This window comes from Eretmochelys imbricata, chromosome 8, assembly GCF_965152235.1.
Source record: "Eretmochelys imbricata isolate rEreImb1 chromosome 8, rEreImb1.hap1, whole genome shotgun sequence".
Taxonomy (NCBI): domain Eukaryota; kingdom Metazoa; phylum Chordata; order Testudines; family Cheloniidae; genus Eretmochelys; species Eretmochelys imbricata.
In genome coordinates, this window is record NC_135579.1 from 15,354,092 (window position 1) to 15,425,977 (window position 71,886).

The 71,886-nt window shown below is 44.1% G+C and overlaps 1 protein-coding gene and 1 long non-coding RNA gene across 9 annotated transcripts; both read right to left on the reverse strand.

Annotated features, from left to right (window-relative positions):
• Positions 1–418: 418 nt before the first annotated feature.
• Positions 419–9,980, reverse strand: IRF1 (interferon regulatory factor 1). 6 transcript variants are annotated; one of them, XM_077823844.1, is made up of 12 exons: positions 9,842–9,856; positions 7,581–7,735; positions 7,266–7,494; positions 6,795–6,886; positions 5,729–5,828; positions 5,358–5,534; positions 4,836–4,885; positions 4,579–4,714; positions 4,220–4,342; positions 3,213–3,256; positions 2,276–2,408; positions 419–1,664 (listed from the first exon to the last, which is right to left on the reverse strand). In XM_077823844.1, exons 4-12 carry the CDS (start codon positions 6,879–6,881, stop codon positions 1,558–1,560), a joined length of 957 nt encoding a protein of 318 aa, XP_077679970.1. In that variant the 5' UTR covers positions 6,882–6,886; positions 7,266–7,494; positions 7,581–7,735; positions 9,842–9,856; the 3' UTR covers positions 419–1,557. The 6 variants fall into 6 exon arrangements, with proteins under 6 accessions (XP_077679970.1, XP_077679969.1, XP_077679968.1 ...); XM_077823843.1 differs by having other exon boundaries at positions 7,266–7,735; XM_077823842.1 differs by lacking the exons at positions 7,266–7,494; positions 7,581–7,735 and having other exon boundaries at positions 9,842–9,980.
• Positions 9,981–12,523: 2,543 nt separating this feature from the next.
• Positions 12,524–30,269, reverse strand: LOC144268565 (uncharacterized). Of its 3 annotated transcripts, none has more exons than XR_013346790.1 (4): positions 30,123–30,269; positions 15,157–15,259; positions 14,802–14,953; positions 12,524–12,862 (listed from the first exon to the last, which is right to left on the reverse strand). It is a non-coding gene; the product is annotated as an uncharacterized LOC144268565 (long non-coding RNA). The 3 variants fall into 3 exon arrangements; XR_013346792.1 differs by having other exon boundaries at positions 12,524–13,027; XR_013346791.1 differs by having other exon boundaries at positions 12,524–14,188.
• Positions 30,270–71,886: the final 41,617 nt, after the last annotated feature.

Genomic DNA, 71,886 nt, shown 5'->3' on the forward strand with positions numbered 1-71,886 from the left:
CAGACAGGCCACTCGTGCTTTTTTCTTTTAAGTACCAAGTCCTCTATCGCTGCTCAGAGCAGGGCTAACTGGCATAGTACTTAAAGTATCAGTGACAGAAAGTGGCCCACCTAAACCAGGGTTTCTCAATGTTTCTAACACTGGTAAAAATAAGCCACTGGTTCCAATGGTGGAAATTTTTTAAAATGTCTCCAATGCAGACCAGGCCTATGGCTCCCAGTTGACTCTCGTTGAAAGTGATGGAAGGAATCCCATTTGAGTCAATGAGTGTTCTGTTGGGTACTGGTCAGGATCACAACAGATCCCATATTTAAACATGGTGACACTAGGAGTATTTCCTCCAGCAATCTGACTCTCAGGAAATGCCCAAACAACCCAGAATACATTTTCTCATTAGCTTTCAAGTAAGTCAAATACATTTCATATATAAAACATTTTTATTAAAACAAATGTACAACACTTTTTATATACACAACTATGTACAGGAAAATGCTCAGTTACAATTAGTGATTTGATGTGTTTCCAGATATTTAAGCATAAATCAAAATGACCTCCCTCCTTTTTGTACTTTGTACTGCTCTGCATAGGCTTATAGCTTTTGGTTCTCTAATGATCTTCTCTACACAATTCATTGGGTATATACTGTACATGGTAGTCTATGTACTCTATTGCAATGAAGAGCATTAAGTTGGCTTGAAAGAGCATGAAAGGCACTGTATAAATAAAGTGTTATGCCCATCAGTGCAAAAATGTATGGGTCCCAAAGTGTGGCTGCTCTTTCATAATTATTAAATGAAAAATTGGTAGACGTCCTGCATAATGACAACAGAACAGAATGTCCTATGAGCAGATCTTCTGAACAACCGTAATACGTAGAAGCAAAGCCTGTAGCTGATTTTCACATTTTCTTGGACTAAACATATTTACAAAAGTGAGGAATTTGATTTGTCGATCAAACGTGTGCTGGAGTGATCAAAGGAAAGAGGGTCAATTAGTGCAATTTTTGTTGAATCCAAAAATCTGTAATGATTGTCATCAAGCTCAAAAGTACTTCACCAGGTATGTAGCAACCAGAGCTAACATGAATAGGCACATTTGCCCTGTGCCCCCTAAGCACTGGCTTGGTAAAGGAGAGTAAATGAAACTGTAGATGATCTCCTCCAAAAGCAGCGCTTTTAAGTTATAATATGAAACACAGAGAGAGAAATGGGGATCCTAGCCCAGCTTCTACTGACCCACAGCACCTTTCACTTGTATCCCAACAAAAAGGTCAGAACCCCATTTGACATTAATGTAGGAACAGCTTCACATCAGAAGCAATTTTAAGTTTTATAGGACAATGGCTTAGTCAACCAACGTCAATGCACACAGTTCTGCTAAGGTTTTTTTAATAATGGAGTTTTGATGGCTCAATCTGTTCAGTCCCAGAAGCTAAACGGAAAGTAGAGGTTCTTTTTTTTCACTCAGTCAGTAACAAACAAATGCCTTCCACTCTGCTCACTTTCATGAGGAACAGGAGAAGTAAAGCAGTTCACAGTCTGAGGAAGCAAAAGAGGATTACAAGCTACATGGAATGGCTTGTATACCAGTGGATCGAACTGTGTCCAGCCAAGAGAATTCTAGACTGCTTTTCAGATCAGTACAAAATCTGAACTCTATTTCCCCTAAAAAAAAAAAAAAAAAGAAAGAAATGAGAAGAAATTTACTATGTGCAGCAGCAGCAGCAAAATATTGAATGTATATTAATAATACTATAGTGAAATTTAAACACTGTTCAAATGATCTCTGACTAAAATTGAATATATCAGCAAGATTTTTATCTTAAAAATGCTTTAAATTTGCTGAAATCCTTATTACAACTTTTTTTTTTTTAAACATTCTCACTGGCCATATGGTTAGGTAACTTTAACACTGGAAACTGACACATATTCAAAGTAATCTGTAAGGCTAAAATGGAAATTGAGTTAAGCACGTATTTCTGTGAATTCCCACTAATTGAGCCAAGCCTGCATATAAACGTAACTTTTAAACACAAATCTATGGTACATTTTCGAGTACAAATTGTCTTTTAAAAAATCCCCAGCAAACTCCTTCAATTTGAAATTAACATGCTGGTCAGAAATCTCAAATAAAACAGAGTAATGCATGAACTGCTCTATTCTTTTTGGTTTTCCACCCAACTTAAGTCATCTTGCCTAAAGAGCTCAATCTGCTTCTCCCTCTGCCTCTGGTTGCATTCTCAGTAACTCTGCTTCAGAAATTAAGGTATTTGTACCTGAGGTTGTGTCTATTTCAGAATCTTGCTCCTTGTAGCTGAAGTTGCTGCAAATGTTTTGTGTGCCGGGCTCATTGGTGAGATACCCTTTCCCACCGACACTGGTTGCATGCCAGTCTTGTTGTTCAAACAGCTGTAAGAGACAAAGGGGAAGGTTTGAAATGTGCAGGCCTTACAATGTTCAAGAAAACAAACCAAACCTGATTGGACAAACAGATCAGCATCAACAATATTTCCTACAAAGGGCTGATGATGCCAGCTGGCATTGCAGTTAAACTTAAGGGCAGATTTCATCATGATGTAGATAACTATGAATACACATCATAAAACGACCTCACAATTTGCTGGGATTGTTAATTTTCACGCAAGAGAGCTAACACTGGACTAGCATAAGTACTGCAAATCAGTACTGAGGACCCCTGTAGGGAAGCTCGCACAAAACCTACCCACACTATGGTTACTGCTAATAGCCCCTCACTTTCATAAATGCTAAACCTTGCTCATACATGTAAAATTCCTATTAATTTAAGTAGGGATCACAGAACACATGCCTAGAGAACACCCCAAGAAAGAAGGTGCTTATAAATAATAGTGATTAATGTGTTACATGCCTAGATGTATAGCTAAATTGATTTAAATGCACCACGTTAGCTGGGGGTATAGAAGAGATTCCTTCTAGAGTGTAAATGTCTTCTCAGTCTCTGATCCATCACTAGGCTTTTCAATGTTTGTCTCTCAAATGGTACATGTGCTCTCAAAGTGACAGAAGAATATAAAGTATTTCCACTTGTGTGTGTACTCCATATTCTGGCTGTACACAGGATTTTTATTTACAAGTACACCTAACTCTGTTTATATGTTTTGTTTTCTCCTCCTCCCTTGATACAAACAGCAACTTATTCAATATTATTCTGAAAAGAAGAAATAATCTTTTTACCTTGTAAAGTTGCTCTCTCATTTCTTCTGCATCATCATCTGTTACTGTTAGGTTTTATGAAGACATGGGGAAAAGACGAAAACATGTTTCCATTAACTCGGTGTCTTCACTGGCAAAAATCACAGAGCAGCTTCCCAGCTTTTCCATTCAGTTATCACCAGAGGCTACTTCACGTTTTCTATTGACATAATAGCACTAAAACATCTTATAAGCCAGGAGATTCAGGGTCACTTCTGCCACCTCTATGGGTAACAGGAAGCCCTACGAATTTCTGCAGGCTATAGACATCACCACTCTAGGAAACTCTGAGCCCCTTGTGTACCCCTCCTCCTGCAGTGATGTGACATGGTTTTGGGGATAGATCACATCAGAGGAGTGGACAGCTGATCCACAACTGGAGGCTTCCATCACTCTCAAACTTCCCCGTCCTCTTATAAACCCAGTTTCTGTTAGAGGTCATGGACTTCAGTGACAGTTGTAGGCTGGCTATGCATCTGCTCTACGCCCTCCCAGCAGGTTGGGGGAAGAAATCTTTCCCCCTGGAGCTCTCCAGTACAAAGCACTGTGAAACAATGAATCATGATCAGAGATCTCTTCCTTACCCCTGATGGTGACACCTTTATACCTGGAAGTGAGTAGTCTGAGACATGTTATATCCCAGCACAGTTCAGACAGCTAATGAAAATATTTTTCATCCAAACCTTCAGTCCCTGTGCCCTCAAAACTGCCAATGACTTCAGCAAGAGTTTTGCACGTATAAGAGATGCAACATAAGGCCCTTCAACTTTAACAAACTAAAGCTTTTTGTTTTTGTAATAAATTTCACTACAGATGAGTAGATCCCATTAACCCTGGAACGCATCCTAGATCTTGCCACTTGTACAAAGGGCCTATTGTTTTTTCTGGCACCCCATGCAGCTTCATGTCTTGCTTCTGCCCCTGAAACCATCAGTGGTAGGATTATTTCTATCTGGTTGACCTGAGGTTTCAACCAATAAAATACCAACCTTCAGAAGATGAAGCCAAAGGTGACACTTGAAGGTGGTAAAGGTCATTGGTGCTGTCAGCCATTGCAATTTCCATTGGATTTCTCCAATCTGTCAGTGCATTCATATCACACGGTGAGAGATCTGTGGAATGCACAGAAAGGAAGAGTTAGAATTTTTAGGAAATGCAAAGGCTTTCTGATTCGGAATAGCCTCCAGTCCCTCATGGCCCATGCTACAGCACATTGCATATATACCATTATATAGCTGCCAAGGAAAAGCCACCGTTACCTCTGATTATGAGGCTGAGATCTCCTATACTGGGGTTTGGTAAGTGCAGCACATTCTGCTAAGTTAGAAGAACTAAAATTGAATCTCACCTAGGGTGATGGAAGCGTTCTCAATCTCCACTTCTTGTTCTGCATAGCTGTGAACTGTATAACCACTGTGGTCATCTGGTAGACTGCTGCTGTTCAGTGCTTCTATTGCCTCATCCATCCTCGGGTCTTCGTATGTCTATAAAGACACGTGCATTGAATGAAAGATCTACTAGACCAAGATGTGATCTATTTGTTCCCGTCTGTCAAAACTTCAAAGCAAACCTCTGACTTCTTTAACTGCCAGAGTCAATACATACCTTTCTCTTACTCCTGTTTTTTGACTCTCTAGATGACTTTGACTTCCTTTCTGTGAAAGCAAAAACACGGTGACCATGAGAAAAAGCCTGCAGCCACTTCAGATGGCTCCAATCATACACGACCGCAATTGCTCTGTGTAGTAATGCTTTGCGCTGCAAGGGCATGATCGTGCTCTGGGAGTTTCACCATTGATTTCCGTGACAGCAGCGACTGCTGTATTCTTCCCACCCCTGAGAGGAGCGCACTTCTGTGCCTGATGAAGTGATCCCATTAGGGGTATTGTGAGAATGAATTAATTTTCAAAAAAGTGCCATGAGATCTTGGGATGAAAGGAGCTCTACATCCAAAGTAATATTTAGCAACAGTAATAAGACTGCCTATTCACAGCAATACTTTACTTCTATCAAGGAATTTATACTGTACCTATTCACAAGCAGAACAGGAAACGTAAACAGACTATAAACTGCAGTAATGGTCCCCTTAAGGCAAAGTATTTTGAGGATAGGCTGTAATACACATACCTTTTTTCTGAAGCTTTGTTAAGGGTGGTAGCATCCTGTAAACCCGGACTGCGCTGCAGCCTTTGTTGACACTTTTGTCCTTCACTTCCTCAATATCAGGCAGTGAATTCATGGCACAGCGGAAATTTGCCTTCCAAGTTTTGGGGTCTGGCGCTTTCTCGCCTATCTTGTATCTCCCTATAAATAAGGGATGGTGCGTAAATATTCAGAATTTTCAGACTACTCTGCAGTGATCGTTCCCAAAAGAATTAGTTTGTGTTCCATTCTTCAGTCATATAAGGCAGTCAATATAGTTACATGGGATGTAGATTAGCGTAGAATTAGGCTCTACCTGTTTATGTGATAGACAGAATTTAAAAACAAGCACGTACCAGTATGAATGGCCCAGCTCCGGAAAAGGCAGGCATCTTTATCTATATCCCAGCCATGTTTAGCTGCATGTTTCCATGGGATTTGGAACATCATCTTATCCTGTAGTTAAACAATGCAGTTTTGAATACAGGGAATATAACATACACCCACTCGTGACTAAATATGGACTTAATCCAAGATAATTCAGCCACGCCAAGGGAACTCTGCATTAAGTCTGCCACCAGATTCCTAAAGTAGGATTCACTTAGTACCATATTATGTGCTACATCCCATATAACGTTCCCCAAGGGTTCTGAGTTTCAAAGAGCTGTATAACAAGATATAATAGATATGAGGGACACTGTCAGCCTCATCTCAGAACTACCTTGGTCTGTTGGTTTGTCTCTGATCCTTATGTTTATCATAAAATTGTGTCTTTCTCTGTTTGCACAGAATCTTTTTAAAAATTAACAATAAGGACCTATGGACACCATAAGAAAAATATTTCCTACAGTGCAACACAATAATTTAGCTCAGATAGCTCCTTTCATATGCGCTTCAAGACACTTTACAGTTCAAAATATTCAACGAGCAAAAAGTCCTGAATCAATGAGGATACACCTAAACAATCTTATTGTGGGTGCGTGTCATATGGCTGTAATTCTCAATGAAGTGGTGGGCATACAGTATTGAAGTCAATGGTTCAGGTGCTCAGTATCTCTCAAGATTTGGTGAGATTAGTCAATCATTCAGTGGTTGAGACTGTAACACTGATTCCTTAACTGAGATAAATGACTTGACAGAGGCAGATCTCAGATGTTCTTGGCTCCCAATGTTATGGCCTGACTGCTCTCATTTTTTTTCCTTCCTAGTACTTCCCCTATAAAAGTCTGGTCTACTCCATTCATCATTGATCAATTACAGCTACTGTTTTCTGAAAACAAAAATGCTGTTTTATATAGTGTGTGTAAACTCTTTCCATTTTCTTTTAATCTATTTATGTGACCTTGATTTTTATATAACATCAGCTAAGAATACCAGGATGAGGATGATTAAAGATACAAAAGTAATGACAAAGAGACCCACCTTGTTGATCCACACCAATCCTGGTATTTGATTGGAATTAATCTGCAACTCCAGCCAAGGCCTCATGCGCATTCTTGTTACTGGCATGTTGTCTGTGAAAGGAAAATAATAAATACAGGTAAGCAAAAGAGTAAATATTCTGGTATGCTGGTCATTTTGTAACGACATCCCTCACTCCTTACTCTTAACACTCCTAGTAATGGGCAGTATGCATTCAACAAAACCAAAACTTGGCCCAGAATCAATAAACAATTTCTCTTCCGACATCTTGGCAGTTTCTGAATGGCAATTTTTGTTCTAATCTGGCTACATGATCCCTTAAGTAGATAAGTAAAATTATTGAATTTGGGAAACTGGATGGCTCCAGAGGTTGGTACTGGGATGCAGAGCACTTCCCATCTAGGGTCCCATTCAGAACTCAGCCCTGCAGCGAGAGAGAAGTATTACTCTAGGTGCTGTTTGGTGGCTTACCTGAAAAGAGTTTGGTCTCAAACCTTCACCCAGTGAGCAAATTGCCACATCTCACAAGCCTCTCACACCTCTGGTTCTCGGCCTCCCAGGCTCGGTGCAGAAGGCAAGGAGTCAGAGATTCATGGACTCTGAACTCTCTCTTTGCAACCACAGTGTTAGTCACTCCAAGCTGTGGCCAAGGCATGCTGGCAGGGCAATGTGAGTTGCTAAGTCCTGTGCTGCACTTGTCCTGTGCCATACCAAAGGATGGATGTCAGTCTCCAGGGCTATCACACCTGCACATCTCCTGAACAAAAAATTCTTAAGTCTTTGTACCTGGGAGAGGGGGCGTGTGCATGTGAAGCGTGAGTGTTAGGCTCCAGAGGAAGTATAGTCTAGCAAAAAAATTCTTTCTGAGGGAGTGTCTTTGTTACTTGTCTTTTCCTTGCCACTTATTTCAGTGCCAAGTTTCCCCTGTTCTTAATGTTTACCTTTTCAAAAAAAACAACAACATTGCAGTAGATTAGTCTATAAACATTACACTCTGCTACAAATTTCTCCTTACACTAAGACCTACTGGCATAAATATTATTTCTTGTCTTGTTTTTTATATGAAAATATCAGCATTTCCAAAACAATAGAATTCAGCATTTTACAAATCCTAGACCTTCCTCGACAGCTTCAGGGGGCTGGCAGTGGGGTTAAGCTTACATAACCCAACTCCCCTTTATAATGGGAGAGGAGATCAAATAAATACTTTCTCCAAGTTAACATGCAGCTTTTCCACTGGGCTCCTCTTTTCCTAGAACACATTCCTGCCTGTATGGCCTCCATGTGGACATTAGCAGTTAGCTTTGGTGCTAGGATAGGCTTAAAGAAGGGCTGCAAAATTGAACTCAAGGAATAATGCTTGGAGCCCTATTGTAAAACACAGTTAATTAGATAATTTCAAGCCAGGAGCGGTTCTTGACTTTGACTAAAAAAGCCTCAGTTGACATTACTTTCAGCTTTATGCAGCTCCTTCATACTTAATGACAAGTATATAAACTGAAACAGGAATGCAATGTTTGTGACTGAAAATAGCATTACTAAACCCTGGCAAGCAATCCTGAACAGCAAATTATATTTATGATGTAATGTGTCTGATAATAGCATCCTGAGGCCCCAATCGCAATCAGATCCTCCGTACACATATACAGAAAGGCATGGGGCCCTGTCACCGTATGCTTACTGTTCCTCATGGATGTATTGACACAATAGATTATGCTAACATGAAGAAATGTTATGCAATATTTTCATTCCTAAGCAGCCAATAACTAAGGTTTCTGACTTCCACTCTCACTACCTACCCCGTTGGGCAAATTATAATACAGAATGTTGTACTTTTCTCCATGACCCTTGTGTTACTCAGATTCAGATGGGTTTATTAAGCATGCTTGCATTCAGCATTTCCTTGCACTGGGAGGTGTAAAGTTAGAGCTTTGCCATTAATTTCACACAGTTTGTGAGTGTTCATTTTACTTATCATTGGTTTTGTGAGACTAAAACAATGCCATCAACTGTGCTAGCTCCAAAATTCTTGCGGTGATTTTTGTTTAAACTTGTATTTATATGCGTATTTAGACAATATATATTTCCAAAATACATTTCAAAATACGCGATCTTATATTTCTCTAGCTAATAATTATTCACCTGAATTTCACACACTTAAATGTTAATTTGCAACATGGCTCATTGAACAAACAATCCTCAAATTCACTAAATCATAAAATACAGCAGTCACCTCTTTTGTGGCCAGTTCTGCAAATGCCTGAAGATTTGACTCTTTATTTGTTGGTCCCACAGATCTTTCCCCATAAACCTTGACTATTTTTAGCTTTTCCCAACCTCATCTGCATTCAAATGCTTTAATTCTCTCTGCTGCCTATGAACGCTGCTCTCCGGTGTTGAAGCCAAAAGCATGATTTTATTTTCAGCCTTTACTTCCTGTGTATCAGAGAGCAGCAACAGCACCCTTTGTTGTCACACAGTTGCTCGTATTTGTCTCAATCTCTTCCCCCACCCTCACCTCAGAAAGCAGTCTGATGCACAAGCACAGAATTAGAGGTGCTTCTTACTTTGTCTTTGCATAACTGTACATACAAGTAAAAGCAACAACAAACCCCTTCCTCCCTAACAAGATAAATTCTGTCGCCAGAAAGTGACTGAACCTCTTACGTGCACAGCCGCTAAAGTTTCCGCAAATTCGCTAAACTCCTCGTTTACCAGTTCAGAAGTTGATTTGCAGGGCTAAAGCCATTTATTGCATCTTACTTGCCATGCAAACTTCCTGCGACTGATCTCTGCTCTCTGTCCCCTGGCTCACACGACTAAATACTCATTGCATCCCTTGTCTTGCCAAGCCTCCGTAGACAAGCTGCTTTCCTGCTATTTCCTTGTTGGCCTCTCTGATTACAGGACCGAATGCAAAGTCCTGCAAAGTCCCGCAACTCTAGTTCCCAAGTTGTCCTGCACCGAGTGCTCTTGGCAGGAGCGGAGAGCAGGAGACTCTTGGCAGGAGACTCGACGGCTGTTAGCTGCACCAGGCGTGGACCCACCTTGTTCTCCGGTCTCCAGTGCACAGCCTTGCAAAGGTGCCCGGTGAGCCGGTAGATCCGCCTCCCGTGAACGACCCGCGACTTCTGCAGGCTGCGAAGCGGAGTGGTCTCAGTATATCCTTACACTACCCGGGATTCCCCACCACCTTGGCCAGAACGTCTCCTGCCGACCAATCAGCATTCGCCCAAGAGCTTGACTGGGCTCCGCCCGCCGCTCATTGGCTGGCTGGCGAGCATCATTTCGGGGAAATCAGGCTGTTGTAGCGCTAGAGCTGAAGGGGAAGTACGGCTCCCCCTCCCCCGCCCGTCTCCCTGCTGCTCCCTGGGTGTGGGAGCGGAGGGATGGGGGTGAGACGTGAGAGGCTCCTTAGGAGCCCTCTGAAGCTGCCTCCCCACCCACCGTGCACCCATCAGTGTCACAGGAGCAGGTGGATTCCCATCCCACCCCCGTCCCTATCCCTGGGGAGGAGACAGGGTCTGGGTCCCACTGTCCCAGTTTCTCTAACTGGTCACATCCATCCCTGTACTTCTGAGGGGCTGGAATCCAAATAGGGATCTGGGTGCTGCGTCCCGCTTTCAGCTCTGGGCCCCTTTTGCGTGGTCTTTGGAGCACGGATCTTGTCTCTTGCGCACCTTTATGCAGTGCAAGGTGTGTTGGCATTACTGGTGAGACCCTGTGCTCTGGGTGCCTTCCATCTGAGGATCTCCAAGCACTACACGGACACTAGTGAACTAAGCCTCATAACCCCCACGTGTGGCAGGTGTTATGTCCATTTTACAGAGAGAGAACTCAAGGCATAAAAGGTTAAATGACTTGTGCGAGCTCCGAGAGGCACAGCTGGAAATCAAGAGAACTTGGTGCCTAGTCCCATGCTCAGCCCACTAGACCAGCTCCCTCTGCATAAAATCTTGCATGCTAATATTACCTTTCATTCTAAAGGCTCCTAAAGCGCTTAACAGACCGGCTAGGATGCTACACACAAGGATTGTTGAATCCACCCCTGAAATGTGGCAGTGGAGGTGTCAGGGGAGAGCAACAGCTTGTCTGAAAGCACATAACACTAACAATTTAGAACAGGAAATGAATGAAAGTACTGCATACAGCTGAAATTGCAAAAAACCCTGTTTAGCCAGGACTTAAGGGTTAACATTCCGAACTCTTGCAAAAAGGGTAGTGGGACTGTAACCAACTGGCAAGGATTGATGCTGTTTTAACGTCTCATTGAAGAGACTGCCCCTTAACACCATTCTAGGGCATCAGTTTAGTACAAACTAGAAAGAAAGACTCACCGATAACACAGTTCATGACTCCTAAGGTGGACCTTGTAACCATGCATATAGTTAGTCAATATTAGAGTTACATAAGAAAGTATGTAGCAGCACCTGAAATAAAAAGCAGCTATGATGACCAGTGGAAACCAATCAAGAAGAAGATATCAGGAAAAATAAATGTGTGGGGAATGTTCCTGATTTCCTTTTTTCTTTTTAAAGTTTTGTACCATGTAGTGATAGCTAAAAGCCTGTTTGCTCAGTTTCTTGAGTCAAGGTAACGTGAAGTTACTGGTGTGTCTTTAAAATGGCATAAGCAGATACAATCAATCCATCTTAGTAAGGGTCTGATCCTGCATTAACTCAAAACTCAAAACCTAGCAGTGCTGAATGTTCAGGGAATGCACATTTGGGTCTAAAAGAAGCAGGTAGGGGCCTCTGTGAATGCAGGCACCAAACAAGTCTCTGTGTACACTATAAAAATAATTAAGTCAGGGGAGCTGCTTATAATATAGACCCCACCTGGTGTCACTGGCAAAAAGTGGTAGTGTAGACAAAACCTGACCGTGCCCTGTGACTATGTTAAAAACCTGGACAATCTTAATTGGGTCCTTTAATTAGGTTATAGTTGAAACATAGATGGGGTCTTACTTTGTTGTCTCTGTTCATAAAACTCTTAGTTGAAATCTGGTCTCAGTCTTTCACTCCCATAGGGTTATAGAACATTGCTTAGTTCTCCCATGAGTCCCAAGACACTCTTTACTTCCACAGCACCCATCTGCCAGGTGATACATACAGTTGCTTGTAGCAAAAATTTTAAAATTCATCCTATGTATCCGCCCTCCTAAGCTATCACTATGGAGGAGGAGGAGGGACTGGAAAACAAGGACACTTTGCAAACACTGGGAAAGAAAGCACCCGGGGATGGTCTCTCCAGCTTCGGCAGTGTGTCAGGGATGTGTTGCTTTGAAATAACTATCCTAAGGAAAGAAGGGTGACCATTTTTTGTCCTCTTGTATGCCTCTGGGCAGGTACAGGAGTAGGTGAGGACTTGATTCACACCACTGAAGTCAAGGAAAGACTCCCGTTTATTTTGAGAGAGTTGGATTGGGCCCTGAGAGCAGCACTGGGTATGCTGTTTTGATAGGTGACTTGATTCGAGCAAAGAGTGAGGTAATTTTGAAATGTCATTAGTCATTTCATGCTAGCATTTTAATGGTCCCCAAGTAAGGTATGAAGTTCACATCTAAGAGGAAGGTAGGTTTGGGTTGTTGTTTTTTTGTTTTTGTTTTTTTTTTCAAATCTAGGTTAACAGCATCTGCCTGTTGTTTTCATGATGAAAAACATAAGCATACTCTTTAAAAAAAAAGTAAAGCTTAGATTCTAAAGAAAGAAGCAAAAATCAGAAATCTCTTAATTTTTTAGCTTATAATTTTATTATTATATATTGTTTAACATTTATGCTATGGTAGGACCTTCATGCCAGCCAGGTCAGAGCCTGTTTTGCAAGGTGCTATACAAAAAAACAGAAAATGACAGTCTCTGCTCCAACGAGCTTACAATCTAAAAGACCAGGCCTAACAGGTAGATGAGACAAATGAGCAGGTCAGTACGGAGACAGGGAGACAAGGCCGCAAAAATGAGATGGTGTGTGCAATTCTTCCCCAATCGGGGGCAACAAACACATTCTCCACTTCCAGACAATGAGCTACAATTGATCTGAAATGCTGTAACATTCATTCTAAAGGTGACCTGCAAAGAAGGAGAAAGTTTATTTACCTTTTTTCACTGACTTGTGTTGTGTAAAGCTGGCCTGAAAGATTTGTTTGTTTTATCTTAAAGCCCTGTTTTCCGCTCACTTGTAAACTTTAGAAGTACCAGAATGACCTTCTCTGGCTTTGCTGGAGGTGTGGAGGTCTTTAGAGAGAGAAAGAGATGATGAGTTTTAGATATATAGGAATTGACATTCTGGATTAGGATAGTATCCTATCACCACCGATAGTGGCTAGTACCATCTGCTTCTGAGGCGGTTACAAGAAACCTACAGGCGGCAGTTATGCAATTATCTGCCCACAGGGAAAATTTCTTCCTAAAGGTTCCATTAGAGCAGTAGTTCTCAACATTTTTCTCATTTGTAGACCCCTAAAAAATTTTGAATGGAAGTGCAGACCCCTCTGGAAAATTTAGACTTAGTCTGCAGACTCCCAGTGGTCCACAGACCACAGGTTGAGAACCACTGCATTAGAGGTTTGGTTTTTGCCTTGAAGCATGAATGCTTATATTGCTTCCAAAAACTATTTTTTAAAAATTCTTACTATTGTATCATTTTTCTCATCTCTGAACAGAGGGGCTGGAGATGTTGAACTTTGAACGAAAACATCTTTTCTCCGAGTTGTTTCTCAGGCATTTGAATTTAACAGATGCTAACAAAAGCAGGCATGCAAAACAAGAGCTGTAAAGAGGGTAAATATAAATCACTTATTATCTGAACTAATTAGGGTTCGTTTACATAGTGGGTTTTATGTCATCCTATGTATGTCCAGTCATCCAATAGTCTTTTGGGGGGGAAAAGTAATAGTATTAGGAAAACATTACAAGCTTCTTTATACATAATAAAGATTGGGAAAAAAGGGCACAAATCTCTCCCCCTCCCCCCCTTTTTGCAGGTCAATTTAAGAACAGCTATTCTGGGCCTTTCAGGTGTGGTGGGCCAGTATTCTTCAGTACTACATGTGACTGTGTTTTGAGCAGCTGCGCTGTTTGGTATGTGGGGTGCACAATGTAATCTTCTTTGCTACGTATTTTAAATCTATAAACTCATCTAGAGCTGTGAGTAGGCACTTACAGTAGGAATCAAAATAAATGCAGAGTAGGAATGCACAAAGGGAGAGTAACACCTTGATCCCAACTCTGCTCTTGCTTACAAAGAGTTAAATCAGCAGTAACTTCTCTCAGTGCAATGCAATTTAAGTGAGAGTAGAATTTGGCCCATAGATCCCACTCAGAGTGACTGCAAAGGATTTTACGCAAATCAGGGTGGTGCTTGTTTTGTTTCATTTGTTTGCTTCTTTCCGGTGCCTGGGACCAAGAAATAAAAAATCAGATAAAAAACCCTTTGTATGTTATGCTGTAATTGGACTCAGAGAGAACTAAACTCCTATTTTCCATTCCTATTTATATACTAAAACACTAACAACCCTACTCAATACAAAAAACAAAACAAACAAAAGTGCTTAGGGTAATTACTGAACAATATAGTTAACACAGTAAAAATTACAAACATGGGGACACTGTGCATATTTACACAAACCAGCAAACACTGTGTGATCAACACACTTCGAGAAACAGATGGATCATTCATAAAAAAGTATTCTGCTCCACATCATGGAGAAGCGCATGTACAGTAAGAAGATCTAACAATTCACACATTGCTTAATGTACCCAGAAACTACATTTCTTTGTCCTACTTTATTTGATATTGAATTAGCTTAGGCACCTGTATGGCCCCATTACTGTAGTATCAGAGCACCTCCTAATATTTAATGTATTTATCTGCATGCACCACTGTGAGGTAGCGTAGACCTATTATCATCACTTTACAGATGCAGAATTGAGGCCCAGAAAGACTAAAGGACAAATTTTTAAAAACCGGCGCAAAATACCTTTAAAAGTCTAGCCCTAAATGACTCACCCAAGGTCACACAAGCAGTCTGTAGCAGAGAAGGGAATTGACCTCAGCAGTTCTAAGTTGCAGGCTATTGCCTTAACCACGGGGCCATCCTCTTGAGTAAATAATCAGCAGCGTACTTCAGTCCTTGTCCTCAGAGGATGCCTGCACACCACCTTCAAAAGATGAGCATGGGAACTTAAATTCCTAACAGAGACACTGGTTTTATGGCTCACTGCAACAACTTGTAACACGCCCGACTGGCTACTAATCCTTTGCTGCCCACTTCATTGTAAGTGGTCTTCTACAGCGCCCCACGTGAACCTCTTGTGCTTAACAATCTGACCCATCTTGTCTTTCATTCAGACACTCTGGTTACCTTCTCCAGACCTGAGGAAGAGCTCTGCGAGGCTGGAGAGCTTGTCCCGGCTACCAATAGACGTTGGTCCAATAAGATACTGCCTCATACCGTCTATATGTATCTACATAGGGAACAAATATTTAATAATGAGCTCTTCAGTCAAGCAGTGACAGATATAACACGATCCAAGGCTGGAAGTTGAAGCCAGACAAATTCAGACTGGAAATAAGTTGTAAATTTTTGATAGCGAGGGTAATTAACCGATGGAACAATTTACCGAGGGTTGTGATGGATTCTCTATTGCTTCTAATTTTAAAATCCAGATTGGGTGTTTTTCTAAAAAATATACTCTAGGAATTATTTTGGGGGAAGTCTATGGCCTGTGTTATACAGGAGGTCAGACCAGATGATCACATTGGTCCCTTCTGACCTTGGAATCTAGGAATCTACCTTGTCTCTAGCATAACTCAATGACAGAACAAAACAAGGAAGTAATGCTAAGGCTGAAGGGGCAGCATGAGTCAGGTGATATGATCATGAGTAATGGAGGATTACATGATTCTGGCAAGCTAACAGGATCCCTTATCAGTGCACGTCCCGGTGTGCTAATATTATTTTTAATGAAGGTGTTGATTTTTTTTAAAAGGAAAGGATTCTTTTGGCAGGCAGAGTGTCAGCTGCCATCACTGAAACACATTGTTAATTTCAACCCTATATGATGAAGTTTTTTGCTTGTGACTTCCCTTTTTCTTTAATGGCACCAACAGTTTGAGTCTTGTTGGCATAGAAGGTCTGCAGAGGGGACACTTGCTCTGACCAGTTGAATGAGGCCTGCCAGTTCAGGGCTTCCCTCCTGCAAGCGTGAGCAAGTCCATAGAAGGGGCCTGTGTGTGTGTGATTTTGGTGGGGATAATAAGTTACAGTGGGGTGGGACATGGGGTTAGAGGATAGTGTTAGGGACAGAGGCTTTATCCACATGGAAAATTTCCATGCCACTCACCAGACTGCTGTGAGGGGACCTAGCAGCTGCATCCTGAATGTTTTAAGCCTCCAGAATCTGAACAGGCACTGTCCCTGTCTTTGCACTGGAATCTACAGCATTATTGTTCTTTACTTAGTCAGAGGAGAAATACATAGATCTATACACAAATAATAAACCCTACACACCTCTCCCTGCTTCAACTTCCTCACCACTCTGAAGCACTCGTTGGGCTGGGGTCAGAGTCCTTTGGGATCCAGAGTTCTCTCCACCAGTGCATAGTTTGTGTTCTGAAACATCATGCCTTCTCCTCCCAGCTCTTCTTCTCTGACCTTGGCCTGTCTGTCCCATGCCCTCTCCTGCATGTCTCCCTGAGTTGTTTTATAGCCTCCTGCTTTGGTCACCTCTCTCTGTTCTGCTTGGAGAATTTCCACTCTCCAAAGCCCCACCACTGCAGATCACTTGGACAAACTTGTTTCCCTACTCAGACACTTTTTTAAGTAACTGTTGTATGGTCAGAGCACAGTCACAAGGTTGACCACTCACCATTGTCCGTGGTCTGGAGAAGACATGATACAGCCTTTTCGGCAATGGGGGAACCCACAGATACAGAGGGGCATTCATGATGATAAAGCAGTTTTCACGCTAACAACTTCCTAATAACCAGAATTCATAAAGTATACATAGCTTCCCCAAATCATCACACATCCTGTCTCCTTCCCCCCCAAATCCCCCATCACCTGACCCTTTCTATGCCCACCAACACCCAGTTTTCCATTCCCCTCACCCTCCTTTTAAGCACCTGTCTGACTTCCCCAGTCCACCCACCTGTCACCCCTCTCCATGCTCCTCACAGGTCCCGTGCAGTTTCCGAGTCCCTTTAACATATATCTTTTTTTCCCTGCACCTTTTTCATGCCCTCCTTCTGCCTGCCCCCATGACACTGGTGTGCCTTGAACCACCTTTAATTCTCTCCATGCTCAACAAGTCTCCTACAACCGCCCTGTGCACCGCTCTTCTTGCTTCCCCAAGAGTCCTCCATCCTGAGTCCAGGGAACATAGTGTCCATCCCCAGTTCCTACCCCACTTGGGGGTTCTTTGTCCCCCTCTTCTATTGTCCCTTCACCCTCCATCCTCCTGCTCTCCTGCATTTCTCCTTCTCTCCCCCCTTCACCCTCACCCGAATTTAGGGGCACTTGTTACTTTTTAGAGGAGTTAGGCTGGGAATATATAAATGGGAAGCTACCTTCAATCTCAGCTATGGAACAGCTCCCACCACTCCCTAATACTGAGCATCCCATAATTGTTCCCAGATTTAGGACCCAATGTTACCCACAGCGATGTACGTGTCCAACCCATGGTGCTAACACAGCTGTGTGGGGTTAAATCCATGCAAAATTTGTCCACAGACTTCTATATGAGACAAAGAACAAAGGGGTGTCATTTCCCACCAGTCGTCCAGATGGTGAATTGCAGCAAGGTAGCTTTAAACTGTTTCCATTTCTTATAAATGCTTCTTGTACAAAGAAGAAGCTTGGTTGCTGTACATGTAGGAAAATAGCTCCAAGAATGTTGAAGTGCTGCCCAGTTGGCAATAGGTGATATCCCTGCTGGCTGAGATATTCAGAATATAGTAAATATGTTTTGAGAGGGTGGTGACAATTTCCCAGAATCCAAATGACTTATTTTAGGGCCTGATCCATAGTCTATTAAAATCTACCAGCATCTCTCCTTTGACATCAGTAGACTTTGGATCAGGCTCCTACTTTAATAATAAATAATTATTATTATTATTAATTTAAAAATTAGCTGTTTTGCCTGTATGGGGAAAAATTAGAGAATTTTACCAGTTCCATCAAAACGTCACCACTATTGAATTGTAATGTTGTTCCACAGGAAGAGCTGGATCCCTTATCAAATGTGTACATCAGGAAGGGAAATTTGCCAAGGGGTCTGATCCTGGGAAGTGCTGAGCACCCCGTGCCAGCATTTTCCACGTGTGGTTTGAGGGCTCTCGGCAATCTCAGTACTCAGGGTCCAGGTCTGAATTTGAATCCTTCCCACTCTGCTTGAGCTCACTTAGGGCATGAACAAGGCTCTGCCATCACTGTCTGTCATGCTGTTTGCAAAATAGCTGCCTTGTTACATCTCTAACATTTTTTACAAGGCTAGGTCACTGGCCTGTTGCTTATATCTGCACCACCCTAAAAGCCACATCCGTACTCAGCAGCTGATTGAGGATAATGGGCGGAGGGAGACTGTGGTTTTCCCTGCATGAGAGCAGAAGGGGGTAGTGAGGGAGACAGTGCACCAAAGGTCACCTCTCCCCAGAGTTTCTGCACGAGTTTCAGTTCTAACTTCATTGTGGGGGACACAGTCCCTCCTCACTGGTTCTTGGAGCTAGGCTGCCTGAGTGAGGAGTGTCACTGGTCCCGTGCTCCTGGAGTCTTTGCACCTGGTTCAGGCATAGTGGGCTCTCCTCTTTAACTCCTTTTGCAAGAGTGTAACCCTCTTGACTTTGGAGAGGTTACTCCATTGCTCTAAGCAAGGGGAAAATCAGGCCCACGCAGTGTGTCCAGGACTTTCTGCTAGGTCAGTGCCTCCGATACCACCAGCAGCGATTCATACGTCATGATCTCACCCTCAATCTCTGAATATCTCAAGATATAACAACCCACCCGACTGACATAAATTTCACCGACAAAAGTGCCGGCATGGACAGCGCTATGTCGGGGGGAGAAGCTCTCCTGCTGACGTAATTACCACCGCTCGTTGGGGGTGGTTTAATTGTGCCAGCAGGAGAGCTATTTCCCATTGGCATAGAGCGGCTTATGGTGGCACAACTGCAGGGGTACAGCTGTGCCGCTGTAGGGTCTGTAGTGTAGACATAGCCCAAGTCTGAGAGTGCTTGCTTTTGCTAGCCGTAAGAACCGCTGGCCCAAATGAGAAAGCAGATGATAGGATGCTAGGGTAGAGCATAGAAAGCGTTCAGCAACTTGGAGCTCATGGTTTTGTGGGTCCAAAAGGCAGATATGCTCAAATCAAGAGATTATTGTATTGCATCCCCTTGACTGTCTGATTTGAAAGAAGCACAGTACCAAGCTTTGGCGAGCTGGGGTGGGCTGGAAATTACAAGGAGTATAATTTAATCACGACCAGAGCCGTGAACAGTCTCTTAGAAAGGCTGTGTCTGGAATGCACTCGTTGTAGTCACATATAAATGAGCTTTATGTGCAAGGATCTCAAAATGCTTTGTGCAGTACTGGCCCATAGGGGATTTTTCTATTAACCTTCCTGGGAGAAGAATCTGTATGTTACTGTTGCTGTTACATAATGGAGTTTACCGCTGTGTTAAGTAAACAGTCTGACCGATGTATTTACTGCCTTGCAAAATTCTACTCACCCACTCGCTGCACACAGAGTGAATCTTTTTGATGGGTAGGTACAATATCATTTATATTGTCAAGGGCAGATGAGTAGCTGTGGTATCTAGGCTGGTTACATTTTCACAACAGTTTTGTTCATCTGCATTAGGGGAATGTATGGTGTCAAGGGCATGACATGACTGCCAGCTAGTGCAAATTTGCAACCAGAGTTTTAAGGTAATTCCGTAATGCAGCTGGGTGCCAAGGAACAAGAAAGTTTATGTCTGCGACTCTGATAATGTGGGTGCAGTAAAGAGATTGGCCTACAAATGACAGAGCCCTTGACTACATGTTACAAAAACTGGAGTGTGTACCAGCTCTCCCACTAACTTGCTGTTTGATGCTGACCCCAAACAGCTGTGCTCAGAACACATGCTTCAACGTGGATCAAGCCTGGAGCAGAACCAGTTGATGATGCTGTGTGACTGGCTTAGTGGGGACTGTGTTAATTCAATGTTTTCAAATCTGTTGAGTAGTTTCTGCACTGGGATGAATGTAGTTTGGTCTCTGTGCACAAAGACCGCCCACAATATGTTAGAAACCCAGTTCTGCCGCACTGTCTGCAGACGTGTCTGCTAAACAAACACCATTCTTCCGTTAGGTCAGTGAGGGGACTGCTGTCCAGAGCGGGGAAACCTCTTGGGAGGGATAACCTAAGCAACTGAACACCAGAGAGCTTGCAAACAACTGTCTGAATGATTGCTTGCTGCTCAAGCAAAACATGGGGCTGATACCAGTTGGTATAGCTGGTGCCAGCAGCCATTCATTGCCATTGTAGTCCCAGTCAGTTTACATTGGAACAAGAGATGCAACCCAACAGGACTTGGCTTTGGTATAAATTGCCTGTGGCAAACTTACCAATATTGATTTAACAATCCTGCCAGCTTCTTGTGCAGTGCCTAGCACACTTTGGGCATTCGGACCAGCCATTTGAGAAGGGTTCAGCCCCCTCAGCCAGGCCCAGATTTTCAAATGAACTCAGCTCCCATTTAGGCACCACAATGAGAGGCCAGATTTTCAACAGCTCACCAGGTTGGATGCACATTGGGTGTTTAGCTCTTTTGGAAAATCTGGCCATGGGAACTGCTGGGCGTTGAATACTTATGAAAATCTGCCCCTTATCCAGGTGCTTAAATGGCAGCTGAGCTCATAGGAAAATCTGACCCTCGTTGTAGCTGCCAAGCACTGGGAAATCTGGGCCTGAGATCTTTTGAAAATCTGACCCTAAGGGTTTGATCGAAGGCCCATTGAAGTTATTGCCAAGACTCCTATGCTCTTCAGTGGGCATTGGCTCAGGCCGTATACAATGAATGCTTTTCTATGGGGTTGTGAGGGTTAATTATGTTTGTGCTGAGCTTTGAAGAGGTGAAATGCTGTTTAGTGCTACAAGCCTGTACCAAAGCTCTCTGAGGCCAATGAGAGTCTTTTCACTGACTCTGGATTTGTCTCTAAATGTCCTGTATCTATTCAGCCTCCATTACGGCCAGACCCTAACTTCCTTTGTGGAATCTCACCTACTCCAGTGAGATGTGTCATATGAGAAAGGCAAACGAGAAATCCAGTTCCTGCAGCTGCCTCTCTGACTCAGACCCTGTCCCTTTCATAAAAAAAAATGCCATGGCAAAATAAATAAAAATCCCTTGGATATCCCCTTCCAATAAGGAAAGGGATTCTGATGATGATTCACTTCCACTCTGCTGAAGCTGGCAGGGGTCCCAATTCTTTTGGACTCAGACATGCGGCATGTGAGGGTACTGAAACAACTGCTACATTCTTTGGTATAAGTGCATCAAATAAGTGACAGAAGAGAAACCTAAGCATTGTTCCTCCAAGGGAATGTGCAGAACTATCTCCTCACTTCAAACTAAACCAAAACATACCCAAAAGGGGTTGTCTCTCAAAAGACAACACATTTGCCATCCAGTGAATGGCTGCTAATGTACTAAGGAATCAGTACTCTAGTGAATTCCTCTAATTAAATATTTTTCCATACACAAAAATACTTTTTGTGAGAATAACCTTTGATTTGAGATTTAAGAAAAAAACAAAAGGAAGTAGTAAATTCTTGAGGAGGGATCACATGACATTGTACCCTTGGTAACAACCTGCCATGAAATGAATGCAAAATGGTAGCCTGCTCCTGCAGATGATAGTCCTTGAAGATTCAAAGGAGGCAGAGAGAGAAAAGGCACCTCTCTAAGGCTCTCTGCTGTCTCCAGGGGCTGAGCAGTCATCATAAACAAATAGACAAACTTATTAGGTCCCAAAGCCCTCCTAATCCACCAAAATAAACTTCTTTCCTTCCCTTCGCTTCAGTCACATTTGGTCCCCTAGCTGGAAAATGATGGAAAAACAAAGGAGGCTTGCGGAACACTCTGAAGATCACCACATTTCTGGATTGTGTCAGACCCAGAGAGGGAGGTGAATTCTAGCATAGGGACTCTATCATGAAGAATGTCCTAAAGGATGGTGACCCCACCATACTTTCATTTACTACCCCTAAACAATCCCATCCCAAAAAGTCTCCCCTGCTCATAACGTGGTCTAAGCTTTATACTCAGACAAATATGGTAAGCATTTTTTTAAAAAGTCCTCTGGTGCACATTCTGAGAGTAGTTGTTGGCTTCCCCTTGCCCTGCACTACGATCTCAGGCAAGTGCTTCTCTGCCATGGCAGAGAGGCAGCGTCATTTCTCCTGAGTCCTTTGGCTAAGCTCAAGCCTGGCTGATACCTTGAGAGAAGGGGGATGCTCTACTGCCATTCACATGCTGATCATCAGAGCACTGGGAGCCTGGGGCCCCAAGAACGAGACTCTGCTCCGGGACTGTATTGTGCCCAGACACTACACCAAGCTGATGAGGCAGTTGAGGTTTCCGATACCATCCGTTGATCAAGGGACATCTATATTGAACATGTGACTGAACACCACCGATATGAGGATAACATGATCCAGATCACTAACTGAGAAGCGACAAGACCGAAGGATCTTTGAACTGATTTAACGAACTAGTGCACTTTTTTTCTTCTGTTATATGCTTAACCACTAACCCTTTTGTCTGTATTTTCTACTGTGGGCAATTGTCAGCTCACACAACTTTTTTCTCTCTCTCTTCATTTGCAATTCATGGTTATAACCTTGTTTTTGACAAACATGAACTGATATATTGGCGTATTTATCATGTGTGTTCAATAACTTGTGCTCTAGAATATTCTCTGATAAAAGTTTTATCAGTTTAATATTGGAGGCGTGTGCTGTCTGAGCGACTATAACTACATTCTGAATTTGTCATGGGATGGTCCTGATTACTCAACATTTTTCCATCTCGAATTGCTGACTTATTTGCGTTGAATGGAGAAGTTGTCATTTAGCAGGGGACGGTTGATGAATGATATGGCACTTAGCTGAAGGAACCTGATTGGTCACTATTGCTCACTGTTGAGTCAGCAATTTTTGGTTTCTGTCATTCATCTTCCCTATGGATGGAAAATTCCTTTGAATGGCATGAGGTTGCCAATGCCACATCTTGTAATGGGACTCAAACTACTCACTGAAACCATTTAGAACATAGTTTTAAAGACATTCAAGCTAAAATGGTTTAAATGTGGTTTAGCTGACAAATTTAGCCCTGTTCACAATGGGCAGTCTCAGTAGAGTTCAGCCAACTTAGTGTAAACCAGCTTTATGAATGTGGCTACCAGCACAATTTAGAAGGGGCCTCAGATAGTAAATTCTTCAGGGCAGCAACACCAGGCCAAATTCCCCAGGAGTGAATTTGCCCACTGTCTTTTACTCTAGGAGGTGGTGTTTGGATTTGGATCAGATTAATGTTAGGCTGGAGCTTGGGATCTGGATTCAAGGCTGAACCATGACTGGGGTTTGGGTTCAGATTCACAGGTATCAAAATTTTGCAAGCAGCTTTCATGAAATTTCCACCCCAAATGGTGGAAAACTTGTCAGATCAGCTGTTCTTGCATGAAGTTGGCTGTGTTGAACCTGAAAATAGGCACATACTGTTTTTTGGTATCACTGTAAACCAAAACCGTCTTGGCTGGTTCAGATTGGTGGGGTAAATTGTGACTCCCTTAGCCCCCAGCTTGAACCCAACAAAGGGGGGTGGATTTGAGGTTCCAAGCTTTGGCCGAGCTCTCTTTGTGTGCTCTGCAAAGCACAGTGAGCATGAGTGCTGCTGTATCAGCTGAAGATGATAAAAGCGCTCATGTCACTTTTGGTCACTCTGTGACGTTACACTCCATATGTTTTATGGAAATATGTTAATGAGTGTGAATATAATGTAACTGGAATATGCTTCATGCAAGAGGTCTCTTGTAAGGTATCATTACAAAGCTTATAATCTACTGAGTGTGTTCATCCTGTTTGTATATATATATCATTCTTGTATCTAAAACTAGAAATATGAAGTATAACTCAAGTCCTATCGTAATTATGCAAAGTGTGGGCCATTAATGGTGGTTTAGAAACTTGATGGCTCCTATTGACTAGGACAGTTTGTTGTAAATGGCTCTGTTTACTTGCAAGCCTTCCTGCATTCGTGTGAGTCAGTGTGAGTCAGGCCGGGAAGAATGGAGGCTTGGGGTCTCACAGGACATGTGACCATGTCACCTGCTACTGGAATCCATCTTAAACCTGGTGCTTTTCCATTTAGAAGGAGGTGGGGGGGACCCAGAGAGACAAAAGATTGCCACCTTGTGCCAAAGACTATAAAAGGGGGTGGAACAGAATGAAGAGGGTTGCCAGTCATGAGAAATCCCCTAGTTACCACCTGAGCTGGAACTAACAAGGACTGTACCAGGGAAAAGGATTAGGCCCAGACTAGGAAGGAGTCTAGTCTGTGAAAGAAGCTTATTGGAACATCTCTGAGGGTGAGATTTACCTGTATTCAGTTTCTTAATGTATTAGGCTTAGACTTGCATGTTTTGTTTTATTTTGCTTGGTAACTTACTTTGTTCTGTCTGTTATTACTTGAAACTACTTCAATCCTACTTTTTATATTTAATAAAATCACTTGTGTTTATTAATTAATCCAAAGTAAGTGATTAATACCTGGGGGATCAAACAGCTGTGTATATATCAGTGTTATAGAGGACAGACAATTTATGAGTTTACGCTGTATATGCTTTATACAGAGTAGAATGGATTTATTTGGGGTTTGGATCCCATTGGGAGCTGGGTGTCCGGGTGCTGGAGACAGGAGTACTTGCTGAGCTGTTTTCAGTTAAGTCTGCAGCATTGGGTGCGTGGTTCAGACCCTGGGTCTGTGTTGCAGGAGGCTAGCATGTCTGGCTCAACAAGGCAGGGTTCTGGAGTCCCAAGCTGGCAAAGAAAATGGGCTCAGAGGTAGTTTCTGCACATCAGGTGACAGTCCCAAGGGGGTGTCTGTGACCGAACCTGTCACACGCTCCAAGTGGTCATCGGGCTTTGTCCACATGCCTTGCTGCCCCAGCTATCCTTTGGGGATGGGTAACGTTTTGCCCTTTGCCATTTTACCCAGTTTCCCAGCCCTATCTCTCCCCCATCCTTTTGCTCCCCCCAGCAACCCCTGCAAAGTCAGAAATGTTTTCTTTCCTCCAGGAATAGACAGCCACATGAAATCACCCATATATCTTAAAGAAAACCAAGTTTAGTAGAGAAGGTGGGAGAAAATCATATCATATCCAAAGCAAATGGTGTGAAACCAATCTGCTTTAATGCTGGACAGCAATTCAGGGCTTGTCAACACAGAAAAGTGTTACCAGTTATACCATTAAAATGATACAGGTATAGTTAAAATGCCATAGTTATACAAGTATAACTCCCCACCTAGGGCTTATCTACACTTAAAACGCTGCAACAGCACAGCTGAGCCACTGTAGCACTGCAGTGAAGATGCTATCTATGCTGATAGAATGGGCTCTTCTGTCAGTGTAGGTAATCCACCTCCCTGAGAGGCAGCAGCTAGGTCAATGGGAGACTTCTCCCGACAACCTAGGGTTGTCTACTCCAGAGAGTTAGGTTGGTTTAACTGTCATTGAGGGATGTGGATTTTTCACACCTCTCAGCGACATAGTTATACTGACCTAACGTCCTAGTGAAGACCAGGCCTTAGGGCATGTCTATACTGGAAATGCCATAGCAGCACAGTTGTGTCACTGTAGCTTGTAAGTGTAGATGCTCCCTATGCCAACGGGAGGGGTTCTCCGTTCGGTGTGGGTAATCCACCCCCTCCTAAAGATGGTAGCCAGATCAATGGAAGAATTTTTAGCACTGTCTACAGTGGGATTTGGGTCAATTGAACTATGCTGCTCAGGGGTGTGGATTTTTCACACCCCTGAGCAATGTAGTTAAGCCGACCTAATTTTCTAGTGTAGACCAGACCTCATTCTGAAATAAGAGTGGCTTTTTTCAGATCTAGCGTAAACCGCTTCCAAAGTGACATAAGCTAAGGCCTGGTCTGCGCTAGAAAATCCACACCCCTGAGCAGTGTAGTTAAACTGGACCTAAATCCTCTTGAGGAGATGGATTACTTAGGCTGCCGGGAGAACCCTCCCTATTGGCATAGGAGATGTGTACACTGAGGCCTGATCTAACCTACAGGGTTAGGTTGGCGTAAGCTGCCTTGCATCGACCTAGCTGTGGAAGTGTCTTCACTTAAACTTGGCTCCCGCTGACCTAAGTGCTTCTCTACTCCAATTTAGTGTCACCACCTCCCCAAGAGCGACGTAGTGTCACAATTGATGTAATTAGGTGACGCAATGTCAGTGCAGACTCTACATTGCTTACGTCAACTGTTCGTGGCTTTCAGGAGCCATCCCACAATGCCCCACACTGACAGTGCAATCGATACAAGTGCTCCTGGTGAGGACACGCACCGCTGATACAAGCAGCCAAGCATGCACGCTCTTAGGCAATTTAATAACTGTGGTGGCCAACTGCTGATGTAAATTAGCTCAACATAATTTTGTAATGTAGACGTGGCCTGAAGTGCTACAGAATGTGGACCAAGGAGATCCAGCGTACTTAGATTTTCAGAAAGCATTTGACAAGGTCCCTCACCAAAGGCTCTTACACAAAGTAAGATGCCATGCAATAAGAGGGAAGGTGCTCTCATGGATTGGTAACTGGTTAAAAGATAGGAAACAAAGGGTAGGTATAAATGGTCAGTTTTCAGAATGGAGAGAGGTAAATAGTGGTGTCCCCCAGAGATCTGTTCTGGGACCAGTGCTATTCAACATATTCATAAATGATCTGGAAAAAGGGGTAAACAGTGAGGTGGCAAAATTTGCAGATGATATAAAATTAGTTAAGACCCAGGCAGACTGCAAAGAGTTACAAAAGGATCTCTCAGAACTGAGTGACTGGGCAACAAAATGGCAGATGAAATTCAATGTTGAAAATGCGAAGTAAAGCACACTGGAAAACATAATCCCAACTATACATCTAAAATGATGGGGTCTAAATTAGCTGTTACCACTCAAGAAAGAGATCTTGGAGTCATTGTGGATAGTTCTCTGAAAACATCCACTCAATGTGCAGCGGCAGTCAAAGAAGCAAACAGAATGCTGGGAATAATTAAGACAGGGATAGATAATAGGACAGAAAATATCATGTTGCCTCTATATAAATCCATGTAATGCCCACATCTTGAATACTGCATGCAGATGTGGTCACCCCATCTCAAAAAAGATATATTGGAATTGGAAAAGGGTCAGAAAAGGGCTACAAAAATGATTAGGGGTATAGAACGGCTTCTGTATGAGGAGAGATTAATAAGACTGGGACTTTTCAGCTTGGAAAAGAGGCGACTAAGGGGAGATATGATTGAGATCTATAAAATCATGACTGGTATAGAGAAAGTAGATAAGGAAGTGATGTTTATTGCTTCTCATAACACAAGAACTAGGGGTCACCAAATGAAATGAATAGGCAGCAGGTTTAAAAACAAATAAAAGGATTTCTTCACACAACGCACCGTCAACCTGTGGAACTCCTTACCAGAGGAGGAGACCAAGTTGTGAAGGCCAAGACCATAACAGGGTTCAAATAAGAACTAGATAAATTCATGGAGGATAAGTCCATCAATGGCTATTAGCCAGGATGGGCAGGGATGGTGTCCTTAGCCTCTGTTTGCCAGAAGTTGGGAATGGGCGACAGGGGGTGGATCACTTGGTGATTCCCTCTGGGGCACCTGGCATTGGCCATTGTCAGAAGACAGGATACTGGGCTGGATGGAGCTTTGGGCTGACCCCGTAGGGCCATTCTTGTGTTATGTTCTCATGTACAGTGTGCTGCTATCCTGCTGTAGTGTTTGAAGAGTAGACAAGCCCATGCTGCTAGAAATAAATTCAGACTCTACCTAGGCTCCAGTATCTGTCCTCTGTAAATTAGCCTAATTAAAGCCTCTTTCTCCAAGCTTCTTCGTCAGCTTTGTCGGGCGGGGGACCTGCTACTAAACTAGCCTCAGGGCAGGTCTTTAGCTCTAGGGGTCCTGACTTTGGCTGCCCTACAAGGGGCCAGTTCTCCGTTCCTCTTTCTTTGCTGGTTTCTTAGAAACTCTGGCGATTTATTAAACCTCGCAGAGGTCACGAGCTGTGGGTTCACTCTTCGGGTAAAGATACAACCGGCCCCCGCCGGCGGAGCGTCTTTCCCGCTCCCTTCCTTCCTTCTTCCTTGGCGGGGCTCCCGCTCCCCGGCAGGCTGGAGTTTCGGTTTCTTGCAAAAGGCGCGCTGTGAATGAAACGGAGACTCTTCCGGGAATTGGCAATAGCCGCAGGAGGCCAGCAGGGGGCGGCCGGGCTGAGCCACTGAGGAGTGACAGGCCTGCACGAGCCGCCGGCACCGGCAGCTGCGAGGAAGAAGAGGTCAGGGAGGGGATTTTGCAGCTTGCAAGCAGCTTGCAGCGCCAGGGCAGAGGTCGGTGCCTGGCGAGCAGGCGAGGGGAAAGCAGGCCCCTCCCCACCACGCAGTGGGGCTGGCGGGTCCCCGGGCTAGCCGCGGGGTGCAGAGAACCTGCTCTGCTTTGGAAGGTGGCGAGGGGGTGGATCTCTCTGGGTGGGAGCCTGTGTGGTCCCCATTTTCCTACCAGCTCCAGTTTCTGGGGACGAGACCCTGGGCGAGCGTCTCTGTGCAGCCGATTACACGCTGGTCAGCTTGCAGCTGGCCCGCGGGCAGCGGATTAGATTTGATGGTACCAGTGAGTGAGGAAGGGCTCAGTGAAACCCCCCGGCAACTCCCTCCTGCCCTCACCGGCAGCCGCCCCCGGCGTGGCTCAGCGCCCGGGCCGGTGCGCAGCTGGTGCCTCTGCCAGGCGCATTACAGCAGAGAGCCCGGAGGCTGGGGAATCCCTGGGCGAGCGGTGAGTCAGGGGTGGGCAGGGGTCCGGTGCTGGAGCCAGCGCCGGGGCTGGGAAAATCCGTGCCGTGGGGAAAAGCCCGGCGAGAAGGCACCTGACTTTCCGCGCTCCCCCCCCCCCCTTCCAGAGGGTTGTTTACTCTCGTCCTAGCTGCCGAAACGGGGCGGGCTGTTTTACAGCCAGGCTCACAGCTGTGGGGTGTGCTTCGCTGTCCAACAGCCCCAGCTGTGTCCGTCCAGGGGCGCTGACAGCCCCGGGGAGGGGGGTTTGCTGTATGGCTGCAGCCAGGCTGTTCCAGCGCCCTGCTCTGCCTGTGCAAATAATGCTGCTCTGACTTGCACAAGCACCGCCTGAAAAGGGCTGAGCCAGCCTTCTTCATATGAATTAGCCCCTCTGCTCAGGTTTCAGAGTAACAGCCGTGTTAGTCTGTATTTGCAAAAAGAAAAGGAGGACTTGTGGCACCTTAGAGACTAACCAATTTATTCGAGAATAAGCTTTCATGAGCTACAGCCTGTAGCTCACGAAAGCTTATGCTCAAATAAATTGGCTAGTCTCTAAGGTGCTACAAGTCCTCCTTTCCCCTCTGCTCAGTTGTCTGTCTATGGTGCTGATGCATCTGCAGTGTCTACCTGTAACAGTTAGGCGTTCTCATTGTAGGGTCGCAGAGAGCTTCACCAACAATAATTAAGCCTCACAACATCCCTGCGAGGTAGCTACCGAGAGGGGCAGTGAGGCACAGAGGATCTGCTCTGTTTATATTCTGATACTGCAGCCCTCTGTAAAGGTTTTGTGAGTCATGATCCAGATCACTCCCAGCCTCCCGCTCAAACCAGGAGAGGCTCCCTTGCAATCTGGATGAGCAGGCGGTGTGAAATGAGTCAGGGTGAAATGCAGGCTCAGCCTATGAAAATAACCTGTTTAGTGGTGGAATTCATTCGCAGAACAGGGGTGGTTATATTTACAGGGCTGTAAAGGGTTCCGCTTCAAAAGGTATTTACAGCATGTATCAATATTATTAATAAACAGAGGTTCCTTTTAAATGACACTTCGCTTTACAAACATAAATAAGAGAGGGTCCTTGTGCCAAGCAGTTAAAGCTTAAATAGCACACAAATACCTGGGTACCCATTTTGCATGTGCAAAGGTGAGGTGTACATCCACATTGTCTCTCTGTGCAAATGTTAATTACAAAATTAGACAATTAAAAAAATTAACCCCATGTGAGTTACCTACCTGCTATTCTGCAGCCCTATACACTCATCCTTAGATTCTCTAGTCACTGTGATGCTTTTGTCTCTTGAGCGTTCCCCGGGATGTACCTGTTCACTCAGAGACACCTCCTGGTCAGATTGAGACTAGCTGTGCTCACTGGCCACTGTAAAATGACACCCCTCTACCCCTCATGTATAGGCTAGTGCAGGATCATTCACGTAACCACAATATCCACAGTAGATGTCCCAGAGCTATAATCTCTATCAAACAGTTCCACAGTATCTGCGACCAACATAATTGAACTTCTTTCTGCTAAATATTAGCTGGCCTCTAAATGATGCCTGCCCCATTGCAGCTGAACTGTATTTGAGGTTATTTCTAAGCCCCCTGCCTCTGAACTAATCCTGCATTGGCAGGGAGATGACCTAATGCATCTTTCCCATCTCTGATTTCTATAATTTAATAGTGCTCTGCAGCTATTCTGTCTTGGGCTGTGGATTTACTAAATCTCATTAGCGAGGCATCTTCAGGCTGAGTCAGTGCTTAGCTAGAAGACCTTGGGGGGAAAAGCCCAGGTGCTCAAGAAGAGGAGCTGGAGTTTCAGTAGTTAATACTGTTCTCTCTGAATGCTGTTCTCTCTGGGATACTGTTGAACCAATGCCCCAGCTGGGTTCCCAAGCTCCCGGTGAACATTGCTGAAGTAGATTTAAAATGTGCCTTACTCATTTGGGATTGCGAAAGATGGGACTTTCGGCTCATGTCAGAGTATTGTTGGTGCCAGGGCCCTGGCCGGATTCCAGCTTTGGGCCTATGCTGCATGTCAGTAGCCCAAGGTATTTTTCAGTACTTGTGGTGCTTTACAAACACGGCAGGAATCACTTCGTGGATTCCTATGGCCTGTGCCAGGCAGGGTGCTCAGACTAGATCAGAGGTCTCCAACCTTTTTACGCCCAAGATCACTTTTTGAATTTAAGGGCAACTCAGGATCTACCCCACCTCTTCCCTGAGGCCCTGCCCCTTCCCCAAAGCCCTGTCCCACTCACTCCATCCCCCCCTCCCTCCATCACTCGCTCTCCCCCACCCTCACTCACTTTCACCGAGCAGGGGGTTGGGGTTCGGAATGGGGTAAGGGCAGCACTTACCTCCAGTGGCTCCCAGTCGGCGGCAGGCGCAGTGAGGCTAAGGCAGGGTCCCTGCCTACCCCGGCCCCACACTGCTACCAGAAGGGGCCAACGCACCCCTGAGGCCCCTGGGGTGGGGAGGGTGGGGGGCACATGGCTCCGTGCACTGCCCCTCTCTGCAAGCACCGTCCCCAGCCAATGGGAGCTGCGGGGGCGGTGCTTGCAGGCAGGAGCATTGCGCAGGGGGAGACTCCTGCCCCCCGTCCCTGGGGCTGCAGGGCTGCAGTGGCTGCTTCCAGGAGCAGTGTGGGGCCAGGGTAGGCAGGGAGTCTGCCTTAGTGGCAGCCACACTGTGCGGCCACTGGAGATCGTGATCAACTGGGAGATCCTCTAGGATCGACCAGTCGATCGCGGTCGACTGGTTGGTGACCACTGGACTAGATGATCACAGTGGACTCTACTGGCCTGAAAATCCATGGGCCTGGTTCTCAATAATGCTGAGGCTCCCTGAACCACTCTGATAGTGTAAAAACAAGGCACCTTGTCTCAGCAGTGTCAAGAACCCTCAGTGTAACAGCATGGGCCCAATAGCCTATGAATTAAAGCTGAGGGTTTGGTCCTATTTGTGACCTGAGATGCTATAGTTGGGCCTTTTATTTTCCTTTCACAACTCTTCCCTTCCCAGCGTCTACCAACTGCAAAGCCTCAAGGTCCTGTGAGGCCCATTGGGTAGCTTTGGCCACACATCTCCCAGAGATGTACAGAAGAGGAAGGAGGTTCAGGGCATGGATTGTGATTGCGGCTGGGGTGATGAGGTGGTGACCTCAGATACTATTATTATAGGGAAGATGAACTTAACTAGCTGTGATAAGACAGGTGAAGGTTTGTTCCCCTGAATAGCCTAAGCATGGTCTTGAGGAGTTCAGGAACTAACAGGAGAGAATGGTGACAGCATGGGCTTGGGGAGAGCCTCGGTATGACCCAGTGATGCTGCCCACAGAGGGGCATTTTCTTCTTTCACTCATGACTGCTGTTCTGTGCCAGCTAGAGTGGCTCTCAACACCCAATTGAAGGGGACAAATAAGCAGGCTGGTATCCGGGCCAGAGTGAGGGAAGGTATCAGCGTCTTAAGGGTCTAACTGGCTCCTACTGCTTCAGCTGACTGCCTGTTCTCCTCAAGTGGGTTCAGGGAAGCAGCAGGAAACAGGAAGCTCCCTGAGAAGCTGGGGTTAACCAGTCCAGGCTCCTGGGGGTGCTAGAGAGGTGCATAAGAGGCTCCTCCTCCTCTCGCTCCCTGCAGCTCCTGCTGCTTTCTGCTATTCCCTCTCACCTTTTCTCCTGCCTGCCTGTTATGTCTCTTGTGCCCTCCTTCCTCCAGCAAAGCACTCCACCATCTCTGTGGATCTCGAGCAGAGAGAATACATATGCCCCAGCAGCAGACACAATTTTCTACACTCTGGGTCCTAGTGGCCCCCCCTCCCAGTCTGGCACCTGAGGTGGCCGCCTCCCTTCTCCTCATGGCAAGGCCAGCCCATTGTCGAGCTGACACATGTTTTTTGTTAGAAACAATTTTTCGTTGGAAAATCCTGTTTCAGTTAAACTGAATATTTTGGCAAAATTGTATCTAGTTGACACAGATTCCCACAAAAACAAAATTTCCCCAAACTAAAAATGAAGGGCAGCTGCTGCTTAGTACAGATGGAAACATTTTATCTTACTCTCTCTAGATCAAAGTGTGTCCTGTTTGTGTTGTTATATGAGACAGTTTGATGGAGTCCAAAAAAATCTGCCATTAATTTCCTCTATGATTTTGGGCAAGTCACTTTTCCTCTCTGTGCTATGGTTTCTCCAGCTGTAAGGTGGGAATGCTAGTGCTGGCCAACCTCACAGGAGTGTTGTGAACCTTACTTAATTGTCTGGAAGGCCCCTAAGAGCCTCGTATGAGAGAGTGTTTTAGAAATACCAAGTTTTATTATAATTGAAGTTTGTCTTGGATGGCCGTGGACTCCTCAAGAGAAGACCCTGAGACTCAAAGAAGAGCAACCACAACTACACCTAATTATGAGCCGCACCCTGTGTGTAACGGCACAGATTGCTGCATAACTCGGGATATTTCAGGACTGCCTAATTGCGTTCTGGAATCTAATCCTTAAATTTAAGCCTCTTGCCCTTATGATTGCGAAGATAAACTTTGCAATGTGAGCTGAGGATATGTCTACACATAAACTACTACAGTGGCACAATTGCACCCTGTGTCACTGGAGCACTTCAGTGAAGACACCACCTATGCCGTGCAGGGGGTTCTCCCATTGGCCTAGGTAATCTATCTCTCCAAAAGGTAGTAGCTTAGGTTGGCAGAGCTGACTGGACTCTGGGTATGGATCCCGCCGCCGGAGGCGAGAAGCCCCCAGCGGCTGCCCCCCTGCTCCCTGCTGGGAGGGGAAAGGTGAGAAGCCCTGGGGGGGAAGCTGGACTTCCGGATGGGAGCTGCATAGAGCTGAGAGCCCTGGCTCTCAGTCCCCCTCACTGCCCCTCTTGAGTGGGTGGATGCACACCACCAACGGAAGGAGGGTAGTGTGGACACCAGCCACCACAGTAATTAATGGTGTGGCTGTAAGTCGAACTAACGTAGGTCGAGTTATCGTTGTACAGGAACTCCTCATTTAAAGTTGTCCCGGTTAACGTTGTTTCATTGTTACGTTGCAGATCAATTAGGGAACATGCTCATTTAAAGTTGTGCAATGCTCCCTTATAATGTCGTTTGGCAGCCCCTTGCTTTGTCCACTGCTTGCAGGAAGAGCAGCCCGTTGGAGCGAGCTGGTGGGAGCTTGGAACCAGGGTGGACCGACAGCCCCCACATCAGCTCCCTGCTCCCCTAAATTCTCTGTGCAGCAACCACCCAGCAGGCTACCAATTGCTGGCAGTTCAGCTGTCCCTCCCCCCACTGCTGTGTGCTGCTCCTGCCCTCTGCCTTGGAGCTGCTCCTGGGAGCCTCCTGCTTGCTGTGCGTGGGGAGGGGGGGAAGAGGGGGGCTAATGTCAGGGTGTCCCCCTCCCCCCTGCCCCTGCACCACGCTTACCCCATTTCCATGGGTGGGGGCGGGGGGGGTACACGACAGGGCTCAGGACAGAATGAGCTTCCTGGCAGCAGCTTCTGTCTCAACTTGCTGATCTACTTAAAAAGGCAGTGTACTTAGAGTGGGGTCAGCATACTTAAAAGGGCAATGCACATCTCGCTCTCTCTCTCTCTCTCCCACACACAGGGTGTGTGTCTCTGTCTGCCATGCTGTCTCCCCTCCCTCCATTTGTGCTGCCTTGTAGAGTGTGAGGCTACATTAACAACAGTGGGTTAACCCTAGAGGGCTCAGCTGGTTGCTAGATCATCATGTAGCAGTAAGGAGCTAAAAACAGTTGGGGGCAGATCAGCCAGGTTGTAACCGCTGCAGAGAGAGGTACTCTCTTCTGGGGAGGCTGGCATATACTAGTTCAAACTAGATGCTGCGGAGACCAACAGACAAAGAAAAGATGTTTGGATAAATAGCCTGAATTTAAACGGAGTCAGGGGGCTTCTTTTTGATCCAGCAAACCCACAGGACCTTCTATCCAAGAGGGGCCCCAATCCTTGCAGTAGGGTTGGAAGGACTTGACCTTCTAGGGCCCTATCAGATGAATGCAGGGGTCGCCAACCTTTCAGAAGTGGTGTGTTGAGTCTTCATTTATTCACTTTAATTTAAGGTTTCGCATGCCAGTAATACATTTTAACATTTTTTTAAGAAGGTCTGTCTCTATAAGTCTATATATTATATAACTAAACTATTGTCGTATGTAAAGTAAACAAGGTTTTCAAAATGTTTAAGAAGCTTCATTTAAAATTAAATTAAAATGTTGATCTTACGCCGCGGGCCCGCTCAGCCCACTGCCAGCCTGGGGTTCCGTTCACTTAGGCTGGCAGCAGGCTGAGCCGGGCCTGTGGCAGGGACCCCAGCTGGCAAGGGGCCGGCAGCCAGAACCCCAGACTGGCAGTGGGCTGAGCAGCTCAGCCCACTGCCAATCTGGGGTTCCATCTGCTGGCTCCTGCCAGCCACAGTCCTGGCTGCTGGCCCCTCTCAGCCCGCTGCTGGTCTGGAATCCCAGCCCTGCCCACATAGAGTGGATACCTACCTTCTCCCTGGTTCTAGCCCATTCTCTTCCTGTCTCTCTGCACTGAGCTGAGGGTGGGAGTGCACTGAGCACAGGGCTGGGGGTGAAGGAGCAGGCTGGGGGTTAGGGTGCAGGGTCTGACCAGGAGCTAGAATGAGGGAGGGGGCTCAGGGTTAGGGCAGGAGGTTTGGGTATGGAGTGCTTATCTGGGCAGCTCCCATTTGGTGCGAGGGGTGCAGGTGGAAGTGTGGGGGTCTGTGCAGGAGCTCCCGTTTGGTGCTCAGGGTGGGGGTGGGAATGTGGGGGGTGCAAGAGTCAGGGCATGAGGTGTTGGGGGTGCAGGAGTCAGGGCAGAGGGCTGCGGACATGTGAGGGGGGGTGCAGGTGTCAGGGAATGGGGTGTGGGGGTGCTGGGTATGTGTGGGGGGTGCTGGAGTCAGGGCTTGGGTTGGGGGGTGCAGGGGTCAGGGCAGAGGGCTGGGAGTGTGTGGGGGGGTGCAGGGGTCAGGGCAGGGGGCTGGGGGGGTGTGGGGGGGTGTAGGGGTCAGGGCAGAGGGCTCGGGGTGTGGGCTAGGGTCGTGGGGGCACTCCCATCCTCCTTCCCAGGGTGGTTCACGGCAGGGGGCTGGAGGGGATATGCCCTGATTCCACCCCCCTTCCCCAAGACCCCGTCCCCATGTCTTCTCCGCATCCTCCCTGGAGCAGCGAGCGCGCTGCAGCTCCACTTCTCCCCCTCCCTCGCAAGGGCCATCAGCTGATGGGTGGCAGGGAGGGAGAGGAGGAGGGGCAGGAACAGCGCACGCTGGGGGAAGAGGCGGGGGAGGGGGGAGCTCGCCTGCCCTGCAGCAGCAGCCGGCAAGACCAAGCTTCTTCACCCTGCCCCCGCTTGGGGGGGGGGTGCGCGGAGAAGAGCGGGCCGGGGTGGGCCGGATTTTTAATGGCACGCTGCTGCCTGCCGGGGTCCCGGCCTGGGTTCAGCTGCGGTCTGAGCGGGGTGGGCGGCTGGGACCCAGCAGGCTGCAGTGTGCCATTAAAAATCGGCTTGCGTGCCGTCTTTGGCGCACGTGACATAGATTGCCGACCCCTGGACTAATGGATGACATCCGGTAAGCAGGAACTTTTATTGTTTTTACATGTTTTTTTTCTGTAATGGTTTTTCCTTAAAAATAAATGTGCTTGCTTAGAAGGAGCTGTGTGGTAACTGATAACTGCAGGCAATACACTGCTCAGAGCCCTTGGAGAGAAAGCAAAGCACAGGCACTGACCTGTTTAGGCAGTATGGCTTGCTGGGGATATCACACTATAGATTAGGGAGCTGTGCTGCCTTAAAACCCTGCTCAGAAGGGAGTGAGATGCAAGTCTCCACCTAGAAGAGGTGAGAGCTGGGAGCTGGAATCCTAGAGTTTGTTCTTGCAAAGGAACACAGGTACAGCTGGCCTGAAGCTGTGACATTTGTCTTTAATTTAAAGGGTATCTCAAATTCTTCTGGGACTTACCAGAGGTCATCAGAGACAGTTGTTATGAGCTTTCCCTATTGAGAAAGAGTGATTCTGTATAATATAGCAGTGATCATTTACACTGTGCACTGTAGATTATCGTGTGAGGTGAGAGTCTAGGAAAAAAATTGGCCAGAATTCTGTTCTCTGTTAAATCCAGACCAATCTGAGAGCTCTTATAAGGTTGTATGAAGTTTTGCTTTTCAAAGATAAATGACCTGCCTTGTTTGATTTATGTGACTAATGTGGATGGATTTCAATTAGAATCTGTGAATGCATAATACTAATTTCACCACAGCTCTTTTCCATTCAGGTATTTCATTCTGCATTCATTTATTGTTGCTCACTCCTGGTTTTCGTTAGTCTTGTAAGATGGGAATGCTCTTGTTTAAGGCTATTTCTTTACATGCCAGCTATCACTGGAACGGGAGCACATTGAACCTGTTGATGCCTGAAGTGTTGCCTTTTACCTTAAGTACTTTTGTCTGTGTAGCTTATACCATGTTTTATGAGATGACTGGTTATTTGCATTTGTCTGACGTGTTAGTGCACACCTGTTTTCCCGTCAGTTACCTGCCATTTTAAGCTGACCCATACAGCCTACTATAAATAAATATGTGGGAACAGGTTCACACCAAATAATCTAACCTAGTTCAAATATTAACGAGAATTGTGCTCTCTGCACACACTCAAAAGTTTCAATTAGAAACACTGATCTTGATAAAGGCGTCTATCTCTGAAACTGAAACATTGATACCTGTGCAGGGAGATAGCACACGGATGTTAATACAGCAATGTGGTGTTTTAGACAGTCCCAAGAGTGCAGGATGAGATTGCACTCAGTGGAACTTTCTCATGTGCAGTACACCAGAGAATTACTAGGAGGTCACCCACTTCATCGCTTCTGTTGGCCAAGATCATTGCATGCACCAGGGGCTCCTGACGTCCCTCCGTTCCACCCCACCAGCCTTCAGTGTGCCATCCTCCCAAACTCTGTCTATTTCAGGGACTCCCTGCAACTCCCCCAGCCGCCCTTTGCCAGGGGTATGCCCTCCCATTCCAAGGTCCCCCATTCTCCCCTTCATGGCAGGGGCTCTGTGTGTGCCCCCGTTCCCACCACTCTCCACCACCTGCGTTCCTTCTTCCCCATGTCAGGTTTCCCCCTTCCTTCCCCCAAGCCAGGGGCTCTGTCTATCCCCCCCCCCCACCTGTCTTCCCTATTGCGGAGGGTCTGTGTGCACCCTCATTCCACTCTTTCCTCTGTGCCCCCATTCTTTCCTTCCCCCCATACAAAGATCCCCCAATTTATCCCCCTGCCAAAGGTTCTGTGTGGCCCCCATCCTGCCTTGCCAGGGACTGAGTTCATGCCCTTTGAGCATCTCTTAGCCTAAATGTACTTTAGTGGGTTTCTTAGCCTGCATGATGTGGTCTTAAAGCCAAAGTGTAAGAAAAGATCTTTGCACTTCAGAGCAAGTACGATCAGGTGATTAGAACAGGACAGAAGAGGTCAGGAGATCTGAATTCTATTCCCAATTCGGCTCTAAAATCCCTGTGTAACATTCAGCTTTAATACCTCCATTTGTAGATGTGAGTCTTGCCAGCAGAGATGTTTGAAGCAATGATATTTTGTAATGTTCTGTGAGATCTCAAGAAGTAAGATGAAAATAGAATTATTATTACATGTAAAAAAATTGCCTTAAGATAGAGTTAACCCACAGAGTTCCATTGCCCCTCGAGAAATTTACCTACATGTTCTGAGCCTGGTTTTTTAAATCTGTAGCATCTTTATGAGACAATAATACTAACCAGCCTGGATGTAACGGTGGGTAACATAACTCCTGCATGTAGCAAATTTTACCTGTGGAAAATAAAAGCAACCCTTTTTTTTTTTTTAACCAGTTGTGAGATTGAGACTCAGAGGTTCAATTACTTGCTTTTTGGAGCACTATGGTAGTTGTTTAGACCAGGATTGTAACCTTTCCTTGACACTGATTTGCTGTATGATCTTGGGCAAGTGACTCAACCTTGAGTCACTTCTGATCCTCAGTTTTGCCAGCTATGAAATGGGGACAATAATAATTAACTAAACTTTGTAAAGGATTAAGGCCAATCACTGGGACTAGAACATGGGGCCTCGTTGGTTTCTGCCCTGTCTTTAATTCGGTAGTTCACATGGCTTTTGTGGGATGGGAGAGGAGAGACCATTCCTCCTCACTGAAATTTTTGCAGGCCTCAACTTTGAAAATTCCCGCTATGCTTCCTGGTGAAACTGTCATGATTTCATAAGCACTTTGCATTTGTGTCATTATTCAACCCCCAATATTTTCAGTCTCCTGAAATTTCACTAATTCTGCGTTTCAGAGGACACAAAATCATACAGAAAAATCTTGGGAAAAGTCTTGTGACTTTTGTCACCAGTTTTATCCATTCCTCAGTGAGACCTGAAGCAAAGAGCCAGTGTAATTAACAAGACATTTTGCCAGCAGAATCCTGTGTTGTTCCATTTTGACATCCTTTCTGAGGTAACTCTTGGAAATCTGCTTTTCATAGTTGCAACAGCATTGTTACCTTCCCACCCATTGGTTTGTTGCTCTTTGGTTCAGTTTGGCTCCTCAGAAATGGCTTTGTGGTATTAAAATGAGGCTCTGCCTCGCTTCAGTGTTTCCGTTTCAGCTTTCAGTGCTCCCCTGTTGTTTGTGCTGGCTTGTGTGTGCAACCAGAAATCTTTAATTTCCCATTTCACAGCCTATTGCCATTCTCACAGCTGATACATATGGTACCTGAGGTACACTAGCATGGCCTTGCCTGTGAAACTGACAAAGTGGGACAGGGGGGAGGGTCTGGCTGATAAATAAAGCCATTAAATGCTGATGAGCACAGAGCCTGTGAGAGAATTCCCCCTGAATCGCAAATGTCTCCTGTACTGAAAGATCATGCAGCTCTATTTAGGGTCATACCCTTCATATCTCTGAGATTCTGGGCCCTGCTGGACTCCTGCCTGGCACAACTTAGAGTGGCCCTTCTAAATTATATGCAGAGTAGTTGTAGCTGTGTCCATCCTACTCTCCCTTGAATGATGGTCCCTTAGAAGATGTGCTAATTACTTATGCTAAACAATCTGTCCCACCTTGTATTTAGCTGTGACGCTCGGAGTACCTTTCCCACACCTGAAGAAGAGCCCTGTGTAAGCTCTAGAGCTGGTTTCTCTCACCAACAAAAGTTGGTCCAATGAAAGATATTACCGCACCCATCTTGTCTCCCTTCTGAATTATAGCAGCATTGAATGGCTACCTATGGGCTTTCCTGATGGCCTACAGCTAAATGAGCTCTGGCTACGCCCTTTCCTTTACTGCCACACCTTCAACATGCACATGACAGGTGCTTAATTTAACTGTGGGTGACTGGTGCCTTCTCTATTCTTGTGGTAGCCAAAGTAATAAAATTCAACCACATTTTGAAATTATAACAACACTAGATTTTATAGCCAGATATACCGGTTAAGGCACATAGTTAGTATTGGTTACACAGCCCTTACTCATGTGGGGTGCTGAGCACTGACCCCTGTTGACTTCAGTGGGACTGAGAGCACCTAACTGCTTGCAGGATAGGGCCCTTTCTGGGAACTCCTATTCTTTTAGGCTGTGTGAGGCACTGGCAAAGTTTCAGGCAAGTTAATGGTATGTTGGCTATAGTACAATGAGACAATGACGTGGAAGGAGGGCCCAGGTCAGAGTTGCCAGCCACGTACACCCAGGAAGAGCCATATGTCCTGTATTTGGAAACATGTAGAAGTCCAAGATTCTGGCTCTTAACACGCTTTTAAAAAGCCAAGTAAGAAAAATGAGTTAAACATGACACAATGGCTGTGAATGCGCTAGCATTTTTCTTCACGTTTCCCGCCATTGCACCGACAGGTGCAGCCCACCAGGGACAGCAATGGGAAATGAGCTAATGCAGGCTGGCCACAACGTCACCTAAACCTGCTCAGCGTTACGGTTGATCTACACTGAAAGGTTACATTGGCATCGCTATATCTCACAGGGATGTGAAAAATCCACACCCCTGAGAGATTAGTTAAATTGACCTACCCCTAGGGTGGACAGCGCTAGGTCAGTGGGAGAATTCTTCTGTCAACCTAGCTACTGCCTCTCAGGGAGGTGGATTATCTATGCTGCAGCTGTGCCGCTTTAGCATTTTAAGTGTAGACATAGCCCGTCAGCAGCCTGTCTGCATTAGCACTCCTACTATCGCTCGCTTGGTTGGAAATGCATCTGTAATACTGTGATTGTCTGAAATCTGAAGAAAATTCTAGACCGCTGGGTTAAATTAATGCTTGGTGCAACTCCACTGAAGTCAATCAGCTACACCTGGGGTGAAGTTTAACCATGGTATCTAGTTTAACTTGATCTTTTAAGGTGGATTATAGGCAGGCTGCGTGTGCCACGCCCCTGGTGGCTGACTGAGTTACTCACACCTGTCAGTGCACACAGTGCTGTGTTGTATATTTACAAAATGGACACTGACTTTTTTTAAACTGAAAATCCACTAAAACTAACTAACTTTAGGATAACTGGATTTCATGGATTTTCCACAAACACAAAAAAAAGTTTCTCCATGCATGAAAAGGGGGATTTTGTTTTTAACCCAAGAAAACACATTGTGCAGTTGTTCTGATGCCGGAAATCTTCTTAATTTTTATATGCAGTGTTGTTGTAGGTGTGCTTGTCCCAGGGTATTACAGAGACAAGGTGGTTGAGGTAATATCTTTTATTGGCCCAACTTCTGTTGGTGAGAGAGACCAGCTTTCGACCTTTCGGGTCTATGTAAGCTTCTATCTCTCACCAACAGAAGCTGGTCTAATAAAATATATTACCTCACCCACCTTGTCCTTCTCAATTTCTAGTCTAATGCTGCCATCTGCTGTCTGAAAGTTGTACTCTCATTGGGCTTGAATGATTATCCTCTGCTGTAGTTATGTTTCAGAGTAGCAGTTGTGTTAGTCTGTATCCACAAAAAAAAAAAGGAGTACTTGTGGCACCTTAGAGACTAACAAATTTATTTGAGCATAAGCTTTCGTGAACTACAGCTCACTTCATCGGATGCATTCACTGTACAATAAATTTGTTAGTCTCTAAGGTGCCACAAGTCCTCCTTTTTCTTTTTTTTTTTGTAGTTATGTATTCCTCCATAGTTACCCTTAGGAACATAAGAGGGTGTTCCAGAACTCAGCAATTCAAAGACTGGATTTAGGTGCATGAAGTGATAGGTTACCATTATACATAGCAAACAAGTCATCATGAATAATTTAGCTGATTAATTTTGCCTCTTTCTCTCACACATATTGTCCTCAAACAGAGAAGTGAAATGTTGAGGAAGGATGGTTTAATGGTTAGCCTGGGACTTGGGAGAACTGGGTTCAATCCCCTGCTCTACTGACTATCTGTGTGACCTTGAATAACTTACTTGGTCTCTCTGTGCCTCAGTTCCCCATCAGTAAAAGGAGGGTACTAGAACTTCCCTACTTCATATGGATGTTATGAAGAGAAATACATTAAAGATTCTGAGGTGCCAAGATACAGAGATGGGTATGAGAAAGAGATTTTGCTTCTACTGTATAAAGAGACAACAGGTTTGTTTTAATTTTTTTTTTTACAGTTTTACTTTCTTACCTAAAAATTAAGAATGTCAAGACCAGTCTTCCTAGGTTTTGTAGGAAGACTTCTTGACATTGGGGAAAACTCAGAGCATGTGTATTGTGAGCCTGGCATCTTTACTGAAGGGATGAGGAATCTTTAACAAAGACAATATTTGTCCAAACTGTGTATTTTTCATTGTAGTTAAATAAGTGCTAACAAGAACACCCAGATAGGAATAGTTTTAAACCATCTAATTAAAAATCTCTTCCTCTTTCAATTGCACAACTTCAGTCTCTTGTGATCTCATAATTTCAGTAGTTTTCTAGTCATCTTAGAGTCTTCTAATATCTGAAATCCTTTTTTCTCATAAAAATAAGAGGAACCCTTTTCCCCTACTATCCTCATCACCTTTCTTTTTTTAATAAGCAACCTTCCAGGCTGCTTGTATACATTGTAGAGACAAAAAGAGAGCACAGACCCATTTTTCCCTCTTCGCTGCTCACATTTTAAATTCACTTTTCATGAGCATTTGTGCCAGCAAGTCCTATTTGTAGAAAGGGAACACAAACAGGACATGAAGACAGTGAAGGCAAATTCATTAGCGCCACCAAATTAATATTCCTGGGGAACTCTTTTTTTTCACTCACCAGCTGAAGTCAGAGCTGCAGTAAGTAATGGAAGAGGGTCAGGTTCCAGGAGTTGCCCCTCTCTGTTGTGAGCTGTATTTGAGTCTGTAGTACAGGTTACGAGCACAGGTTTTATACACATAAATACATAGGTATACAGACTGAGGTTATAAATCCATCTCACAATGACCATCAAGTTCAGAATGCTACAAGCTTCCATAAAAGACCTTACTCAGCATATTTTTATACCCAATAACCTTATCTACAAAAGGTTGATTCAATTGCTTACTCTTTGGGGTTCAGACCCCCTATTCTCCCACTGAGGTGTCTGGACCCTGATTGTCACACCTCAGTTGGTTCAACACCTGGAGCTCAGGAGTGCAACCTAGTGGTGAGGTTGCTACTGGATAAATATAGACTGAGCCGCACGTAAGACTGGCCTCTGTGCAAACTCAGGAAAGATCTCTTTCCTACAACTCTGCCTGCTGCATGGCCAATGAAGTAAGCTCTATCAATGACAGGTAGTTTTTAAAACAAAGCTTTAATTGCCATCATATCTGATTTCCCTGTGACCCCATAGTAGCAACTCTCTGCCATTCCCCATGTGTTTATACCAGACTTATTGCTGTTGTATTTGAGTGCCTGACCTGTTTTAAAGTTAAAATCTGCCTCTGTTTCTCACCTTTTCTCCCACTGATTGCACGTTGGGTGTGTCAATTATAGCACTGGCACTTTTAGTAGTAGAATATCCTGGCCTACACAGACAATCTGGTCCTGATTGCAGACAACCCTGAGAGTCTCCAACAAATGCTTGAAATCACCAGCCAGGCTGCCAACTGGATGGGACTCCACTTCAATGCCAGGAAGTGCGCATCCCTGCATACTGATGGCCGTGGAAGGGACTCGGTTCAGGCGACGCCGTTTCGGATCCAGGGCGAACCCATGGTCTTCCTCAAGGATGGGCAAGCGTACCACCATCTTGGCACGCCCACGGGTTTCTGCATCCAGCAGACACCTGGGGATACCATCACGGGGATCCTATGAGATGTGGCCAGGATTAACTCCTCCCTACTGGCACCATGGCAGAAGATCAACACCTTCCTGATTCCCCATATTTTATTCGTCCTGAGGGGGGTCTGCCATGGTGAAGGTAGCTCTTAACAAGGCAGACAACACCATCAGGCAGCTGGTGAAGAAGTGGATGTTTCTTCCCCAGAGGGTCAGCAACGAATTGGTGTACATCTTGCATGGGCAGGGTGGCGCCAGTGTCCCTCGAATGGGTGATCTGTGTGACGTTGTGGCAATCACTCACGGCTTCTGACGTGCCCGGACTCCATGGTGAGGAACATCGCGGAAAGTGCTATGCAGGAAGCCATCAAGAAACGAATCGCAAGGACCCCTCCAACGAAGATGTCGCCATCTACCTGAGTGGCTCCCTGGAAGGAGAATTTGGAAGAGAGGGGGAGACTGCTTCGCTCTGGACTCGTGCCCAGAACGCTACGCGATGACTGGAGAAGTGTATCGGCTGCCGTTGGATGTGGTGTGTGAGGAATGCCAAGAGATGGGAGTCCTGGTGTCACAGATGAAGAATATGGATCGTACTATCATCACTCTGAGAGCTAGAACCATGCTGGAGAGGACCCTGAAGGATGCCATCTGCTGCCAATACGTGGAAAACCTGAAACAGAAGCCAGACCAGGGCAAGGTGTTCGAGGTGACATGCAAGTGGGACGCCAACAACCACTTCCTCCCCGGGGTTAACTTCTCCTGAATTGCCAACTAGAGGTTCATCCACAGGGCCCAGCTCAACTGCGTCCCACTGAACAGAGCCGTCCGCCACAGGAATTGGGACAAGTGATACAGGAAGTGTGGCTATGCCAATGAATGCTACCCCGTGTCCTGTGTAGCTGCAAGCCCCATTCCAGAGCCTGGCAGCTGCGCCACAATGCCATCCAAGATTGCCTGGCCAGAGCCATCCCACCGCTCATGGGAAAGGTTGCCGTGAACTCTGCCATCCCTGGAACTGACAGCCCAACCAGACATCATCATCATCAACGAGGACTGAAAGAAGATCATCATGGTGGTCGTCACAGTTCCCTTTGAAAACAGGACCCTGGCCTTCCACGATGCCTGATCTCGAAAGCTGGAGAAATACGCCCATCTAGCCGACACTTTGAGAGCTAAGGGTTACCAGGTCCAGACACACGCGCTGATCGTCGGAGCCCTGGGCGCATGGGACCCCAGTAACAAGTGAGTGTTGAGAGAATGTAGAATTGGTCGATGCTACGCAACTCATGGTGTAGGACGCCATCAGGTGGTTGAGGGACATCTACATAGAACACGTCAGCAATACGGGGAGGGATGATCTGGAGTGCCGATGAGAAGTGCAGTCGGGAAAGTAACTGAAATACTTTCTCCATGGATTGTATTTTCTAAATGGACAACTGTGACATTCCCCTATGGTTTATCTGGACCAGTGATCTGCTCGGCCTTTCCAATCCTTGACTCTGGGAGCCAGCCTTACCCAGCTCTGCTGTGAGAACCCCCACTCCTGGGCTGTTCATGCACAGCCTCTGGCATGTAAGCTGCTCCCAGGTACTTGTGAGCGAATGACACTAGCCAATATCTCTGGTCCCAGACACAACCCTAGGAACCTCCATCTTGCAGTGTCCAGTTATGCCCTCTGGAAGCTGCAAGCTTATATGAGTTCATCAATTTAACAAAGCAATTAATATGTACCAGGGTTGTTATCCCAAGGGGAGCCTCTGACACACTTCAAACCAAACACACTGCTTCAGGTAGAATAAACAAATTTATTAACTATAAAGGTAGATTTTAAGAGATTATAAGTCAAAGCATAACAAGTCAGATTTGGTCAGATAAAATAAAAGCAAAACACATTCTAATTTGATCTTAACACTCTCAATGTCCTTACAAACTTAGATGCTTCTCACCACAGGCTGGCTGGTTACTTTCAGTCAGGCTCTCCCCTTTGATCAGCATTTCAGTCACTTGGTGGTGGTGGTGTCTGTAAATGGAGGTGGAAGAGAGAGAGCATGGCAAAATGGCTTTGCTCCCATCCCCACTTTTGAGTCAGGTAGGCATTACCTCATCGCAGTTCCAAACTGCCCAAAGGAAGGAGGTGACTCCCTCGAGGGTCTAACAGATTCTTTTGTTGCTGCCTAAGCCAACATCCGTTGTTCCTGTGAGGCTGGACTGGTTTTGTCCCATCCATGCCCTGACGAGGTGTGAACTGCCTCTCTGCTCTTGGAGAGTTTTTGCATGGGCTTGCTTTAAGTCATGAGGATACATTTTCAACCTCATAACTATATACATGAAATTATAATCTATAACCTTACTATAACATTACTATAACAATTACTATAACAACCATGCTCAGTGCATTATGAGCCTTCCGAAGACACCCAACATGATAAACTTTGCACTGGATACCACACAATCATTTTATAAAGATGAACATGGGGGTGCTGGGTGTTCCCCTGAGGTACAGAGTGTTCACAACAACCTACCCTAAATTCTCAATTACTGAGGGACAATCTTCACTCATTATTATATTTGCTTTCCACATCCAACTCTCTGTATAACTTTTCATGAGTGATGTACCTGAATACTTGGATGCTAATATCTAAATCTTATGACTTTAAAAACAAACTTTGTATTTGTGAATAATCCAAGCACTAAACCCAGACACTCTTTTCTTAACCTGTATACTATACAATTTTTTTAACATTAGCATTAATACATTTTTAACTATTGTGGAAAGTAAAATCAAAGAGGCGAACTTTGCCCTTTTATTGGAAAGGTGCTGATGTTTGCTGTCATTCTAATCTTGTAGGGAAATGAAGTCTGCATTATGAGAGCTGTCTCCTGTGCTCATGAGACTCTTATGCTTGTCATTTACACAGCTGTTTCTCCTGAGGAACGTAGCTGTCACAGGGTGTCATGGCTTCAGAGGGAGAGGTGATCTGTCACAGGCAGCTTGGACCAGTCCCATGAAAGGCTTTGAATATCAGGTCCAAAAATTTGGATGTGACTTGGCATTCAAGAGGGCCCAGGTGCAGAGAACTGAACACTATGGTGATGTGCTTTTAGGCCTTGTTTATGTTGACAGCAGCATATAGGACATGTGTAGGTACGTGCTGCAGTGAAAAGCAAGCTGCATCCACACTAGTGAGTAGCTACACATGGTAATGAAAGGCTGCCGGAGACTTTTTCTGCTGCCTCCCCCACCAGAGCCTTTCCCGGCTGCCAGATCCTTTCCCTGCAGCAGGGAAAGCTCCAGCAGCAGGGAGGCAGTGGGACACTACACTGCTAAAAACTGCAGCGGAGTGGCATGGCTCGGGCATATGGAGAGCCATGTATGGTACAGACCCTACGTTTCTGGCGTGTCTGTTCTGTACTCACCTTAACAGGGCCTCACCATCTACACCACTGTCTCTATGTGCTAGGGGGGCATGCAGTGTGTGTACACAACCTACTGCCATAAGTGCAGGCATAGGCCGAGTCCTGTGAGACGATGCTCCCTGTACCAATGGGAGCTTTCTCTGAGAGAGCAACTTCAATCCTAGGTGTAATGTTCTTGAGTAATCAAAGCTGGAAGTCACAAATGCATAGATTGTTATAGCCAAGCCTGAGTCTGATGGCCTGGGGGGCAGTCTTCTGGCCAGCTGTTGATGGAACAGGGCATTTTACACTGTTATGTTGTGGTTACTTGAACATCCTATTGAGTGAGGAGTGCTACGGCCTGATTTAATAATCAGAGCGCAGATGACTTTGATGGAGGGGGATAGTAGGGAATGCTCTTCAGAACAGTTTCTTCTTCCCACCAGAGTTGCCTGGGTTCAGTTTCAGCCAGCTGTTCTTTTTCCAGGGCTTCATGTCTCCAAGGCAACGAGCTGGAAGATAATGCTGTTTCCATGAAGAGGTAGGGTTAGGTATTGTCTTTGTGTTACTGACATTTGAGTATGTGTTGACACATGGTCTCCCTCAGTGACTTCATGGAAACATTCAGTAAAGTAATAATCCTTCTGAAACTGGTCTGAAGGGGAAGAAGAGTTGCTCATAATGACCCTCTCAGAGAAAGATTAGGAGCTATTTCAGCTTGATCCCTTTCACTGCTATGTCTCTACAGTGGGACAGCCATACTTTATGTTCAGTAGAATCAAATGCCATTGTGATATGCAGAGAATGAGTATGTATCTATGCCCCTGGGTCATGGAGAAGAGGACGTCATTCTGGATCAGCATAACCTATGCAGCCTCTTTCCCCTCTTCTTTCTGGTAGCTGATGGGTATGGTTGGAGATAGTTCTTTCCTAGCTTGATCAGCTTGCTCAGAAATGGGAGGTTAGATTCTGATGTTCATTTTGGGAGGTTGCTTGGCAGACTCGGGTGGGATAACACTAGAGTATTAACACTCTGTTGGTGGGGATAGGCTGACATCAGGTTAATTGTCCTCCCTTCATTGATCTGCGCTTATTTGGAAATGGGTGTTAGTCCTGTGCACCATTAGATGGCAGATTTATGTAATCTTATCTTTGATTTACACAGTTCTTTATCTTGCTTCCCTCTGTTGGTCCACGAGGTAAGTTACAGATTTGCCCTTTATGATTTCTAAGAACGCTGACTCTTAGATTTGGTTTCACATTGGAGCAGGATGTACAATAACATTCTGCACCGGGAGCTGGAAAGAGTGAGAGTGACTTAATAGTGTCAGTGGTCGCTGGCTGACATTTTCTGACGAGATTGTTCTCCTCCTTCAAGGGCCTGATCCAAAACCCAGTAAAGTCACTGGAAGTGTTTCCACTGACTTCAGTGGTGCTTGGACCCTAAACTGCAATCACCTGCTCACACTCTTTCATTAGGTTCAATACAAATTTGGTACAGGTTAAATCACGAGGCACTGTTTTTATTAGAGGTGGCCACAAATGAGAACACTGGTCATAATCCTCCTGAACTTTGGCGAGATTTGGATCTAGATCTGAATTTCAAAGCTTCAGGCCTCTTTGTATACAAAATCAGAATACCAATTATTTATTTAAAATCGGTTTGGATAGCAACTCTGTGTCTTCTCCTCATTTCTAGTCCTTATGTCTAGTGTTTGTGCATTTTCCTGTCCTTGGGCTCAGAAGGGGGACTGCATAGCTTGTAAACTCTTCAGCATAGGGGACCAGTCTTATGTATAAGAAAATCAGAGGAGATAGGGAAAGAATATAAGCAAGTTATACCTGTTACTTCAGCTTTTCTTTAGAAGTCTTTTTCAAGTTTCAGAGTTTGTACAATTACCACAAGACAAAATAGACTAACAAGTCTAATGTAAACATTGCAAATGTTTGTTTCACTTGTTCGTCCATATTTCAGAGCAAATTGTTAAATGCATTTGACAGTGGATGTAATGTCCTGTTCCTATAACTCTTTCCATTTAAACATCAGGTTCCATTTGTGGAATATGAAACAATTCATAGCTCTAACTAATTAAAAATGGGTACATGTTACTCCATACTATTTAGTTGTGCATCAGAGGCCAAGATAGACATTGCTTTCTTGTTGTTAGCCATTAGCTCAGGATTAATGAAACACATACTTAGAATTGACTAATATAAAAACTATCAATGAAAGGGGACCACTTTGTTTCAGATACTTCTCCAATGATCCAATAGGGTATGTCTTCATGCAAAGTTAACTCAGGTGACTGGCACCTGGATCTGAGCCCCTGGTGTAAGCAGCCACATGGCAATGTCTGACTATATCCTCACTGGTGATGCGCTTTCCCATGTGCATTTCTAGAACTTCTGGGGGCTTCCATGAACTTCCATGGTTCTTTGTTTTGCAGTAACCTGAGCCACTCTGATTCTCTCCCATTGAATCATGAGAGAACTTGTCTGTCCTTGTGGGGGCATGGGGAATTGTGGGAAGGCTTTGGAGGACTATAAATACTCAGGATTTTGCCTACATCCTCACCGCAAAAGGAGCATGTTACTAGCCTAAGTGAAAGCAGTACACAGGTTTTAAGCCATAACCCAAGCAGGGCTAGCTAGCCTGAGCTGAAAGTATTACTAGTTTCAGGTGAGTGGGTTTTGTGTGTGGGCTGGAGGGGGGATAGAGGTAACTCCGAGTCAGAGCCTGAGTTAACTCTTCAGTAAAGTAATTTGAAGGAAATCCTTTGTAGGCATTTTTCTTGATTGCTGTTTAAATTGTTTGATGGAAAAAATGACCTAACCTGAACATATGTGGGTTTTCTTAGTGAAATCCCCAGGACCACATATACCATCTCCATGGCCTGCCAGAATAGTTTTGCTGTCTCACACCTCTGCCATGCGTGAAAGAAAGTCCCTGCTTCTCACCTCTCAGCAGGATTTGGTCTGTGACCCAGCTGATGCCATTTCAGTAGGGGCTCCAGGAAGCCCTATTGTATGTATTGATTTAAATGTAGCCTCTTACCTTCTGTGAATCACTTGACATTTGGAAAATACTTTAATCCTCTTGTGCCTGTCAAGAATCAACACTCCACTGGTTCTGAAGTGATGTCAGTCTGAGGCTGTTAGATTTTTGAATCTGTGTATTCATGTTGGACTGCTGAGTAGTGAGCATCCACATTCAGTCAAAAAAATTGCACAAAGAACTAGAAGGGACCTCGAAAAGTCATCTAGTCCAGTCCCCTGCACTCATGGCAGAACTAAGTATTTTCTAGACCATTCCTAATAGGGGTTTTTCTAACCGGCTTTTAAAAATCTCCAAATGATGGAGATTCCACAACCATCATGGATAAAGGTGGCAGTCAGCATTGAGCAGCAATGGGGAAGTACAAACCCCATGTTAAAATTCTGTACATTTCTAATCTGGTGGAGTTACAGACTATTCTCTCTGTTCAGGTTCTAGATCCCACTCACCACCATGGCATCAAAGTGTCCCTGAAGTCATTGTGTAACAACAGTGACTAATGTCTCTCAAGCAAAGTTCTTCTCCATTCCTTCTTGACATGGAGACCCCAATTACTTGAGACTCTCCTTTAACCAGCCAAGAAGGACAGGGATCTGCATCACAGCTAGTGGATCACATCTTTTTAGAGTATCTGCTTTTTGTAACTCCCATGGAGCACCTCATTTCTATACTGTCCAAAAACATGGCATAGTTGATATAACTGCTGCAAAGCAGCTGCAAAACCTGCTTGGATCAGAAACTGTTCTGAGGAACTGTAAAGTGTGGCGGGGATTCTTAGAAACTCTGTTAAAATTCTGCCAACAAAATGAAGGGAAGTTTGGGCTGAAACTCCTAAGCTGGATGGAGAGAGGACCTAACCCATCAGAATAGCTGTCTACCTGACTGCATCAAACTGCAGGTATTTTCAAAACCCTTCCTGAAATAGGATCTGTCCCTCTGGTCTCCCCAAAAGTGTCTCATCTTCCATACACTGACCCAACCAGTCACTCAGCAGCTCATTCAGATTGCTAATGATAATATGAGGTAATGGATGTTCAGTGGCTGTGCATTGTCAATTTGTAAACTCCGCTGTGTAATCTAGCGCTGTCCCCACACAGCTTAAGCGCACACATGCTCTCTTAACAAAATTCCAAAATGAAACGCTCCACTGGGAGGAGGAGGAGGAGGAGAGAACAAACATGTAACCCTTCTGCCCGTCAGAGTTGGCAGCAACAAGGGCTGGGTTCAATATCTAGGGGATCCATTCCAATAACACAATGCAAACCGGCTCGAGCCCCCACCCAGTGACCTGGGACAAATATATACCACCCCCGCTGGGCGCCTCCAAGAGGCAATACTTCCCCTCTCACAAGCACATAGTCTGAGTGTAGCAAAAAGCCTTTTAATAACAGAGAGAAACAATGTGGCATTATGTTGGGGAAACACCACCAACAGGATTCATAACACAACCCATGAGCAAAAAAAACCCACCCCAAGCAAATTGGGGCATGCCCCTTTCCCTTTGGTTCTTGAGTCCAGCAACCCCAAATTACCCAAAGTCCCAAAAGTCCAATGACCCAAAAGTCTCTGTCCCTGGTCAGGGCAGCCCCAGAGTTCGAAAGTTTATCTGCGGAGCTTTACCTCCCAACCTGGGTGGAGATGGGACGGGGGTAAGAGGCACCTTACATGATCTGAAGCTGACCGCCCCACAGCTCCATAGGCCTTCGCTCCGCCAGCCGCCCCACGAACTCCTTCGCTCAGCTCTGTGGCCCACAAGTAGCTCCCGCCGTCCCATGAACTGCTCCACCAGCCTGTCCACAAGGCACTCCAGCCGTCCTGCAAACTGCTCCACACGATATCTTCAGGCTCCCCCACTACTTAACACAACGCTCAGTGATTTCAGCTCTTAGTCAGTTCAGCTCTTTGGTGAATTCAGCTTGTAGTAGGGGAGCCTCAGTGCTGGTGCACTGTTAGCCCAAAGTGAGCTCAGCACCTGTAACTAGACTTCTAATGAAATCAAAATTAGCTCTGATATTCCACAGTGGAGAGAGGAGGAAGTGAATTAGCATGTAAGGCCCTCACCAAGGGGCCCATGCCACCAAGTATTAATACTTGTCCCCAGCCTCTCTCAATTCACAGTTTTGGAACCCATGACCCTTGCCTAGCGAGTGCCACTTAGTTGATGGTGAGTCCCCTCCACCATAACAAAAGGCCAAGTACAGTTCCAAGCACAGTTCCCATAATCAGGGTAATAACAATTTATTCTTCCTGCCCCAATAACAGAGACACCTGGGATCCCACAGCAGCCAAAGTGACCATTTGGGCAGCTATGGCCTCATTCTAGGCGGGGTGGGTGTGCCTATGCAAATGAGATCGGCCCCTGAAGTTCTTTTCCACAACTTGCCACACCTCACCACCAGATGTCAGGGTGGAGCTCATCCTGACACTGCTTACATCCATATGACAGGTGTTAGTCACAACACAGATGCTACTGTGATGAGCGCAGTATGATACCTTATCTAGAATAGAACAAGGACTGGAACATGCTCAGTGCAGGCAGAATCTCTAGAGAATTTAGCTGTCAAACTCTAACAAACTATTGGGCATAGAGGAAATTAGTTCTTTCAGAGACTCAAAGCTCGGCCAAATTTGGGTGAATTTTCACTAGGATGACTAAAAGCACATCCCTGACACCAGTGTGACTCCATTGCCAACTTCTGAGTGCTTGACTTTGCAACCTCAATAACATTATTTGAACTTTTTTTTGTGTGTAATAGCCCATCCTGCCACAATCTATTAGAAAATGTAATATGCCTTAACTGATTTCTAATTGGTATAGCTAGATTAGTATTTATTTATTACTGTGCAACGCGTAATCTGGAACCCACTGAAATGCAAACCTATTTCAAGAACAAAACTGCTGACTGTAGCCATTTGCTACCTGTCACAGGGGAAAGTAATATATCCAGAATCCCCTTAGGTGTATGCCTATCAAAGGAAAGGTCAGCTTCCTGTGAAGCAAATGATAAAATGCAGCCATAATGTAACTGCATGAAATAAAACCCTGTAACAGTACGTTTTACCTTGTACCGTAATTATGCACATTCATTACTGTAGGAGTGAATCACTCCCAAATCAGTTACTGGCAAAAGTATATGTTTTTTCAAAGAAAAATATTTCCCATGGATTTCCCCTTGGAAAGTATTTGTTGGGGTTTGTTCATGCATATATACATGCACGCACATATAAAGATATATAATATGGGGAGAGGCGCACGCAGGACTGGGCTTCTTCTAGCCATGCCTTTTTTCTTTTGGCAGCACGCACTTTTGTGGAGTGCTGCTGCAGGGTGCTCTCTTCATTGCAATACACCAGCCTGGAGCAGCAAAGAGAGACGATGCTGCTAATTTAGCCTAAATGTCCCCTATTATTCTGTGTACCAGCTGAGCTCACATTTGTGTCATTCCTTGTGATGTTCTGTCAGGAAAGGACAATCAGGTTGTTTCCTAGTTAGAAATGTATAAGTAGGGGCAGAGCGAGCAGATCGAGGGACGTGATCGTCCCCCTCTATTCGACATTGGTGAGGCCTCATCTGGAGTACTGTGTCCAGTTTTGGGCCCCACACTACAAGAAGGATGTGGATAAATTGGAAAGAGTCCAGCGAAGGGCAACAAAAATGATTAGGGGTCTGGAACACATGAGTTATGAGGAGAGGCTGAGGGAACTGGGATTGTTTAGTCTACAGAAGAGAAGAAAGAGGGGGGATTTGATAGCTGCTTTCAACTACCTGAGAGGTGGTTCCAGAGAGGATGGTTCTAGACTATTCTCAGTGGTAGAAGAGGACAGGACAAGGAGTAATGGTCTCAAGTTGCAGTGGGGGAGGTTTAGGTTGGATATTAGGAAAAACTTTTTCACTAGGAGGGTGGTGAAACACTGGAATGCGTTGCCTAGGGAGGTGGTGGAATCTCCTTCCTTAGAAGTTTTTAAGGTCAGGCTTGACAAAGCCCAGGCTGGGATGATTTAATTGGGGATTGGTCCTGCTTTTGAGCAGGGGGTTGGACTAGATGACCTCCTGAGGTCCCTTCCAACCCTGATATTCTATGATTCTATGGCTTTTTGCCATGTTGAGGTGCAATGAGGAAGGGTCTGAGAATTTTCCCCCTTAAATATCATTTTCTTTTGAACTAATTTCTTATGCTTGTGTGACCAGGGTCTCAGTGGGGCCAGCTGAGGTCACTCAGTTAGGATGAACTGCAAAGAGTGGGGCAGACAAACCCCAAAGCTGGTGGATATTCCAATACTTAGATTTACCAAGCCAGCATAAAACAGCTTCTTTATTACCTCAGGTTTCAGAGTAACAGCCATGTTAGTCTGTATTCGCAAAAAGAAAAGGAGTACTTGTGGCACCTTAGAGACTAACCAATTTATTTGAGCATGAGCTTTCGTGAGCTACAGCTCACTTTGAAGTGAGCTGTAGCTCACGAAAGCTCATGCTCAAATAAATTGGTTAGTCTCTAAGGTGCCACAAGTACTCCTTTTCTTTTTACTACCTCACTGGTTGCCCAAAAACCAACACGACAGTTCCCTTAAAAAAGTGACCCAGTCTCAGGCCTGCATCCAGGTACCCAAGTCAAATATGATGAAGATTTCTGAAAATCATATATCATATAAAATAAAAGGTTCTACCAATCCCAAAGGATCGGACACATTACCTCCCAGGTTAGTGAATATTCCAGTTCTTACCCAAATACATGCATACAGCCCATTCTTATTAACTAAACTAAAATTTATTAAAAAAACAAAAGAGAGAGTATAGGCTAAAAGATCAATATACGTACGGACATGAGTTCAGTTCTTGAGGTTTAGATTCACAGCAGAGATGGAGAGCTTTGTACCTACTAATTCAGAGATCAAAAGAGAATATTAACATTTAGATGAGTCTTGGTGTGAAGTAATGTCATTATCATTGCAGTGTGTTCCAGCTTAGGACTGGGATCTTAGTCCTTATGGCTTATACTTCCCTCGTATGAAGCCTCAAGCAGATCTGAGATGACAGAATCAGGACCCAAGGGTCTTTTTGTAGTGACCCATCCACTCCCAGTCTTTATTCAGGGCTAATTTGATGGTGTCCAGTTTGCAAATTAATTCCAGTTCTGCAGTTTCTCATTGGAGTCTGTTTCTGAAGGTATTTTGTTGAAGAATTGCCACTTTTAAGTCTGTTATTGAGTGTCCAGGGAGATTGAAGTGTTCTCCTACTGGTTTTTGAATGTTACAATTCTTGATGTCTACTTTGTGTCCATTTATTCTTTTGTGTAGATGAAGTGGATTTTAGCCCACGAAAGCTTATGCCCAAATACATTTGTTAGTCTCTAAGGTGCCGCAAGGACTCCTGGTCTGTTTTTGCAGACTAACACGGCTACCGCTCTGAAATGTATTGTTTATTCACCCAACAGGCTACACTACTCCATTCTCCCTTCCAGCACCTGCTGCCTGCTCCCAACTTCCTCTTAAAAGGGTTTTAATGATTTTATGTCCATTTGACCCTAGGCTCTGGCCTTGGGAAAACAAATCTGCTTAATTGGCTGGAACCAGTTAGGTGGGCGTTTCCCAATTAATAGTCCTCCATTGTTCTCCTAAGGACCCTTGGTATTCTCTGTGGAGGAATCTGATCTCTGTCATTGTTTTGTTTCATGTGTGTTTTTTCCCAAACAGTCTTCTTTGATTTAACTCCATGCATTCATACAGAATAATATCAAGCAGATAAACTGATGTGCAGATAATAATCATAAGAATATTGTAGAGATCTCCCTCCTTCTCCGCTATTGGCCTTCTACATATCATAGGCAAATGGTAATTCTGGTAATGTTAAATGGCTGCTGTCTGATAATCACATTTCCTTGAAAATTCTAGTGACACATAAGATAACTGAAAGATGGTAATGAAAACGCCCTTTTTTTCCAGTGTTCTGTGTGGTGTTTTGTTTTTTAAACTCTGTGCAGTTTCTGGGTAGTCAGTGTTATTAGGTTCCCGTATATTGTCTCTCTCTTGCTGAGAAGACCCTTATAAATATCACCAGAGCCGGAATAATCTGTATAAAAACTGTTTTTAAAGAATTAAAAAATATACATATACTGAAAACAGACTGATCCAGATTCAGCAACGTACTGAATGAGGTGCCTAACTTAAATGACTGTAGTGGGACCACTTACATGCTTTAGGTTAGGTTAGGTATATGCTTAAGGAATTTGTTGAATCAGGGCCACCATTTGAACAGTGCTCAAACAGGAACTGCAATGTTTTAAATGAGTCCATTTAAAAAAAGTCAAGTTGACACTGCCCTTTTGATTTTGCCCCATAATAGTTTTGTTCCAACTCTCCAAATCCATTTGATTATTTAAGCGATAAGGCTCAACTTCAACTTACTAGCCCTGTATCCACCTGCTAAAGATTGACAGAGATGGTTAAATACCCCAGAAGTAATGGTGGCAGTGTTTGTTTTAATAGGTTTTTGCAAATGTGTTTTCAACTGACTTAGGTACTTCAGGCTGAAAGACGAGCACTTGAAATGTTTATTTAAGCATGCCCTTGAAGTATCCCATTGACATAAGGTTACTTCCGATCAGTTTATCTGATCTCTAGAGATGATTGTGAAATAATCAGTGGATTTAAACAGCTCTGGTATGGTTTTGGATCTACTGACAAGTTTAACAAATATCACCCCTTTGACCTGCCCCTTCCATAGGGTTTAGATACCATGGCACCTTAGAAGCATCCAAGCTAGATTTACCTATGCCTTTTAGCACAAGCGTCTCTTGCAGTTGTATTCTTGCCACCACGAATCACTGACTAGGGGTAGAAATGTTAAAAGTGGCTAAGTGACCTAGGTTCCTAAATGCTTCAATCACTTGTCAAAATGGAATGTAGGCTCCTAAGGTCCAGATTTTCAAAGGTATTTAGATGCCTGAAGATGCAGATAGAGGCCTAGTGGGACATAAACATCAGAAACACATAAGCAGGTTAGGTGACTAAGTCCTATTTGAACCTGTCCAAAGTTTAGGGATATTTGGTTCAGTGCAGTGTTTGGGATTTTTCTTTCTTTGTATATTGTGCATAGAGATGCGGGAAAAGTATTCCCACTGAGTCATTATTACTGATAGACTTTAATTAGAAAGTTGTCTGATTCTGGGCCTTTCCCTGACAATGGCACCTTCTGCCTTGAGTATACTATACTTCATAATAGCAATGCCTCAGAGTGGTAGGAGACTCGCACAACTAATTCACATAGCAAGAGTAATTCAGCTCTCTTTAAGGAAGAAGATAGATCATCATATAATCAGAACATAAAAAGAAGTGGACCAAAGCTAACCCAGAAGAGAGAGGATAATCGAGGATTTGCTGTGTCCAGATTCAAGGAGAGTATTGGGAATCTATTACCTCTTGGGTGAAACAAATAAAAGGATCTAATCAAATCATTTCTACAGAAAGCATGCATGTTGAATTCTGAACCATTCTGGTAGTAATGTTTATGAGGGTGGCCATTTGTGGCCAGGCATAGAAAGTACATACGGAAAATTAAACATGTTTTTGCAATTCTGCATGAACATGATATTTAAAAATCAAGCCCTGCTTATCCTAAACCATGCTCTGACGGCCTTTGTTGTGGTCTTTTAGAGATGTCAGAGCTGTACACCAACTCCCAGCCAAATTCAAACCACGAAAAGAAATAAACTAAGACATATTGATTATGAGTTTGTTACTTAACTTCCAACAACACAACACTCCCCTGCTGTTTTCCAATCTCCTTTCATAGGGCTATTTTGTGCTACAAAGCAGTAACGTGATAGAGTGGCTCATAGGAGCACTGCATTAAGCTTCTACCACTCAGTCCTTCTTTGGTGGACTTCAACCCCTCTCTGGATGCTGCTTAGTTATCTATGCCAGAGAAACTCACCGCTGGGTCTCCTAAGAATCCTGCAAAAATTTTGCCCTTGGAATTGACCAGATTGCACAAAGTGGCAGGGATTTTTCCAAACTTTTCTCAGAGGGAGTGGATCCTCTGAATTCCCCACATGTTCTTTATCCCTGTCCCAAACTTCCAGCTACACAAGTTGGATGCTTGTCAAAATTTACCAACAAACTCAGTACAGCTCTCAGGGACGCACTGAAGCTATTTCCAGGAGTTTGTTACCCAGTGGTGCAGCCTCTTGCCTTATTGTGGGTGTAAGAAAGCATTTTTCTTTAAATAAATGAATGGACTCTCTAGTCTTCATTCCTTTCTGCAGCATCTGCCAACCTGATACATAGCATATACTGAAGGCTACATTCAAGGATTTGTTTGGGAGACTAGCAGGGTGCCATCCCTGAGCCTGGCCCCTTGTGGCACAGCATGGCCCTGCAGCCACCCCACCCTCAGCTCCCCCGTGGTTGTTGCAATAATTTGCTCACAAGCCAAAATACTTCCAGAGAGGGGTCGAAGCCAGGATTTAGGTGGGAAGGCTATGACAGATACAGAGGCAGCAGTGGGAGTGACCCATGTAGTGGAAGACACAATGAAGATGACTGGATGTGGAAGCTGTGATATGTACATGATCCTGGAGGGGGTATCTGGTAAGAGTTTTGTCTGCATGAAATGCCGTCTGATAGAGCTGATGGAGGAAAAGATCCAAGGATTGGAGATGCAGGTGGAAAGTCTGGTTGAGTTTAGAAGGGGGGTCGAGCAGATTATGGAGTAAAGACATGAGGTAGCTGAAAGGAAAAGCTCAGACTTGCAGATGGAAGCAGGACTGAGGAATTCTGAGGGGAGACTGCTGGGTGAGGAAAATGGACAGTGGAAGCATGTGACTAAAAGAACCAGGCAGAGGAAAAGATGGGCTAGTGAAGGAGAAATAGAGCTCAAGAATAGGTTTGCAGAGTTGGAAAATGAAGAAGGGGCTCAGCAGGTGGTCACTGAAGGTGGAAGGGCAAGGGAGACGAGAAGAGCAGCTAGTCCTATAGGAAAACGGGAAGAGTCAATGGAGACTACACCAAATATGAGTCCCAGAAGGATATAGGATGGGTTGAAGAGGATTACAAGGGAGAATAGGAATAGAAAGAACTTGGGAACAGGGGATAGACTGGAGAATAGCAGCATCACTAGCAAAAGGCAGGTCTACGTGATCGGGGACTCTTTACTGAGAAGAATAGACAGGCCTGTAACCAGAGCTGATCCAGAGAATAGAAGGATGTGCTGTCTTCCAGGTGCTAAGATACGGGATGTAGACCTGAGGTTGAAAAGGATCCTAAAGGGAGCGGGAAAGAATCCCCTAATTATCCTTCATGTGGGAACAAATGATACCAGTAGATTCTCGCTGGAACGTATCAAGGGAGACTATGTTAGGCTGGGGAAGACGCTTAAGGAAATCGGGGCTCAGGTGATCTTTAGTGGGATTCTGCCAGTTCCTAGAGAAGGGCAAAAAAGGTGTGACAAGATTATGACTATCAACAGATGGCTCAGGCAGTGGTGGTATAAGGAGGGCTTTGGTATGTATGGCCACTGGGAGGCATTCATGGACAGAGGACAGTTCTCTCGGGATGGACTTCATCTGAGTAGGGAAGAAAATAGATTTCTAGGATGGAGGTTGGCACAACTGATTAAGAGAGCTTTAAACTAGGAATTTGGGGGAGATGGTTGGGATATGTCCAGGTAATCTCCACGCCGGATTTTAGCATTGAGAGGGAAGAAAACAAAGTAAGAAAGGATACAGCTGTGGGTAGGAGAATGGACATAAGGAGGAAGGGCAGTGTGGATACTAGTCTAATAGGTCATACTGGCTGTAGAATGACCATGCCTAATTGGGTACAGAATGTGAACGAGGCCAAACAGCAAAAATTAAGATGTTGGTACACCAATGCGAGGAGCCTAGGTAACAAAATGGAGGAACTAGAGATACTGGTGCAGGAAGTGAAACCAGATATTATAGGGATAACAGAAACATGGTGGAATAGTAGTCATGACTGGATAACAGGTATTGAAGGGTATGTGCTGTTCAGGAAAGACAGAAATAAAGGTAAAGGTGATGGAGTAGCATTGTAAATCAATGATGAGGTAGAATGTAAAGAAATAAGAAGCAATGGAATGGATAAGACAGAGTCCGTCTGGGCAAAAATCACATAGGGGAAGAAAACTACTAGAGCCTCCCCTGTGATAGCGCTTGAGGTGTGCTATAGACCGCCGGGATCTAATTTGCATATGGATAGAGCCCTCTTTGATGTTTTTAATGAAGTAAATACTAATGGAAACTGCGTGATCATGGGAGACTTTAACTTCCCAGATATAGACTGGAGGACGAGTGCTAGTAATAATAATAGGGCTCAGATTTTCCTAGATGCGATAGCTGATGGATTCCTTCATTAAGTAGTTGCTGAACCGACTAGAGGGGATGCCATTTTAGATTTGGTTTTGGTGAGTAGTGAGGACCTCATAGAAGAAATGGTTGTAGGGGACAATCTTGGTTCAAGTGATCATGAGCTAATTCAGTTCAATCTGAACAGAAAGATAAACAAAAATAAATCTGCAACTAGGGTTTTTGATTTCAAAAGGGCTGACTTGCAGAAATTAAGGAAATTAGTTGGGGAAGTGGATTGGACTGAAGAACTTATGGATCTAAAGGCAGAGGAGGCCTGGGATTACTTTAAGTCAAAGCTGCAGAAGCTATCGGAAGCCTGCATCCCAAGAAAGGGGAAAAAATTCATAGGCAGGAGTTGTAGACCAAGTTGGATGAGCAAGCATATCAGAGAGGTGATTAGGAAAAAGCAGAAAGCGTATAGGGAGTGGAAGATGGGAGGGATCAGCAAGAAAAGCTACCTTATTGAGGTCAGAACATGTAGGGATAAAGTGAGACAGGCTAAAAGTCAAGTAGAGTTGGACCTTGCAAAGGGAATTAAAACCAATAGTAAAAGGTTCTATAGCCATATAAATAAGAAGAAAACAAAGAAAGAAGAAGTGGGACTGCTAAACACTGAGAATGGAGTGGAGGTTAAGGATAATCTAGACATGGCCCAATATCTAAACAAATACCTTGCCTCAGTCTTTAATAAGGCTAATGAGGATCTTAGGGATAATGGTAGCATGATAAATGGGAATGAAGATATGAAGGTAGATATTACCATATCTGAGGTAGAAGCGAAATTTGAACAGCTTAATGGGACTAAATCAGGGGGCCCAGATGATCTTCATCCAAGAATATTAAAGGAATTGGCACATGAAATTGCAAGCCCATTAGCAAGAATTTTTAATGAATCTGTAAACTCAGGGGTTGTACCGTATGAATGGAGAATTGCTAACATAGTTCCTATTTTTAAGAAAGGGAAAAAAAGTGATCCAGGTAACTACGGGCCTGTTAATTTGACACCTGTAGAATGTAAGGTCTTGGAAAAAATTTTGAAGGAGTAAGTAGTTAAGGACATTGAGGTCAATGGTAAATGGGACAAAATACAACATGGTTTTACAAAAGGTAGATCGTGCCAAACCAACTTGATCTCCTTCTTTGAGAAAGTAACAGATTTTTTAGACAAAGGAAACGCAGTGGATCTAATTTACCTAGATTTCAGTAAGGCGTTTGATACCGTGCCACATGGGGAATTATTAGTTAAATTGAAAAGATGGGGATCAATATGAAAATTGAAAGGTGGATAAGGAATTGGTTAACAGGGAGGCTTCAGCAGGTCATACTGAAAGGTGAACTGTCAGGCTGGAGGGAGGTTACCAGTGGAGTTCCTCAGCGTTCCTAAGATTTGGGACCAATCTTATTTAATATTTTCATTACTGACCTCAGCACAAAAAGTGGGAGTGTGCTAATAAAGTTTGTGGATGATACAAAGCTGGGAGGTATTGCCAATTTAGAGAAAGACTGGGATATCATACAGGAAGATCTGGATGACCTTGTAAACTGGAGTAATAGTAATAGGATGAAATTTAATAGTGAGAAGTGTAAGGTCATGCATTTAGGGATTAATAACAAGAATTTTAGTTATAAGCTGGGGACGCATCAATTAGAGGTAACGGAGGAGGAGAAGGACCTTGGAGTATTGGTTGATCACAGGATGACTATGAGCCACCAATGTGATATGGCCGTGAAAAAAGCTAATGCGGTCTTGGGATGCATCAGGCGAGGTATTTCCAGTAGAGATAAGGAGGTTTTAGTACCATTATACAAGGCACTGGTGAGATCTCACCTGGAATACTGTGTGCAGTTCTGGTCTCCCATGTTTAAGAAGGATGAATTCAAACTGGAACAGGTACAGAGAAGGGCAACTAGGATGATCCGAGGAATGGAAAACTTGTCTTATGAAAGGAGACTCAAGGAGCTTGGCTTGTTTAGCCTAACCAAAAGAAGGTTGAGGGGAGATATGATTGCTCTCTATAAATATATCAGAGGGATAAATACCTGGGAGGGAGAGGAATTATTTAAGCTCAGTACCAATGTGGACACAAGAACAAATGGATATAAACTGGTCATCGGGAAGTTTAGACTTGAAATTAGATGAAGGTTGCTAACCATCAGAGGAGCGAAGTTTTGGAATAGCCTTCCAAGGGAAGCAGTGGGGGCAAAAGACCTATCTGGCTTTAAGATTAAACTCGATAAGTTTATGGAGGAGATGGTATGATGGGATAACATGATTCTGACAATTAATTGATCTTTAAATATTCATGATAAATAGGCCCAATGGCCTGTGATGGGATGTTAGATGGGGTGGGATCTGAGTTACTACAGAGAATTCTTTCCTGGGTATCTAGCTGGTGAATCTTGCCCATATGCTCAGGGTTCAGCTGATCGCCGTATTTGGGGTCGGGAAGGAATTTTCCTCCAGGGCAGATTGGAAGAGGCCCTGGAGGTTTTTCACTTCCTCTGTAGCATGGGTCACTTGCTGAAGGATTCTCTGCTCCTTGAAGTCTTTAAACCATGATTTGAGGACTTCAATAGCTCAGACACAGGTGAGAGGTTTATCACAGGAGCGGGTGGGTGAGATTCTGTGGCCTGCATTGTGTAGGAGGTCGGACTAGACGATCATACTGGTCCCTTCTGACCTTAATATCTATGAATCTACTTAAAGTAAGTTCCCCCTTTATGAGGTCTTATTTGCTAAGTCTTTTCAGAATACAGACTCTTTGGCCCCTCAGTCCCAAGGTACCTTCTCCATGCTTCTGGGGCCCCAAAGACCTCCTTCTTGAGGCCTGTGCTGTGATTCTGCAAGATTTTGCTCCTTGGTTCAGGGCCCCGACAGCCTTCCTTCTTGCAGTCTCCTTTCTTTGTCTTTCAGGAGGCTTCTCATTTGTCTCCAGGGTGGACTGATTTAACCATATGACCTTCCTGTCAGGTGACTACACTAATTTTCCCTATCTGGGGAGGAGAGATGAATGAGTCATGTGCAGGGATGGACCCATTACCTCTTAAAGAAGCCAATCACTCTTTGACAGAGACCTTCGTTAAAATATGGGCAGTTCTTGAGTTTGAGGGTGGGCATATAACAGCGGGGCTGTTGGCTTTTACCTGTTCCAAAAGGCCTGAAACTTTATCACTGTATGGAGGCACATCTTGTAGCAGGATTGTCATGTGGATCACTTCCCCTCCCACTTTAAGAGCCGGAAAGGACGAGGAAAAGGAGTCAGCAACATGTGACTAGCCAGGTCTCCATGGCTCATCAACAAATGTTCATGTTTTGTAGGCCACCAGTGGAGAACCTCTGATCTCTTGGATGGCTCTGCTAAGTGCAGTTATGGGCTATTGCTACTGGTATGTCTGCAGGCAGTTTCTCTCCTGCCTCACAATGCACTCAAGGCAGGCACCATAGTGTACATCCTGTTGTTGCCTATTGCTTAATCTGTGCCTCCCTAAAAACTGACTCTAGCAACAACTTGACCCATGCTTCTCAAAAACCAAGAGTCTAATTCACAAAAGTGATTTGGCAATTGCTAAACATGAACATGTACAGAAACAAATTTGTTGAGAGGCAGAACAATTTTATTCACAATTTAAAAAATAAAATATAGAATAAATATTTATCCACAAAATACATATACCGGTAAAATGTAATATAATTAAGTTAACTTCACAAAATAAGTTTCTCTTATCTGAGTGAGCTGAGCACACATATTATTTCATATTATCCTAGGAAAATACATAAATTTTCAAAGTGATTTAATGCTTATGAAGGTTGTTGAGCTGATGGCTTAGGAGACTGAAGTCCTCCATTTCCCCATAGAATCGGTGGAGTGCAAGCTTTCCCCCATCCAGCTTCGGCGTTCCATCTCTTTCCTGGAAGACCTCCTCTGGTGTGGAGGAGGGAGTTCAGTCCTGATGGCTCATTCAGTCCCTGGCTTCTCTGCAGAGACTTCTGCCAATAGTTGGTCCAGAGGTGGTAAGTTTTATAACGTGGCAGGTGTACTTTAACACAGTCTGTACCTAATCTCCATCAATGGATGCTGTTGCACCACCTTCAACATCTAATGTAGTCAAATCTTCTTGATAAGATGCTGCAAGAAGCTGAGCACTGTCTACACCAATACCTAAATCATTGCTAACCGCTGTGCTTTTTTACTCTTTGCTGATCATTGTACAAAATAAGCTCTACAGCCAAGTCTAGAGAGACCACCAAACAAATAGCAGGTGAAAATGAATTTTGCTAGCTATCCTAAGTTCATTTCAAACCAGTGACTAAGGCCAAATCTACAGTAGAAAAGTTTTGCCAGTATAGCCATGCCGACTAACCCTCCTAATGTAGACACAGCTTGTATCAGCAAAAGAGTGCTTTAACCAGTATAGCTTATGCCAATTCCCTGAGCAAAATAAGTTATACCAGAAAAAGCACTTTTACGCTGGTATAACTTCATCTTTATTTTTGGGCTTCTTGCTTTACCACTGTCCATGACTTTTACAGGTAAGCTGTCTATCAAAGATGTTTAAAGAGAGGAGCTTGGTGGTATTATATAGTCATATAGCAATGCCACCTGTGAAAAGATTACTTTGAATCTGGTTTATGACACAAGTGTACCTGATTTTAGTGATGTCACCAAATATGATTGTCCACGTCATGCACTATATACTTGTCACTACATCTGTTTGTCCACATCATAAAACCACCACAGAGCTTGCTATGGTTGTTGATATCTGCTTCGGCGATTCCTTGAGTTGGCATGGGGTGTGCCGGTCATTGTCAAAGCAGGTTGGCAGAGTTATGTGGGAAAAGCACACTGAATAGGATAGTCAAACTCATGATAAATTCCATCCCTTCCACTATTATTTTTCACCCTGTAAGCTTCTGGGGTGATATCCAGGCTTCAGATGCACGACTACAGCAGCCATGTATATGGGGAATCAGGAATTCTGGCCTTCTAATCCCAGTTCTGACAACGACTCCTTCTGTAGTTTTGGACAAACCACCTAACCTCTTTTCCTAAATTTCTCCATGTATGAAATGTGGCTCTTTTAATTTTCTTATCTACCACACAGCAGTGTCAGAAAACTTAATTAATGGCAAAATACTGCTGACCTTACCCATTTGGCAATCCTGTTGACTCCAATGGGATTATTCATATGACTCAAGCAGGATTTGGCCCAGTTATTGGAACCTGAGTTGAAGATGAAAAGCACCAAATAATTGCTAAAATAATACTAATACTTATAATAAATAGCAAGAAATAGGTACAAAGGCAGTTTCGCCCAGAACTTGCATCCTGAATAAAAGACATTGTGCAAGTCATTGAATTGCTTGTGAACAAAATAGAGGGCACTTGTACAGTATAGTTGGGGATTGGTCCTGCTTTGAGCAGGGGGTTGGACTAGATGACCTCCTGAGGTCCCTTCCAACCCTGGTATTCTATGATTCTATGATCTTCATTTGGGGTTTTGTTGATATAAAAATATTGCAAAAAATCACACCCCTAACTGACATTGCTATACAGCAGTGGTGGGCAACCTGCGGCCCATGAACTGCACGCAGGTTTGTTTACATTGACCCTCTGCAGGCACAGCTGCCTGCAGCTCCCAGTGGCCGTGGTTTGCCGTTCCCAGCCAGGGGGAGCGGCGGGAAGCAGCGAAGCCCGTACGGACGTGCTGGCTGCCGCTTCCCACAAGTTGCTCACCACTACTATACAGGCACAGGTTGCCCATCACTACTGTAGTGGCACATGATTCTCATGTAGGCTTGGCCTTAAACTTGAAAGGTTCACCATCCTCTACATTCGGTCCCCTCATGGAACATATCCCCATAAATAGATAATCTTTGCAAGATTAAAATGCAAAGGAAGTATATTTTATACCACATCTTATCATCATCATCACTGTATATGACTCAAACTTTATACCTTAGTTTACATAACACAAGTTCATGCAGTAGTTCTCATAATAAGATAAGTCATATAAATATAATTCGTCTGTGAATGTGTATATAATATTCAAACATACTTTATACTGCATTTGTGGACACCTCTAAGCCACTTTTACACCAGTTACATTATTGTTTCTATCCTGACGAATGCTCTTCAAAATACCAGAAAGCAAAAATACGTTAGACACAGTAGTCCAAATTCATCCTTTGTGTATCTGTGCTGAAATCACAGTTATACCAAGGTGAGTTTGACCCATTAAATGAGATGAAACAGGTATTCTGAGCTGGGACATGGGAATATACCACACTGGCATTTCTGTTTCTGCAGCATTAAAATTCCATTTAAAAACAAAAATTACATTCTTGGTCCCGATGGTTGCAAAGGTAATATTCCAAACACAAATCAGTACAGTGCCTGAGGAGGCGATAATATACACGTCTCCTACGTCTTCAGACAGAGAAAGAATAACTCTACAAGAAATATGAATGTCCCCTGTTCATTTAAATTTGTGTTGACTGTAGAATCTAATAACATCACTCTCAATGTTTTGCTGTTAGGTATTGTGTTTTGATGAAATGTTCTAGTTGGTTTATGAATTTACTCACAGTCACATTTTCTGTATCACAACTTTCCTGCAAAATGAACCAAAAATTGGAAATTACCTAATAAATACTTAACAGTTATAGTTCTTTATATCTTGAAAACATTGGACAAACATTCACGAGTCCTTGCAGACCCCGCAGTCATGTACGTACGCGCATAAGTACAGCAGAGCCCCGTTTATTCGATCTAATTGGGACAGGGGCCAGATTAGATCATCAAAAATTTGGATAACCTGGAGAATGGGCAAAAAGCTTTCTAGTTGTTATTTTAAGGTGCAGAGTTGCTTTTAAACTAGTTGACTCCTCCCAGAAAAACATTAAAACATAATTACAGTATTTATTTATTTACAGTATGCATGAACCAGTACTCCTAGTAAAGAGTACAGTACCAGTTTTTAAAAAGAGCAATGATCATTTTAACTTGCAACAACAGCAATCCTGTACTGTTTTTGAGTTGCTTGAGTTTATCATTGCTGCATTTTTAAAAACTGGTACTGTAGATGTAATAGTTCATATACGCTGTAAGTGAAGGGGGGGTGCGCTAGGTTTTATTGCTTTGTAACGATCCCGTGTATGCACTTTGTTAATACAGGGAGCCGGATAATGGCTAGTCGGATAAACGTGGCTCTTCTATTCTGTACTATGATCCCTTTCTGTGGAGGGGTCAAACTGAGATGTAGAAAAAGGGGGACAGAAACACAGAGTAGCAGAAAGAGAGAACTGGAATTCATGAACTGCTTTAAACTTTCAGTAGAAAGAGATAAAGAACAGATAAAAGAGAAAAGACAACTAAATATTTGGTCTGACTACAACAAACTACATTGAGATCAGCTGAAGCTGGAGTCATGAGATGTTTAGTGGCTTGTCCATGCTACAGCAATCACAATGCAGAGTCAAAATTTGCCATCTCATTTTAAGCAGAAGTCCCCATTCAACACAACTTAAAAAACAATGGTATGGTATGATCCCTAGAAGTTCCTGATCAATCCATTAAATTATGCTGCCTATGAAGAATGTGTGATCTCTGGAAGAATAAACATAGCGAGGAAATAAAAAGCTACCTGTGTTTTCATGTTCTTTTGAAGTGATGTTTTTAGCATTTTGAGGTTGAGAAAAAGATTTGAGAATTTTTGCATTCCAGGATGTTTTTCCAGGCAGTCTATCCCTTCAAAGATTGTGCTGACACAATCTGCAATCTGAGAAAAAAAGGTAAAGGAAAAGGATGTTTATTCAAAATGAGATTGAAGAATTGTCAGCTGTTTAATAGAAATGTGTGGTTAAAAAAATATTGACTTAGGTTTCACACAGCAGGGTGGCAAATGGATTGTGAAACTGGCTCTGATATTTAATGGCCTGATTTTCAAGTAATTTAGGCAACCAATTGTATACCTATACCTAATTGTATACCTTATATGTATATGTACCAAGACTGCAGGCACACATTAAGTACAATGTGCAAATGGCTGATCTGGCATGCATGATTTTTTGTAATTTCTTAAGCAAATTAGGTGCATGATTGCTTGAAAACAGGGTCCTCACTGCGTTAAGGTCAGATGAAATAAAGCAGCTAAACTACAGCTAAAGGGGAAAATGTTAATATCTAATAAGCATACACCCTAATATCTCATTTTTTTTTACAATTACTTTATTAAACACTCTCATGGATGTCACTATAACACAAGCTAAACAGTATTAAAACTACACTAAACATTTTGAGGCTATGTCGTTTTGTGAATTGTACCGAGAATGTATTTGTGTGTGCAGAACATATACACATATGTAGGAAATGCAGAACATATACACATATGTAGGAAATGTGCTGACATTTTAATCCTTATTTCCCTTTTTGTTTGCCTTTTACTGTGATAAGTATTTTATAATGTGGTTGACATCTTGGACCTGGATTAAAGCATCGACTCATTTAAACATGTCACTTCAGAAAATCAATTCTATACAAAATGTGTGTATGTATATGTAAAATATAAAAACAAACTGTTCACTGTCCTTGCTTTCTTTTCATATCACAAAATATTTTTCTTTGAATTAATGTTTATTCAAGGTTTATTTGGAGCAAGTGCTTTTTAATTTCATGGTAACTAATATAATAACTGCCTTAAAAAGGCAAATATTCATTTGAAAATTAAATTGAAAGAACAATCCATTTTTCTAAACTACTGGCTGCACAATTTTAGGACATTACAACTTAGTAATGTGTACTCTTCTAGTATCATGAAGCTCGTTTTAATCAAATTTTTACTTACATTTTGGTGAACTGGGGTTGGTATCCTGACACTCTGAAAGAGAAAATAGCAATTAAAGTCTTCAAATACTGTTTTCATAACACTTATAAAAGATGTGGCATAGTATTAGTAAGTTGGTTAACATCTTCACATCTCAGTAAAAAGTAAATACAACACGGATAAAAATGACTACATGTATCAATTCTCAGAAAGGTTTAAGTTGACAGTTACCTGATCTTCTTTCATTAAATTTTTAATCATTTTTGTTGATTTCAGAATTTCTCGAACTGTAATAGAGTCAGGAGCAGCATAGATACTCAAAGCTAGCAAAAGAAAATATACATTCAACGTCATTGTTCTGAAATGCTCAAAGAGGGTCTGAAAACGCATACTCCTGGACTTATACACTACCATTTTATGGTTTCTCTTTAAGGAAATGAATAATTTCTCTTGATTTTTGAGGTTGATAAAACAATCATTGTGTGGGACTTTTTAGAACAAAATATTTCCAGTAAATTTTTTTTCACCTTCATGTTCACTCCTTACTCAAGTAAAACCTCCAAGGAAGTGAGTAACAAAAAATGTCAGGAGCTGGATCTTTGTTCTACATATTATCATTTAAATAAATAATGACTTGACCTGTTGTTGAACTGCTGCCACTCTGATTAATTTCCCAAAACACAAGCCATCCCATTCAGTAATGAGCGGAAGAACACAATAGTTTTGATATGTAAAGAGGCTGTGGTAAAAAGGAGTTTTATGCAAAACACGTGGAATGTTGCCCAGAAAAAAAAAGTAAGGTGGCAAAAGCCATTTGTGAGAGTTTTGCAAAATTCTATTAGAATATCAAAAAATCCACAAAATCTCACATTATTTTACAAAAATTAACTTACAGCCCAGAAGTTGGAAGAGGCAGGAAAATATGAAAACTCCAAGAGGCTGCACTCTATGTGGTGAAGAAGCAAAGTGAAATTCAGATATATAGTGCTTTCCATCTCAGGACTGATCTGTCTCCTTCATAAATCTCCAGCAACTCTACTACCTAGGCCAACTGGACATTCTCCCAGTGTAGGGCAATCCCCAAGGTGATGGTAATTCAACAGATGCAGCTTTGTGCTCTGCCCATTCTCTTTGCTCCAGTGTATTTATCTATTTTAGGTACTTATGTGGCCACTACCACAATATATTTAATGTTGTTACCCTCACAACACCATTGTGAGGTAAGGCAGTGTTGTTATTCCCACTATACAGATGGGAAACTAAGGCACAGAGAGGATAAGTGATTTGCCCAAGGTCACACAAGAAGCTTGTGGAGGAGCATGGATTTGAACCCTGATCTCCCTAGGCCTGTGTCCTAACCACTGGACTGTCCTTCTCTAGGGAATATGTAGAGGGTACTCCTTCAGCCCAATCCTTTTCACCAGCCACACTCCTGCCAAGCACCCTGCTCCTCTATTGGAAGGGGTGTGGCTCAAGGACTGTTGGGTTCTGGCAATCCTGAGTTTGTGGAACCACCCCTTTGGGGTCATAACCAAGTAGTCCAACTTGTAGCAGAACTCGGGTAACTACAGGGCTATGTCTACACTGCAGTCATTGGGTGTGATCACAGTGCATGCAAATATCCCTGAGCTAGCTTTAATCCAGCTAGCTCAGGTACAGGAGTAGTGAAGCTGTAGCAGAATCAAATTTCACTTAATTACCCAGGGTCCCAAGTGGGTTTGTCGAGCCCATGTTGCCGCAGCTTTGCTGCTATCAGCTGCAATCAGGGTGCAGCTTCTGCAGACAAATCTGAGTTGTGCTAAGAGGCAAAGCAACTGTTAATTGTCCCCAGGACCCGGAGTACAGAAAGCTGGTTTACAGCCACCTTTGCACCCATTTCCTCAGCTCTGCCAAGCACAACTTGGGTACAGTTGAGGCTTCATCTCAGGACATTAAGCTTCAGCATTGTCTTGGTTGGACAGTGGTCTTGGTGCCACCATTGCTTGGTGGGGTGGTTGGGATGGAAAAACTGCAGTGGTGCTCTGGAGACATGAATTTATCCTCGCAACACCCCAGAGAGGAAAGGAATTATTTTAATTGGGATCCCCATCTATTTGAACCTGAGGGCTGTTGCAGTGGCTG

Excerpts from the sequence above, each read along its gene's own strand:
- IRF1 (XM_077823840.1), bottom strand. Across the intron at positions 4,715-4,835 it reads AAAACAGGAGTAAGAGAAAG|ACATACGAAGACCCGAGGAT; the intron begins GTATGTATTGAC and ends GTGTCTTTATAG. Across the intron at positions 1,665-2,275 it reads TGAAATAGACACAACCTCAG|GGGAAATAGAGTTCAGATTT; the intron begins GTACAAATACCT and ends TTTTTTTTTTAG.